Raw genomic sequence first — 72089 nt, 5'->3', positions numbered from 1 at the left:
AGGTACCAAACAAGTCAAAGAAACAAGGATTGATATGCTGCAAAAAGTGTACGAGATGTTTACCATGAAGGATGGAGAAAGCATTGATGAAATGTTTGAGAGATTCTCAATCATTATCAACAGCTTTGATGCTATGGGCTTAACACACACTAAAAAAATCTTAGTGAGAAAAGTTCTTAGAAGCCTTACAAAAGACTGGGAAACAAAAGCCATTGTTCTAGCTGAGAGTAACAACCTAAGTCTTATAACCTATGATGAGTTAAAAGGGAAACCTCTTGCTTATGAAACCACACACACAAGCCAAGACTCAAAGAAAAAGGAAATTGCCCTAAAATCAAAAGTAGAACCAAATGAGAGTAAGTCTAGTGACAGTTTTTCAGATGATGAAATTTTGTTTTTTGCTAGGAGGCTAATGAGGAACAAAGGCAGGTACAAGAGCTCAAACTCAAAGGAATACAAGAAGGACTTGAGCAAAGTGATATGCCACAATTGCAAGGAGGCTGGACACTTTAAGTACAACTACCCAAAGTTCAAGAAGAAAGAAAAAGGGAAGAAAGAAAAGAAGAGAGTACTCATGACATCTTGGGAGGATCTTAAGAATGATTCGGATGTAGAAGAGGACTTCGAATACGAAGCTCAAGTCTGCTTCATGGCAGGTGAAGACCAACTGGATGAGGTAAATTACTATGACCTATCCATGGATGATTTACATGTCATTATTGATGATCTTACCCATCATTCTGAAAAATTGCTAAAAAAAATATAATAAATCTAAATTTGAAAATGAAGTGTTAAAGGCTGAAATGAGTTCTTAAAAGAAAAGGTGAAAGAGACCAAATGTGCTATGGACCTTATTGAAGAAAATAGATTTTTGAAATCTGAAATTGAGAAACTTAAAGGAAAGCACATTGTGGATCCTTTACAAGAACTTGTTGCTGAAAATGAAAGGCTAAATAAAATGATGAGTAAACTACCATTTCTATCCATGAAAGTTGAAAACGCTGACACATTTACCCATAAAAAAAGAAAATTACCATTTGTACCCATAAAACATGAGTTCCATATAACAAAATTATCCAAACACTAAAAAATCACATAAAAACCCCAAATTACCCTTATTACATCATCCACCCCCTCCTTCTCTCCTTCCGTCTCACCTCGCCTGAGCCAAACTTTGAGTTCAAGGGTACCACCACCTCATTTCTTTCATCACTACTACCACCACCATCACCATTATACCTCCATCATCATCTTCTTCACAAAAAGCAACAACAACAACAACAACAACAACAACAACAACAACAACAACAACAACAATAACAATAAAAAAAGTAAAGAGGAAAAATGAAGAAGACAGTGACAGATCTACATAAAAAGCAAATGCTATGAAATTGAGAAGGGAGAAATTTGTAGTTGTGGTGTGGTTTCAAACGGTGGATAAGTCACTTTCGTGGCCCAACTCATCCATGCCCTTCACCACTTTGAGTTTCCTATTTTTTATTTTCTTCTCGCTCATTTCCATAACTCAATCTTCAACCTCCTTAGGCAAAGACTCGAACTTTAGCTTCAGCTCCTGCTGCATAACAAAAGCATCAACTATATTGTTGTTGTTATTGCTTATATTAGTAGTAGTAGTAGCGACAGTTTTGACTAGAAACGCTAATCTCCTGAGATCGTCAATCTGAGATCATTGATTCCAATGTTGGAGTTAGGAATTGGGGTTAGGGTTTGGGGTACATCAGGAGGAGGGCAAACAGATTATGAGTCAACCTGAAGAGATTTTGCAGGTAAGAGAGAGTGTGGGGGCAAGGAATCTGAAGAAGGTTCTGTTGTTATTGATGATGGTGAAGCCCTTTTTCTGGGTTGAGAATTCGAAGAAGCAGAAGAGAGAGAGAAAAGCAAAACAGAGAAGGAAAGGGAGAGAAAGAGAAAGAGGAAGGAGTTGGCAGAGTTGATGGACTATGGCAACGGCGACGAGCTCAGAAAATAGAAGGAAAGAGAGAGGATGGGTTAGTGGTGGTGGTGGCAGTGGTGGGAAAAAGATTATGCGGATGATGATAAGGGTAATTTAGGATTTTTATGTGATTTTTTAGTGTTTGGATAATTTTGTTATATGGAACTCATGTTTTATGGGTACAAATGGTAATTTCTTTTTTTTTTTTATGAGTAGATGTGTCAGCATTTTCAATTTTCATGGGTACAAATGGTAGTTAACTCTAAAATGATTAAAAGATTGAATAGCAATTTAGCAAAATTTGCTCACAGTTCTAGTAACTTGGACAAATTACTTGCTAATCAAAGACCATTGTTTGAAAAATCTGGCTTAGGCTATGTGACAAAAGAGCGTGCAGTTTTTGAAAATTCTTCTACAAAATTCATGGCTTCTTCTTCAAAAACAAAATCCACCCTCAACAGATCTGGTCTTCAATATATTCCCAGCTGTGAAGAGGAATTTGAAAAATCTTATTTTGATGAAACTGCATCATCTTCAAGAACTAAACCTGCACCAAACAAGTCGGGTCTGGGCTATGTCTCGAACAATGAGGTTGCTTTAAAAAAAATCACAGTTTCACAAAAGAACCTCTTATTCAAGAAGCCCGTATGCTTTCAAGAATTTTGGTCTGAGTGCATTTGCAAAAAAAGATGCTAATAATAAAAATAATTCTGTCAAAAGAACTACATCTTTTTCATAAACCAGAAAACCTCACCCTTTTGATCATTTCCAGCATCAAAACTTAAATCAATTTCAGCAACATGCATCAAGAAATCATTGTTTTAATTGTAAGAAAATTGGTCACTCTTACTTACAATGCTTTATTGAAAAAAAAAAGAGTAGGAAACCAAACTTACAATGTTGTTTGTGATTTTAATGCACTTGGGCAACCAAGGTGGATTAACTTCAAAGGATCTAAATTAATTTAGATACCTAAGGTTACTTGAGAGTGTGTGCAGATTTGCCTAGTTTCCAAGAAGAAGAAAGATATGTGGTACTTGGATAGCAGATGCTCTAGGTACATGACGGGAAGGACAACCTTCTTCATCAAACTTAAACAAATATGATGGAGGATTTCTGACCTTTGGAGATGATGGTAAAGAAAATATCATAGCTGTTGAAAAAGTAGGTAATAATCATTCTATTTTCATTGATGATGTCTTTTTGGTTGATAGTTTGAGGTATAATCTTTTGAGCATTTTCAGTTGTGTGATGTGGGTTACTTGGTAATATTCAAAAGATTAGAATGCCGTGTGGTAAGTGAAAAATCTAATGAAGTACTATTTGTAGCAAATCGGTGTGATAATGTGTATGGTCTCACTCTTAATGAACTAAATAATCAAAATATAGCCTGTTTTCATTCCAAAGAATCTGAAAAGTGGCTATGGCACAAAAGATTCAGCCATACAAGCATGTTTCAAATAAACAAAATTGTTAAAAGAGTTTTAGTAAGAGGTATTCCTTTGATAAGATTTGACAAGGATGTCACATGTGATGCATGTCAAATGGAAAAACAAACTAAAAGCTCTTTTAAATCAAAGGAAGACACTACTACTAAAAGACCACTTGAGTTGCTACATATTGATTTATTTGGTCTAACAAGAACCCAAAGATTGGGTGGCAAACATTATGGTTTGGTGATTGTGGATGACTACATAAGATTTGGTTGGGTTTTATTTCTTACACATAAAAATGATGCCTTTTCGGCTTTTGAAGTTTTTAGCAAGAAAATTCAAAATCAAAAGGATTTAATGATTTCTTCCATTATAAGTGATCATGGTAAAGAATTTGAAAATCAATTATTTGAATCCTTTTACAAGAAATTTAGAATATCACAAACCTTTTCTTGCCCAAGAACACCATAACAAAATGGTGTCGTTGAAAGAAGAAACAGAAGTATTCAAGAAATGACAAGGGCTATGCTTTGTGAAAGTAATGTTCCAAAATTCCTATCGGCTGAAGCAGTTAACACGGCTTGCCACATTTTAAATAGAACAATCATAAGAAAATTTTTGAAGAAAACTCCTTATGAACTTTGGAAAGATCACACACCAAATCTGAATTATTTACATATCTTTGGATGCAAATGTATTGTTTTGAATAAAATAAATTAGAAAAATTTGATCCAAAGGCATATGAGTGTTTATTTGTAGGATATTCCACAACTAGCAAAGCTTATAGAGTTTACCATTAAGATGCTAGAGTCATTGAGGAGTCCATACATGTTAATTTTTGTGACACTAACTTGGTTCAAAGTGTCTTGGAAGAGTGTGATGCAAGAACTCAAGTTGATGGCAACAATGGAGAAGCCCAAATTCAAGAAAAGGAAAATTTTGAACTACCTGAACCTAAAATTGCTGCTGTAGGAGAATCAGCAGGAGATAATTCTATTTTGTCTCCTGAATCAAGCGAAATCCATATAAATGCAAGTTCCATGGATCCTTCCGTAACAAAATTTGTTCCTAAGTCCACTAGACCCCGTGAGTGAAAATTTTTAAAGAATTATCCACAAGAATTTGTCATTGGGAATGTCTCTCAAGGTGTCAAAACTCGATCCTCCACTAGAAAAGTAACTGAAGAATCAAACCTAGCTTTTCTATCTCAAATAGAGCCACAAAACATCAAGGAAGCACTTGATGACCCCTCTTGGGTAAAAGCCATGAAAGAAGAGCTTCATGAATTTGAAAAGAATCAAGTTTAGACACTTGTTCCAAAGCCAATTGGCAAGAAAATGACCGGCACTAAATGGATCTTCAGGAACAAGTTGGGTGAAGATGGAAGCATAGCTAGAAACAAAGCAAGATTGGTGGCATAATAATATGATCAAGAGGAAGGAATAGACGTTGATGAGTCATTTGCCTCTATTGCCCGAATGGAGGCCATAAGACTTCTCCTTGCTTATGCTGCTTATTGTGATTTTAAACTATTTCAAATGGATGTGAAATGTGTATTTTTGAATGGTGTAATAGATAGAGAAGTGTATGTGGCACAACCACCTGGTTTTGAAAATAAAGAGCTTCCAAATCATGTTTTCAAACTTTCAAAAGCTCTTTATGGACTAAGACAAGCTCCTAGATCTTGGTACGAAAGACTTAGTTCTTTCCTTTTGAAAAATAGATTTCAAAGATGCACCACAAACACTACTTTGTTTATTAAAAATTCTAATGATTCATTCATTTTGGTCCAAATTTAAGTTGATGACATCATTTTTGGATCAGCAAATGAAACTCTTTGTACTGAATTTGGTAAACTCATGGCAAGTGAATTTGACATGAGTATGATGGGTGAACTTAACTTCTTTCTTGAGCTTCAAATAAAGCAAACTAAAAATAGAATTTTTATTCATCAAGAGAAGTATGCCAAGAAATTAGTTAAGAAATTTGGGATGGAAAATGCCAAACCTATAGGAACACCCATGTATCCTAACTCTAAGTTATAAAAGGGTGAAACTGAGGAAGATGTAGATAAAACTAGATATAGAGAAATGATTAGTTCTCTTATGTATCTAACATCTTCTAGACCCGATATTGTGCAAAGTGTTAGAATTTCTCTAGATTCCAGTCACAACCAAAAGAATCACATCTTTTTGCAGTTAAAAAGAGCATTAGATATGTTCATGGCACATCCAATTTTGGTTTATGGTATCCTAAGACTAACGAGTTTTCTGCAGTTGGTTATTGTGACTCAGACTTTGCCGGAGACAGAGTTGATAGAAGAAGTACATCAGGCATATGCTGTTTTCTTGGAAGGTCTTTGAATGTCTGGTCTAGTAAGAAGCAATCCACAGTGGCTTTATCCACTGCTGAGGCTGAGTATATTGCTACCTCCTCATGCTGTTCTCAGCTTCTTTGGTTGAAAACTCAACTTACCGATTACAAATTAAATGCTAAAAATATTTTCTTGTTGTGTGACAACATGAGTGCTATAAATATTTCCAAAAATCCAGTTTTGCACTCAAGAACTAAACATATTGAAGTGAGATTTCACTCGATAAGGGAACCTGTACAAAAGGAAAATATTAGCATTCAATTTGTTAAATCAGAGGATCAATCAGCTGATATTTTCACCAAACCTCTGGCTGAGGACAGATTTTGTAAACTAAGAACTAATCTAAGCATTCTGAGTTATGATTCCTTATTTGAGACTTGCTGATGTGTTTGTTGAAGTTTTGTCTCTCAGGTTGGGAGGAGACAATTCTGGACAAATAAAGAACCATCATCCTGAATATTAGTTTCTGGGTTCAATGGCAAGTTCTGAATCTTCTGGGCCAATCTTTCAGTTCAAAGTTCTCGTGATCTAATGTGTTTTCTTAAACACTATCATCTCTGAGCCCAATGAGTGTTACATCATCCATGTTGGCTTTTATGTTTTGTCTTTTAATGAAAAAGTTTTCATTTTAAAATTAGTTTTGTTCTACCTAGTACTTTATTTTTTTAAAAATAAAATAAAATCAAAACTTTTTAATGATGTCAAGTCTTTTCAAGGTCTAGTCATAGGTGATGCAATTGCATATTTTCAAGAAATCCCCTTTCTTGTTGCAGTTACCAAACCTTTCTCTTCATAACTCCTTCCACAACCTCTTCGGTTCCTCCCTACTATCATCATTGTCTTGTTTGTGCGAAACTCTTGTTTCAAAAATGAGGAAGAAAACTGCTATTCAAAAGAGTCCTAGGGCCAAAATCTACAAATTCCTAGATAAACCAAGAACATCTCCTTGTTCCAAAGATCAAACCTTTACAACGTTGCCTTCTCCACCAACCTCTCCTCCTCGCACCGATCCAATGGCTCGTACCAAAACAACTCCAAGGCATCCCTCATCATCCAAGCCAACGGCTCCACCCAGTGCTCCCTCACGGCCAAGCACCTCGAAAGGGAAACGCCCTACTATTGAGGAGCCTCTGCCTGAACCTTCACGACCTAAGCCTAGGTTAGCTCCTTAACGTCCTCAAAGAGGTAACCCTTATCTCCCTCTCAAATCGGTTAAGGAACCTTCCATTGATCTTTTTGAACACAAATCACAGTTTTTGACTTCTCATTATAACTACAACCCTCACTGGTTTTGCTCTACTATGAACCATGATTTTTATGAGGGTGTTGTCGTTCATCGTACCATCTGTCCAACTTTTCTAGCTAATTTACCAAACCTAAAAAAGAAATGTTTTATTTTTGCTGATAATCTTCATTTTCTGGACTGGGACCATCTTTTCAAAATAAAAAAGGTCATACCATGAGGGCAGCATTCACTCATATGTAAAAGGTCGTGACCTTGTTTTGAATGATGAATCCATTAGTGACGCTCTTAAATATACTGATGTTGGCACTTGTGCTTATACATATGGTAAATGGGATGAGGGGTTGGGTGTTTTCTATAAAGATGCTTTGGCAGTGTGTGAAAATATCTCTCTCATTGATGGTCTTACACCAACTCACAAAGCCCTTGGTTATCTTCGTGCTCAGTTGCATCGTATAGTGAACCATATTATTCTTCCTCAAAGCGGTTCATATCAAAGGGTGTCTTTCTTTGATACTATGGTTTTATATGCTATTCTCACAAAATCTGAAATTTCTTTTGCATACTTAATGGTAAGGCATATGTTTGATTGCATAAGAAGTGAGAAAGATAAGGCTCTTCCTTATGGCATGTTCTTAACTTGTATTTTTGAACATTTTGGTGTCGACTTGTCAAATGAGTCATATGAAAATAGATACTCATATCTAAAAGGAGGTGGTTCAGTAAAACAGCAGAAAAAGGGGCCTACTCGGACTGAAAAGGTAGTTCTTGATGATGATGATGACTATAAGCTTGATGAATCTCATCATCCCTCTGCCTTGGGGACTTCGGCTTCCACAGGACATAAATCACTTCTATATAGAGTGGTGAAAGATGTTGTCCAGGAGTTTGTCTCTCAATCAAACCATCTGATTATCTTAAGCAAAGAACAGAGGAAACTTGCTGCCAAGCAGGAAAACTTCCTCAGAGAGTTCAAAGACAAAGTGGCAGTTCTCATGAAATTCATTGAAAACATCCATGAGGATGATACTATGGCCACTGACCCTGAAGACGCTACTGATTCTGAGGAGGATGGTTCAGATGCTTGAGGATGTCTCATGTTGCTGATTTCTGTATTTGGATAATTGTCTTTTTGAACAATCGTAGTTTGTTTTGAACTCTATTTTGTTCCGGATGACTGTAAACAATTAACTACTATTTACTTTCCTTTCATTTTATCTAATTTTCTAAACATTGAACCCTAACAGCTTCTTGCAGGTTTGCAAATTGATTCTATATTCTTCCTTGATGACAAAAGGGAGAGTAGTGGTAGTAGTAGGAGTAGTGGTAGTGGTAGTGGTAGTGGTAGTGGTATGACTGACAGTGTGACAGTGTGATTGCTGAATGCTTTGCTGCTTATAGTTCAGACTTCTTTTGACAATGCTTATTGATTTACGATGGTCGCTTATGTTTCTACTGGTTATTTTTTATTTGATACATGTATGTGAAGTTGTATGTAAAGCAATTAAGATGAATGCACTACTTTCTAAAAACGAAGTATAGATGTAAGATTTTTGAAATTCTTAACTGTTGGATCAATTAAATTGGTATTTGAATGAAGTCCAATTTCATGGATTTATGGAATAGTGCTTGATTTCATTGCTTCAGTTTAGTAAAATGCTGAATAATCCCTTCAAGCTGTTGAAATTGCTGCATTAAATTTTTTTTTTACAAATATGTGTGTTCTCTATATGGAAGTTTATGCACAGGAAACTAAAGATGAGCATAAAGTCAGGGGGAGCACTCATTAAGAAAGTAAGGGGGAGCACATCAAAACTACCAGTGAAAGCATCAAAGGGAAGTGTTCTAAATCATGTCTACTTAAATCTCTTTGAGCACATGTTTGTCATCAAGGGAGAGATTTTTGAGCTAAGAATAAAATTAACTTAAATGATGATGACAAACATTGAATTATTAGATTAAACACCCAATTGGATTTGAATGTTTTATTTAAAGTGTTGCAGGCCCAGATGATGGAACAGAAGCCCAAACCAACTGGAAACAAAAAAAATCAAATTGGGCTGAGCGGGAAGTCAAGCCAATCCAAGCCCAAGTTGACTCATCCAAGATGAATCAAACCAAAGCCAACTCTCACAAGCTTTCTTCGGACAAATTCAAGAAGAAAGAGAGAGAATGCTTCTTCCTTTTCGTTCATTCACCAGAGAAGAAAGAAAGAGAAAAATAAATCAAGAAAGCAAATGTCTAATCTCCCTAATCAAAGCATGTTAAACTAAGTCAGAAGATAAAGGTGATTTATTTCCATTTGCATGCATGTTAATTTCTTCACTCCTTCTCTAACTTTCTGCAACACCATTCTTGGATAAATGAAGAAAGTGGTGTCTGATTACTTCTGATGAAAATCAATGGCTTACAATGTTACTTGGAGCCAAAGCACATTTTCAAAGGTCTGGATTTGGGATTATCACTGAGGAAGATCATCTCTGCCGCTCTGTTGACCTCGGTTAATCAAGAAAATCATATTTGAAATCCCTAATTTAGGGGTTGGTTGAAGAAAGAGAAGGGATGATTTAGCAAAGCTCAAAATCCAAGAAGTTGACTTGAGAAAAACCCTAGCCAAGACTCAGAATAAGGTACAAAAGAAAAAAAATGTTTGGGGGCTAGGACTGGAGGAGAGAAAACCCGAGTAGAGAGTTGTGCATGAAACCTCACGACTGAGTTTGAAGTCTTGGAAGCATTGCACCTACACTAACGAGAGCACTCTGCCAAGATGAAGAACAAAGTCTTGAGTTCTGTTGTTGGGTTCAGTTCATAGTGTGAATGCTGTTATTCATCATCTGTTTCATGTTTTACAGTTTTGTATTTCAGTTTCAATGTATATCTTTCTGTATTTTCTTTGAGAGGTAAAAGGCAAGAAAGAGAGACATTGAAAAAGAGCCATAGAGAGAAAAAGGCTGAGAGAAACACTGAGAGAAAAGCTAAGAATGATCTCAGATATCATTTGATTGTATTTCTATCTTGTGTCATGTACCTGGGAGTAGGGGTGTTTGCGGTGTGGTTTGGTTCGGTTTTTAGAGAAAAGTCATCTGATCCAATAGTTTAATTAAACTGCGGTTCGATTTGGTTCGGTTTGTTCAGTTTTTTCAATCAACTCAAAGAAAAGACTGACATACTATTTCACAAAATTATAACATTAAAATCATATAACACAAATATGCAATAACTAACAAAAGTCTTGATTCAATGAAATTCAACGACAAAAGAAATTAAAATAAATGAAACTCAGAATCACAATTTCACAAACATGTCAAGGAATTCCTAAATGTAGTAAAACAAATGAACTAACTCTATTAAATGACACAAAATAACAAAAGACTAACAGAAGTGTCATTGCATTATGTAAGAAAATAACACATCTAAAGGTATATTACAAACAATAAAATTCTTCCTTTCTATTTTTAATACCATTATATCAGTATATTTAGAATGTTGAAGACATCTTTCATAGTACAGAGAACTTCATAACTTGCAATTGAAATGCACTTTCTCACAAAAAAATGCAGGCAATATATAAATACATTGTGCCCACCTAGTTCTCTTGAAACTAAAAGCCGCAACCGAGACATGTGTAGAAAGACCAATTACCTTAGACAATTGCACCTTCTGTTCATCAATTATATTGATTCCAAGTTCTCTTCTTATATCCTACCAAAGACCAATACCAGATAATGAACAACAAATACTAGGAATCAACAACAATGAACAACAATGAACAAATAATTAAAAAAATAGAAGCAGAAACACAACAAAATAAAATTACTAGCATTCAGCAACAATGAACAAATAATGAACAACAATGAACAACAATCAGCAACAATGAACAAATAGATTGAGCGGAAATTGAATACAAATAAATCACAAAATCAACTTAAAACAAGCAAAAATAAATTAAACCCAGCAGTTTAGAATCACAGAATCAGAATTATTAATAAATTAAATCACAAAATCAACTCAAAACAAAAAACTCAAATTAACAAAATCAGTAAACAAGCACAGTAACTCATCAATATTATTAACAAAATTTTAAAACAAGCAAAATAAGTGCAGAAAACCAAAAATCAATTCAGAATCACATAATCACAGAATCAAAATCACAGAATCACAGAATCACAGAATTTGAACTAAGCAAAACAAGCAAATTTGAACCCAGCAACTCAGAAGCACAGAATCAGAGTTATTAATAAGAAAATAACAAAACCCTAAACAAATCCAGCAACTCAGAATCACATAAATTATAATTAACAAAATCAAAACCTAACTATTTCATAATTATAAACGCAATATGTCTAATTAGCTTCAGATACATAGAAGGAGAGAAAATCAAACCTGAAGTCAAGTGGATGGGAAGAAGGAATAGCACTGGAAAAGGGCCAACCAGTGGCTGATGTGTTGTGGGTGGCCAGGCCAGAAACGCAGCAGTGCTGCTATGGGTGGCCACAAACGGTGCTGCGGGTGGCCAGATCAGTCCTGTTGGTGGCGCTGGGGCGCCGCTGGATGGTGCTGGCCTTCTGGGTGGTGTAGTGTCTACGACCGCGAGGGTGGTGCTGGCCTTCTGGGTGGTGTAGTGTCTAGAATAGCAATAATTACTTTGATAGCTAAGCAACAGTTGGCTCGCCCAAGAGACTGAACGGTTTCATGTCACGTCTTTACTCCACTTCTCATCAAGTATTTTAGGAACAACTCAACTCACTCGTCCACTCATTAATACTTCTTCTTCCTTTCTTTTCTCTATGTCTTTTTTTCACCTTTAATCTCCACTTTGCTTTTCCATTCTTTTTCTAATTCTCTTCACAAACCAACTCTTTGAATCATGTCATCATTTAGAGGTGTCAAAAATTTCCAAGAGGCGGAAATCCCTGCGGGGACTGCCCCGAATAGAGCTCCGTTGGTGGGAAATTTTTTCCGTGGAGATGGGGATGGGGAGCAAAATTCTCCCGAGACAGGCGCGGGGACCCGAGCGGGGATCCCTGCCCCATCCCCAATAATTCCCCGAATGTTTGAAATTTCTTAAATAACCTTACTTTATTTCTAATATAAGTGGTTTTTTAATAATTTTACCAATTAAAAAAATATTAACCTTATTATTCAGTCTTCCCTACCCACTGTCTCTTAAAAAATAACTCTTCTAACTTACAAAAGAGAAGTACTGTCCAAGTAGGGTTGCGCCTTGCTCTCATCAAGTCATCAATAATATTAACATCTTGCTCTAACTTTCGCCACAAATTTTGCGTCCTGTTTTGGATATTTTATCTTGGCTTTATTCTTGTTTCATTTTTCTTTAACATAAACCTATCGGAAAAACAGTGAAGGCCTAACACACATGACATATCTATATGTCTTTTGTAAGTTGCATTCGAATATAAATTTCAGCTAAAGTTGGATGTTGTTTAAAAAATTTATAGTACTTACGTAATGTGTGTGAGTGTATTATATAGATGTGTAAAACATAAGTGTAATATTTAGGATTAAAGACTATTCAATTCATTTGACCAAAAAAAATAAAACCTATTAAAAAAAATTTCTTCAACATAAAGCACTCCAATAAATTACAAGTACAAATTAAAGTATAAAGTGTAGTGCAGTGATTATTTTACTGCGCCTATTTATTGATAACGGGAAGGATTTGATTTTAATTACGAGAGCTCCAAATAAAAAAATACTCAATTTAATCTCTGATTTTTATTTTTATGGGACTAATTAGTTTTTATGGCAAAAAAAAAAAATACTGATACATGGGCTAATTAATTCTATAAAAATAAAGTTCAAAAACTGAAAAGGATATTTTTTTTGTGGTTAAAGATTTCGTTGTCTCTTGAGATAATTGTCAGGAATCGTTTAAGATTTTTTTTTTAATATTCATTCTAAAAATATATATTAAAGTTACTAATAAAAAATTATAAAAACGATTATGTAAAGTTTGATTTTTAATATAATTTTATACGTCTATTAAAATAAAATATTTAAAATTTTTTATTAATAATAATTTTAATTTGTGTTTTATAGACACTTGTTAACTAAACTCAATTAATTTTTAGCTCCTGTGAGTAACATTTATCCAGATATTTACAGAAAAAAACAAAATATTAGTTATTATTGTGTCCGCCGTGGATGTTCTAAGGGACCAAAAACAAATCTAATGAAATAGTACATATACACGAAAAAGAAAGGGATTGTGATGTCAATTTGGGTCAATTTGTCGTCTAGCTAGTCTATCATAATTACATAACAATTCTTTGGTCATTGGTCATTGGTCATTGGTCAAGGTTTTCTTGAAATCAAAACGTATCAGGAGAGTAGAAACATTTACAGTTACACATCAAATACCGTACTAATCAATATATGTAAGTGCCTTGTAACAATAACAGGCTACCGACATGAAGTTCATCAATATATATTGAGAGACCTCGAGAATGTTTTGCTCTAACAACACACCTGAAACAAACCTCAGGAAAACGAAGCTTAGTTAGAAGACTACATTTTCAGAGTAGTTTTTTAAATTTAACTAGTATATTAATTTGACTCAAAATTTTAATCGCATTAATTTGATATTAACTAATTATCCAAATCAGTCTATGAGAATTTTAGAATCGGACATTTTAGTCTCCAAGAAAAATTAATATACAGATTAATCTCTAAGATTTTACTCCGGCAGACAAATCAGTCCCCAGTTCATGTTTCGGTAGAATAATTACCCAGATCAGTCCCAAAGATTTTAAAAACAGACATTTTAGTTTCCAAGAAAAACTAATGTACAAATCAATTCCCAACGTTTCTCTTTGTTAGACATAATAGTCCCCCCATCAAAAATAAAATAAAATAAAATAATTATTATTATTAATTTCACAATAATATTGTACTATATTTTTTGTATTTTTTAGACAAAAATAATGATAAATTTATTCATTAAATTTATATATATATATAGTCAATCAATAATAAATTTTGAATTTTGAAATGGAGAGTGGAGAGAGCGGGGGAGAGTCTTCGAGGGTGGCACATAGCGAGGCAGTCGGCCATGCCGGCGAGAGCAATAAGGGGGAGAGTGGAGGTGAGCATGCATCAGGTGAAAAGGAGGGAATTAAAGGAGACAATATCAAGATTCAAGGTCAGTGGATATCGTTCAGAGATAAAGTTGTGGGTGCCTCGACAAGGAGAGCTTTGGAGGTTGCTGATTCTCTTGATGGGGATAAGATGGCTACAGTAGTTGGTAAGCAAGGCGATTCGGAGATACCAACTGTGACGTTCACTGAAGAAGCAAAGGAGATATTGGCAGAGCCCTACAAAGATGCCATCGTGATCAAAGTACTTGGAAAAAACTTTAGCTATATGGCCATCACGCACAGGCTTAAAGGAGTCTGGAGAACCAAAGGAGGATATGAGGTATTAGATGTCGGTTTTGGCTATTTCTTAGTTAAATTTGATCTCTTGGAGGATAGAGAAAAAGTTCTCCTTGGAGGACCGTGGATGATTACTGGTAGTTATGTTGCGGTTAAACCTTGGAGTTCTTCATTCAGACCTTGTGAAAACACTTTTGAATCTACCATGGTTTGGATAAGAATCACAGGTTTAAACATTAACTATTATCAAGAGAAAGCCATGAAAATGATTGCGTCAGCTGTTGGTAAACCGATCCGCATCGATTTAGCTACCAAGTCTGCAGAGAGGGGAAAGTATGCAAGAGCATGTGTGCAAATTAACTTGGGACTTCCAATCATAAAAAAGATTCAAGTTGATGGTCATATGTATGACATAGAATATGAGCACTTGAATTTAATTTGTGAAAAATGTAGCTGCTTTGGGCATGTAACAAGAGAATGTGCGAAAGAGAACAACAATGACATTGGGAAGGAAACCATGGTGAAGGAGAAAAATTTGCCGTCACTGTCTTCGGTGGATAACAATGAGAAAACGGCAGAAGGTAGTCAAATCCCAGTAAAAAATCAAAATTCAACTTTTGAATTTGGAATTAATGCCAAATCAATTCCAATTATGGAGAAGCATGGAGTAGCGGGTCTTGTGCATGATAATTTACAAGAATCACGCATGGATAGGGATACTCAAGCAAAAGAGGATGAATGGGTTACAGTTAGTAGAAAAGGCAAGGAAAAAGTGGGTAAAGGCCCCAATGTAGTGCCAAAAAAAGTCAATGTAGCAATATGCTCCAATTTGGTGAGTAAGAAATTTTCTTTTGGGTATAATAAAATGCATGCTGGATCCTCATCAAATGCAAAGGTGAAGTCTTTATCAAATGCAAAGGTGGAGCCTAAGGAAAAGAAATATCCTCCATCCACGCTTGGCTCTTTGGGAACAACTCAGGTGGCTTTCAAGGATCAGAGTACTCCTTTTTTTAAAGCAGGGCACAAAAGGCAGCGTCCTATTTCGCTTCAAAACTCACCTATTGAAGCATTGTCAACGGATTTTCGAGTACAAAAAGAGCTTGATAAAGCTAGTGCAACAACAAACTTGGAGAACCAACCTCAACAGAAGAATGATGGTTCTGCGACGCAAGTCCACCAGAAGACAATTGGAGACAGGGGTCCATCAACGTGAGGTAGAATGATTATAAATTCCAATTATTTAATTTATTTTTATGGATTGTGACCATTTAAATATTATTAGTTGAAATGTAAGGGGAGCGTCAAATAAGATGTCTTGGGTACACTGTAAGGAGTTAGTACGAAAATTTCAACCAACTTTTTTTATTTTGGTGGAAACTCATATTGGGTTTGAAACTATGAAAGAATTTTGGGGAGATTAGGCTATTATCCTGTAGGGATTGTAGATGCTGTTGGACATAAGGGAGGAATTTGGTTCCTCTCTGCTAATTTAAAATTTTCTTGTAAAATTCTTCGGGCTATGAATCAATGTGTAACTTTGGAAATTGATGGTGGTGGACGAAGATGGATTTGCAGTGCGGTTTATGGCAGCCCTCAAGCCACTAATAGAGTAGAATTATGGAGTCATCTGCTTGATATTGGTTTGTGCATTCAGGACCCATGGGTGGTGATTGGGGATTTTAATGATATTTTGAGTGTTCATGAGGTGAAGGGGGGTAATTACTATTCGACTTGCAGTAGTGTCTTTGCAAGTACTCTAGATTCTTGTGGTCTTTTTGATCTGACAACCTCTGGAAGACGATTTACTTGGTTCCGTAAAATTCAAGGAAACAGAGAAATTGCAAAGAGATTAGATAGAGCTTGCTGTACTGCAGAATGGCGTCTTCTTTTTCCAGAAGCTTTTGTTGAAGTTCTCAGCCGTTCCCACTCTGATCATTGTCCCCTACTTATCCGATGTCAAGGAGTTCCTATCAAAAAAGAAAACCGGCCTTTTAGATTCCAAGCGGCATGGGCAACGCATCCTGATTACAAGGCCATTGTTCAGAAATCTTGGAATAGTACAGACTTTGGCATCCATAGGAAGTTGTTGGGGGTTCAAGAAGCTTCGTTGGAATTCAACTCTACGGTCTTCGGCAATATTTTTATTAAAAAGAGAGAATTGGAGGCTTATTTGAATTGTATTCAACGAAAAATGGAGGCTGACGATGATCCGATTTTGAAGCACAAAGAGGAAGAATTGAGAGCTGAGTATAATCTAGTTTTGGCCCAAGAAGAATTGCTTTGGTACCAGAAGTCAAGAGATCAATGGGTTCGGTATGGTGATAGAAATACTAGCTTTTTCCATATGCAAACCATCATTAGAAGAAAATCTAACAAGGTTCATGGGTTGCTGGTCAGTAATGGGTCCTAGTCTGATGATCCGGAAGTTTTGCAAAGAGAGGTCGTTCATTTTTTCAAAAATATTTTTTGCTCTACTGAGCCTGTTGAGGTTAATTGCATGGGAGAAATTCCTATGCCATCACTTAGCCAGGATGCTTGTGATAATTTGTCTAAACCAGTAACAATGTTGGAGGTTAAAGAAGCTCTGGATAATATGAGCTCGTTCAAAGCTCCTGGGCCGGATGGTTTTCAAGTTTTTTTCTTCAAGGAATATTGGGATGTGGTGGGTCATGAGGTGTGGCGTACTGTTCAGAAAGCATTCTTAGGGGAGACTTTAAGCCATTCTTTGTTAGAAACTTTGATTGTTCTTATCCCTAAATGCGACCCTCCAACTAGATTGAAGGATTTTTGGCCAATAAGCCTTTGTAATGTAATTTATAAGCTAGTGACTAAAGTGCTGGTTAATAGATTACGACCTTTTTTGGATGAGATTGTTAGCCCAACTCAGGGAGGGTTTATACATGGTAGAGGAGCGCTTGATAATATTATTGTGGCCCAAGAAGTTCTTCACTTTCTTAAGCGGACAAAGTCTAGAAAAGGAGCTATGGCTTTTAAGATTGATTTAGAAAATGCTTATGATAGAGTTGATTGGAATTTTCTTGAGCACACTCTTGACACTTTTGGCTTTCCTTCTCTAATTATTCGGCTTGTAATGAATTGTGTTCAGGCTTCAAATCTTTCCATCCTTTGGAATGGGAATAGATTGGACAGCTTCCAACCTCGCAGAGGGCTCAGGCAAGGAGATCCAATTTCTCCTTATTTATTTGTTTTGTGCATGGAGAGATTGGCGTGCTTCATTTCCAAACAAGTTGACGAGGGTATTTGGGATGGTGTGGCTGTTTCTAGAGGAGGACCTAGAGTTTCTCACTTGATGTTTGCAGATGACCTCCTCCTTTTTTATAAAGCGAAGAAAAATCAAGTTCGGAATGTTGTGCACACCTTAGAGTTGTTCTGCAAAGCTTCAGGTATGAAGGTTAACATTGAAAAATCTAAAGCTATTTGTTCTAGAAATATCTCTAATAGAAGGAAGGAAATGTTGTCTGGTGTTTCTCATATTCCTTTTACTAGTGACCTAGGCAAATACTTGGGGGTGAACCTTAATCATCCTCGAGCTGCTAGGTCTATTTTTTCGGACTCTTTAGAGAAGATCAAGAATAGGCTGGCTAGTTGGAAAGGTCGGCTCCTTAACAGAGCAGGCAGGCTTTGCTTAATTAAATATGTTGCTTCTTCTCTTCCTATTTATTAGATGCAAGTGACTCTTTTTCCTACTTTGATTTGTCAAAAGATTGATTCTGTGCTTAGACAATTCTTGTGGAAGGAAAAGGTGGGGGAGCGATGCTTAAATTATGTCAAGTGGAGCAAAGTTGTCACTCCAAGAAAATATGGAGGCTTGGGAATTAGAGATACCCAGTGTGTAAATTTTGCTTTATTAGGAAAGCTTGTTTGGCAATTACTGCATAATAATGATAAGCTTTGGGTAAGAATTATGTTGGCAAAATATTTATCTGGGAGGTCTTGCTTTTCATCCAGTTTTTCTAATAATGTTTCAAGCACTTGGCGAGCGATTTATAAGACAATAGAAAAGCTTCGTGATGGTTTTGATTGGTGTACAGGCAGGATGTCTCAATCCTTTTGGTATCATGCTTGGCGACCATGTGGAACGCTAGCTCCTTTGGTTCCTTTTGTGCACATCTCTGATTCTCACTTGAAGCTAGAAGATGTCTGGTACCATGGACATTGCCGGTGGGATATTCTTTGCACAATGATTCCGGAAGAAGTTAAACTTGATTTGATGCTCTTTGATCCTATCAAGCAGGCAGGAGATAAAACAGGTTGGTTTTGGACAAACTCAAATACTCTCACCTACTCGACTAAAAGCGGGTATGAATGGCTATTGAAGAAGAAATTTGGCTGGAACGATAATGAAAATTGGCTTTGGCTTTGGCGCTTGAGAATACCGGAGAAGATAAAGTGCCTGCTCTGGCTTTGTCTCAACAACGGAGTTCCCACAGCTAGTTACCGGTTTCAAAGAGGTCTTGCTACTTCTGATTTTTGTCAGCGATGTTATCTTGCTCTAGAGGATATTAACCACTGCTTTAGGACTTGCCAAAAAGCTCGTCAGATTTGGATTAGCTTAAATTTGGGAATGACCGCTGAGGACTCTAGTTTGGATTTTGTGTCTTGGATTCGTTCTAACCTCAACAAAAATGAGTTTCTCTTTGCAGCGGCCTTTTGGTGGATTTGGAGGGATAGGAACAATGACATCTTCCATCAAGATGATCCATGGAGTAAGGAGAAAATTGTTCACTTAGTTCAACATGCTGCTCGCGATTTCTCTAAGGTTATTACCAACCAAAAACATATTATTCCTTCCTCTTTGCAATATAACTGGGAACCACCTCCAATGAATGTCTGTAAAGTGAACTGCGATGCAAGCATTTTTGAAAATAGGCAATTAGCGGGCTTTGGATGTATTATTAGAGACATCATGGGAATTTGGATGAAAGGTTGTTCTGCCAGTATACCTCTTTCTAGTGTTCTCTCTTGTGAGCTTCATGCTATTTGGAGAGGGCTTGTTATGGCTTGGGATTGCGAGTGTAAAGAGGTCATATGTGAAACTGATAATCTTGATGCATTTCTTCTTGTTTCGCGAGGCACAACCAGCATGATTACGAATGACTCTGATCTGCTTGGCAAAATCAAAGAGATGCTTCAGCGCAATTGGACAGCTACTTTAATGCTCATCCAACGTACAGCAAACAGAGCGGCTGATTTAATGGCTAAGACTGCTGCTTTAAACAAGCAGGTGTACCTAGAGTGGTTACAACCCCCTAATAATTTAGACATTATTATTAGAGAGGAGTGCTACTCTTTCTCTTAGGTGTTTTTTCTTTGTGTTATGTTCAGTCACCAAAAAAAGTCAATCAATCAATAATAATAATAATAATAATAATAATAATAATAATAATAATAATAATAATAATAATAAATTATTAAAAATTATTTTATAAAAAATTCAAAGTTAAAATCATTTGATATTTTTGTATTTAATATAATCAAAAGATGTCCTATGTAAAAAAAATGTTTGTATTAAAAATTATGTACTAAAAAAATATTTTAATTTGGATTTATATTAAATACATATTTTTTTAAAACAAACATATTTTTTAAAATAGTACATCTTTTGATTATATTAAATACAAAAATATCAAATGATTTTAACCTTGAATTTCTTGTAAAATAATCTCTAATAGTTTTATTGATTATTATTATTATTATTATTATTATTATTATTATTATTATTATTATTATTGAGTGACTATATATATATAAATACATATATAAGAATCTAATGAATAAATTTATCATTATTTTTATCTAGAAAATACAAAAAATCATGGTATAATATTATTATGTAATTAATAATAATAATAATAATAATAATAATAATAATAATAATAAATAAATAAATAAATAAAATTATCAGAGATTATTTTACAAGAAATTCAAGGTTAAAACAAATTGATATTTTTGTATTTAATATAATCAAAAGATGTACTATTTTAAAAAATATTTATTTCATATAAATTCAAATTAAAATATTTTCTTTTAATACATATTTTTTAATACAAACATATATATTTTTTTACATAGGACATCTTTTGATTATATTAAATACAAAAATATCAAATGGTTTTAACTTTAAATTTTTTGTAAAATAATCTCTAATAATAATAATAATAATAATAATAATAATTATTATTATTATTATTATTATTATTATTATTATTATTATTATTATTATTATTGAGTGAATATATATATATAAAAGAATTTAATGAATAAATTTATCATTATTTTTGTCCAAAAAATACAAAAAATATAGTACAATATTATTGTGTAATTAATAATAATAATAATAATAATAATAATAATAATAATAATAATAATAATAATTATTATTATTATTATTATTTTATTTTATTTTATTTTTGGACGGGGATTATTATGTCTAGCAGAGAGAAACGTTGGGGATTGATTTGTACATTAGTTTTTCTTGGGGACTAAAATGTCCGTTTTTAAAATCTTTGGGGACTGATTTGGGTAATTATTCTGCCGAAAAATGAACTGGGAACTGATTTATCTGCCGGAATAAAACCTTGAGAATTAATCTATGTATTAATTTTTCTTGAAAACTAAAATGTCCAATTCTAAAATCCTCCCGGACTGATTTGGTTAATTACTCTTTGATTTTTTAGATTGACTTTTAGGTGATATATTAGTCTCCTAACTTATTTCTAACGTAAATTAATAATTGAACTGTTAATGTAACACAACTAATATCACATAACATCATCACTAATCTTCACATCATCACTAACTCCCACATCCTCATCATCTTCATACATTTCTTTTTATTCCTAATTTCCTGAACCATCATCCCTAATTCACCATCACATCACTACCGCACCTTCCTTCGACTTTGAATCCACACCTTCCACATTCATAACCTCTACAGGCTTTTGGATATTTTTCTAATCTAGACAGACTCATAAAAATTAAGAGGTGCATAGTTAGTTTAGTTTGAATTCATTATTCTTCAACTCTTAAATGTTTTGGTTGGTGTTGTAGGTCAGATTTTTTTTTGTTTGCCTTTTTTGGTTGCATTGAACAATGACATTTAAACTGAAGATTATACTGCCTCACACATATTATGCAAATCCTTCACTACTCCTAAATAAATTCAAGTGACTTTATAGTAGAAATTAAAACACACACGCACATGGTTTACTTTGATAAATCTTCAATCATATCATCCATGATAATTCTTCTAGTAAAAGATATATGCTTTTTTTTAAAAAAAAAAACTCAATACAATAAAATAAAGGATAAAGTATTAAACTGATATTTTATGTTTAGATTTTTAAAATTTAAAGTGTCTTATTTGAATCTAAAAAAAAAATTATTTAATTTCAATGTAGTCCTATTTTAAAGTTAATGTTAAATAATTAACGAAACTCAATTTTCAGATATGCAAAATTTATATAACCAAACTCTTTCGTTGTTGAGGAGAATTCCTCATGGTAGAGGTGACGATGGCCTTGTTCTCGTCGCCGCTGGCAAACTTCTCCGCAGAAAACGAATTCTCGACAATGTTCTCCATGTGCTTGAACTAAGACCAGTGGTTCACGATGATGCATCCGCTACTGATCATATGCCCCTCGAATTTGTACTTTTTCTTCAAGAAAGGACATTAAGGTTTAGTAGAAACGGTGACGTTAATTATTTAACATTAATTTTACGGCAGAACTACATTGAAGTTAAATGAAATTTTTTTGGATTCAAATAGGACACTTTAAACCTTAGAAACTAAAACAGAATTAGACTCAAATATAGGGGACCAATTTAATACTTATCCTAAACTAAAACATATAAAAATATGTAATAAAAAATTAAATAATAAAAATTAAGCACCGCTCTATTCTTTATAATTAGGGTAAATATCTTATCCGACCCTTGATATTTTTTGCGTAAGATATAGTGCACCTTAATCATCTTTAAACCTCAATCAGGTCCTCATACATTAAGAAAAATGGACAAATCGACCTTTACTACCGGATGACAAACAGTTACCTATTGATGTGTTAAGTAACAGTGCTAAATATCAACTCCAAATGATTGCAGGACTAAAAATTCTCTTTCTACCTTTCTTGTTCTTCTTCCTTCTCCTCCTCCTCCTTCTCTTTCTCCTCTTCTTCAACCTTAAAACTCTTAACAAATGCACTACATAAACAGAAGATTTCAACATATAAACAAAACACAATTGAACATTATCTTGATTAAAAAACACTAAAGTCAAATTCTTGCATATAAATTTTTATAATCCAAGAAATCCAAACACCAAACACTAAAATTTGTACTAATTTATTAACAATTAAACTCATATCAACTACAGAATTAAGATCATGCCTCTTATTTCCTTTCAAAATACTAAACTTTCAAACACAAAAATAACAATGTAACATGTCTTTTTTTTTCAGTACAGTTTTTTGCAAGAAAAAATTCTAAAAAGAATTAGAATAATATTGTACCATATCAAATTTAGCAACTAAAAGATTAAACAAAAATAGAAAAATGAACTATAGAAATCTAAAATCCTAGATATAATCGAACAAAATTAAAATAAAAATTGAAATCAATATTTCTTGAGAAAATGAATAGTACTTGGACTCTCAAACATAAAAGTGACAGTGTCGTTGCTGTCATCGCCCTTGACGGTGATGATATCATCATTTCCGACGAACCATAGCGTCTGGCCATATTGTTGAGGTTCATCCTTATCGAGATGTTGCAGTCGCACCACCTTTGGACCGCAATAGGAGCGCCACGAGAGCAACATCGATTGAGTCTAATAGTCCATGGCCTGGAATGAGAACCCAGTCGCAGGAATCGAAGTTCGCATCGTTCATGAGCTTCTTAATTGATTGCTTCTAAAACCTTCTTCAGCAGAGAATCTTGCACCAAATGGAGTTCCAATATCTTGAAAATGGGGGGTTTGGTGGAAAAAGAAGAAGGAAAGGAGGAGAAGGAGAAGGAAGAAGAAGAAAAAAAAAGTAGAAAGAGGGATTTTTAATCCTACAATCATTTGGAGTTGATATTTAGTATTATTATATGACAGTAGACAATCGTTTGTCATTTGATAGTAGGGATAGATTTGTCCATTTTTCTTAAAAAAATAGGCCTAATTAAAATTTAAGAATAATTAAAGTGTGGTGTGTCTCATAAAAAATAGGTCAAAATTGAATAGAATATTTACCCTTATAATTATTAAAAGTCTTTGTCAATAATGTCTGTAAATCTCGTTGTTCTATTCTAAAACATATTATTTCTGTTTAGCTAAATATTTCAAATAATAGGATAGAAATCAATAAATTACTTCTGACATATTAAAGTCTAATTTTGGTAAAAAAATTAATTATGCTTCTTTTGAAAAAAGGAGTTTAAATAATAAATATTTATATTAAAAATAGCTTATAAAAAAGTTATTTTGTATTTGATTTTTTAGTTCTAAAAGTACTAATTTTAAAAGAAGAATGATAAAAAAAAAAATTTTATAAGAGAAGTCATTTTTTAACTTCTCCATAAGCACTTAAATAACTTTTTAAAAAATTACAAATTAATTTTAAAAATTGTGCTAAACATTAATTCTACACATTTTCATAATTAAAAAAAATTTACTTATGAACTTATTCAAACTAAGTCTAAATGTAGATTGATTTAAATCTGTTATTTCTCTCCCTTGATCTAGCTATAATATGTGTATATGAGTCTAATTAGATAATTAATTTTTTCAATTAATATTAATTTTTAAAATTTTAAATTAATAAATTCGAAATTCTTTAAAAATAAAAATAAAAAATAATTTTATAATAAAAAATTAGCTAATATTAACTATTAGAAATGGATTCATATTTCATATATTTTTGGGATAAGTACTTTTTTCATCCCCAAGGTTTGGAGTCAAAATCAAAATCGTCCCCGACCTTTTTTTTTTATTAAAATCATTCTCAACGTTACAAAACGTTATAAAATGGACCAAATTACCCTTAACTATTAGTAAAAATAATATTTTAAAAAAATAAAACTCCACCCCACCCACCCCCTCATCTCTTCGTCTCTCCCCCTCACCCCAAACCCACCCCCAATTTCCCTTCCTCCTTTATCAGTTGCCACTCCCTCACCCCCCTCACCCCCTCACCGTAACTCCCACCCCCTCACCCCATTCCATCACCCCCTCACCCCCTGCGTCCAACCCGCCGCCCCTGCCTCCAACCCGCCGCCGCCCACCTCTGCGTCCAAATCGCCGCCGCGCCGCCCCTGCGTCCAACCTGCCGCAGCCCCTGCCTCCAACCCGCCGCCGCGCCGCCCCTGCCTTTATTTTTGTTTTTGTTGTTGCTTCACCATTGTTGATTCACCCTTCTCTTTATCTGTTCTTCGTTCTTCCTATTTTTTTTTTTAATTTTTGAAGAACATATACACAATTGATGATGGATTGTTGCTAATTTTGTGATTGATGTTGTTGCTGAATTTTTTATTTATTTTGTGGTTAGGGTTACTGGGAGGGAGAGAGAAAGAGGCTTGGGGATGAAGAAGGGGGTAAGAGGTTTGATGATGAAGAAGGAAATTGGGAGTTAATGGGTAAGTGGTGATGAAGAAGGGGGTAAGGGGTGAGAGGGGTGGGGAGTTACGGTGAAGGGGTGAGGGGGTGAGAGGGGTGGGGGGTTACGGTGAGGGAGTTGGGGTGAGGGGGGTGGGGTGAGGGGTGGGAGTTACGGTGAGGGGGTGAGGGAGTGGGGTGAGGGGTGGAGGGTTACGGTGAGGGGCTTGATGGTGGTGGTGGTGGTGGTGGTGTTAGTGTTGATGGTGGTTGTGGTGATATGGTGTTGTTGTTGTTTGGTGTTCTTGGTGTTGGTGTTGATTGGTGTTGGTGGTGGTGGTGTTGGTGTTGATGGTGGTTGTGGTGGTAATGTTGGTGGCAGTGGAGGTGGTGGGGTGAGGAAGGTGAAGAGGAGAATTGTAACATCTCAAGATATTTTGAAACATTTTATATATACCCTTTAATTTTATCAAAATACCTAAACTACCATTTACCCCTTTTCTAAACCCTAACCCTCTCCTAACACACACACATACCCTGCTGAGAATGAAAGAAAGAAAAATAGCGAGAGAAAACAGAGAGGGAGAAGAAAGGAAGAAGAGGGAGAGAAGGGGGTGACACCGGTGAGGCTGGACGTCGCCGTCGTTGCTGCGGATCAGGTAGGGAGAGGGAGAAGGAGTTCGAAACAGGGAATGGGGGAAGGAGAAAGGAAGATGCACGAGAGAGGAGGTGCTGTCCCTGGAGACCGTCCCTACCGCTGGAAGGGGAGCTTCGTTGTTGCTGTCGCGGCTGCAGGTATGGGGCTTCGAAGAGAGAGAGAGGAGCTCTCAGAGAGAGAGAAACACAATGGCTAGAGAGAGGAGAGTCTCGCGAGGAGGGGGAGCTGGTACGCCTCCGCCGTTGTCGCAAGCTGCGCCACCGTGCCTCTGGTCACCGGGGATCGCGCTGACGTCACCGGAAGCCGCTGTTGGAACCTCTGCAAGTTTACCCTAGCTCAGCTTTGCTTCTGCCTGTTCTGTCCTTGCCGGTGGGGGGTCACCGGAGCTGCTGATGCTCCATCCTCTTATTTCCTTTGGTAAGACTAAACTTGTTCTACCTTGTCTTGCCATAAAGCTCTATTATTGACTCTATCTTATCATGTTTGCTGTCCCTTTTATCTTTGCTTAGTTTTAAACCACCGTAGGCTATTAGATTCGCTACCATTGTTATTGGGGTTGCTCTATGTTATTGATACTAGGGCTGTTGTTGAGGTTGCTGCAGTGAGAAATCGAAGTTGTTGCTACTACCTCGGTCCAAATTTCGTGCTCTTTCATTCCGTTCTACTTCAACCTTCCTTGGCACTCTGGTTTGGTTTCTTCGGTCCCTTGGGACCAATTTGTGAGTAGGCTTTACATTTATAACCGTTAATTTTGTTGGTTTATGCTATTCTGAGTTTCTAATTACATTTATAAAACTATTGTTGAAGAACTTTGATTTGATTAAAATAACTAATTTATTATAATTGAAAAAAATATTTTTATGAAGTTCATATCTTAGAAATTTTACATGAGACTATATATATATTTGATGAAGTTTTATATTATTTTAGAACATTTGATTTTACTCGAATATATACTTTTGAAGCATTGAAGTATTTGTTAGTACTTATTGACTTTGAAATTATGAAATATGTTTCTATGATTGAAAAAGTATGATTTGAAAATATTTCTGATAAAAAAGTATTATCTGATTGATTTGATTCGATACCTTATATATTTGAGAGATTAAAGAATTATTGTATTTGAAACTATATGTTTTGAATTGGTTTGGGAGGCTCGTATTAGAAAACCGTAGTTAACGGCGGTTATGACGTTAACTTAGATGCATCTGACTCAGACTCCAGCTAGCAGGGGTGTTGCTAGCCTAACGTGTAGGCCACACGTTAGATCTGATATTCCGTTAGGACACACAAGAGGAAAGGGCTACCCATAGAGGTGGAGCCGCCCAAGTGTGGACTTTTGATTTGATTTCTGTATGAGAACTCCCTTATTGATTCACTTATTTATATAAATTATTATCTTCTAACTAAAATTATATTTATATGGTCTCATGTGAATTATAGATGTACTGTCTAGTCACTGGGTTGCAAAACTCACTCCGTTTTTCTAAAAATATTTTTCAGGAATAAATATTTGATTATGTGAGTCTTTCTATTCAAGAGTAATGATCTGCAATGGGTATCTATTCGTTGTTGAGTTCTTAGACGTCATCTGCTCCATATGTCACAGGCAGGATCCACCCATATTTATTTTATTTTTTTGTTTGTTAAAAATATGTAATTATTTATTTTAGACATTGTAAATTTATTTAAAATATTTGTAATTTTCTTATTCAACTTATATTTGAGTCGGTTAGGCTTGCTTGGGGATTATTTCCTGAGCGCCGATCATGGCTCATTTTGGGCCGTGACAAAGTGGTATCAGAGCTTAGGTTTAATCTGTGTAATATGGAGCAAGTGTCCTATGGTAGGATCACAATTGTATAAATAGAAGCGCGCCTATTTGTACAAATTGTGGCAATATCAGAGGCCTATAGGAATGTCATCCTTGTCTTTCTGTCATTCTTGGCTTTTGGTTCTTGTCATCATGAGTCATCTGTCGATTCTTGACACCTCTTTCCTCTTCTTTGTACCCAACCTTGAGTTATTATTTGGTAGCTTTTCTTGAACTAGCTTTTGCAATGACTTTAGTTTCGGTTTTGGTTCACGATTCCTGCCTTGTAGCTAGTTTCAATCTTCCTCGTTTTTGTGAATATTTGCTTTAATATTCTTCATATTCATGTTGCTTTCTATGGTTTTTGATTTCAAGATTTCATCCATTATCTAGAAGATTCGATATGCTTTTGCTGTGAATTTTTATCTTATTCCTGTTATAGAATTGTATTTAGATTTGTGGATTGTGGATTTACTTAGCTGCTGATTTAGATGCTTTGTTCTGGATTTCAATAAAACAAGTTTGTTCTTCTTATGTTGATGATCTTTGAAGTTAACAGAATTTTGAACCACTCGTGATTCTTTCTTTCGAATCAATAAATTTAAAAACTGTTATTCGGTTGCTCTGGTAGAAGAACTACGTGACAAACATATATATGGAGTGTTATTCTTGTTTGCTAGATTGGAATTATAATTTTCTCTGTTTAGGTGTGGCAAATTTTTTTATGATGTGTTAGCTGATTTGAAGATCTTTTTCTATCTGAAAGTTTGATTGAGCTTTTTGTTTGATAATTTGTTCTGCTATGGTTTTGTTTGTTGAACGTGGCTTTTCTTTCAAGGGTACTATTTCTTCTGGGAACCTTCAAGTTCTTCTCTTTTCAATCTTAGGATTCCTTTAATTCTAAAATTTTTGGATTTCAACTTTGACTCATTTTGCTTCTGCTCTATACTGACAACGCTTCATATTTTTCATGGTAAGAAAACTCAAAATAGCGTGCAAATTATGGGGCATGAATTTTGTGTATAGAAATTTCTGTGTAGTAATTACTTCTTTAAAACCCGTGCTTTCTTTTTCTTTTTCTTTTTGTTTTCCTACTGGTTGATGCTGCTTTGGATTAATACTCTTATCTTGCTGTGAAAAATAACTCAAACCAGTTTAGTTTATTGTGTATTGAATATTGTATTGAATTTTGAAGAAGGTCTTTCTTTCCTCCTAAATTTGTTTTTCAATCATGTTCTGAAATCTAAAATTCTTTGTTGTTTTTCAACACCCGAATTGAGCATTGTGTTCAATACCTTTCAAAAGTTTTAAACTTATACTTGTTGGTTAGTTCTCTCTTTTTATGCATTTTATTTGTTTGATTTTTGAATACTGTAACATTATTTATTTTATGGGAAAGTGCTTTGAATGTTTAAGATTCTTTCCTTTATAGATCTTTGTTTTAAACTTTTAATCAATGCAAGTTTTACTCTCGCACTTCTGCAATGCTTTGCTTGTTTGGATTTTTATTGAAGACCCTTTACTTACAAGTTCCTAATCTGTTTACTGATTTTCAGTTGTTTCTTGTTTTAAATTTATAATCCAAAAAAAAAAAAAAGCATTTTGCTTCAAGTTACTTTACCTTGTGCAAGTTAATCATGTTCTGGTTTGAACCTTGAATTGTTGCATATGTTGGGAGTTTTATTGTTAAGTGTTATATTAATGGAGTGCATGGGACAATGCTACTTTTTTTATGATTTTTTTTATCACCATGAATTAATTGGTGTAATCTTTTCCAAAAAAAAAAAAATTCTTTTCTTCTTATTAATTCTTACAACAAAGACATTGACACGTACCACACTTGTCATTTCTCTTGCCATTCATGTGATATAGTTGCTTTTTGGTTTTTGTATTTTGTGTATATACTTAAATGCTATTCTTGTGACAGAAAATACAAGAACGTTTGACCTAAAGTAGAGAGTTGCCAATAAATCTCTTATACTTTCTAATACACTGAAATTGCATCCTTTCCAGTTTGTCTTGCCAGATCTTGTACTTTGATTTTGATAATCTAACTGATATTTTACATTAATTTTATTATAGTATACTAAATATTAATTTTGTAATTTTGATTGATTTTTCTTATATTTTGATAATAAGATAATAAAATATAACATGAGCTAAATGTTTCTTAGAAAGCTACAAGCTTACAATTTGTATACATGTGCACTCAAGACAATAATATATATGAAGAAAAAAGTGATAAATGGATTTCTACTATGATTGAACCCAAAATGTGGTTATATGACTAATATTAATAGAGATCATTGAGATTTTATAAGTAACAAGCAAGTCAATTTCTTTGGTGATTGGACTGTTGAGTTTCTTGATTTGTATGTAATGGTTATTTTTGGGTTTCTTAGTCTCACTTCTGGGTTGGAAATTTGTGAAAGGCTCCGTATATACCAAAAAAAAAAATTTTTTTTTTCTTTATATATTTTCCAAGATACGACAAGGATTTGGGAGATATATTTTCAAATATTTAGATTTAATATATGTATTTGAGTTTGTCCTAAGTTTATGAGCTTTAAGTTCACTTGACTATTTATGAAGGTGAATTTTCTTTTTGGTGTTTTATCTTTATAAAAAATATGACCTCATACCAATTTTCTAAAATTCTTTTACTATGTGTTGGATTATATTTTAAAAAAAAAATAGTTATTTTAACTGATTTTAGTATATTAATTGGCAGTACTTCAAAGTTTAGTTTTATTATTATCAGTATTTTATTTGTGAATTTATTTAGAACTTCATACTAAGTCTAGCTGCATGATTATAAGAAATCACATGACTGTATTTTACCAACAGCGATCATAAGGAGTTAAATACCTAAATGTATATGTAAATTCTTGCTTAAGGGACAACAAGGAGATCAATTACATTTCTTGCCATGTATTACATAACTTTCTACTATTTTGAGTTAGGAGATATCAAATTTTATATTGATGTAATTATTTAAGGTCCAAAGTCATGGTAATAAACTAATAATCCCAAAGGTACTTAGTCGAAGATTTCTATAGAAAGGGAAAAGAAGCATGCCGACTTTGTGATAGTTACTATTTTTTTATTTTATGACTGTTAAGTTGTCTATTCCAGAATGTGTTATCTTATTTTAATTTATGTTTTGCTTGCTTTCTCTGTTGTTGATTTTGTCTTTTTACTAATGCATATCCTCGCTTGATTGTGCATCTAGTATCCCCCAAGGTTCTTGAAAAAAAAAAAAAAAAACCCTTGCCCTTGATTGCTATTAATCTTAAATTCATAAACCTTGAATCTTTTTGTTTCAACTTGAATTTGTGTGACGTGATAACTTTATGCTTTTATTATTTCTTTTGAAATGTTCGTCTCATATTTTTCCTTGAGGATGTGAAATAATTCTCTTAGTTTTATTCATTGTTGATGGATGTCTTATTTGATTGTGTTTCTAATCTTTCTTTTAAATCCTTGTGAACATTGTCATCGACTTTAGTGGCCATCTCTTGTGAGCTTTGTACTTCTTTTATTCATTTTGAACTTGTTCCGACCTAATACTCCATCTTCCCTTTTATTGCTTCCATCGAAGTCCCTCGATTCAAATTTCCTTGTTAATATGTGGCTTAACTCTCTTTTGACACATTTCATTGTTTCTGTACATCCTTGTTTAATTATTGCGATCTTACACATCCTTTCGAATTCCTGCGAACAGCATCTGAGATGCTTGTTCTTCTCTTCCTAAGTTTTGTATTCCTTTGAGTAAACTCGAGATTCTATTGGTTAACATGTAATCTCTAGATACAGCGAGCAATACGTTAGTTTTAGGACATGGCGACGTCAAGAAGATTATGAATTAAGAGTATTTCGAGGAGGAAGTTAAGGAGATTTTGGTACAAGTTGAAAAGTTAGTGTTGACGTTTGACTTTAGAATGTACTTTGGGAGTGATGGACAAAGTGAAAAGCGCCATGTGTGTTTGACTTATCAAGAGAACAAGAGGGCGTAAATGTCAACCGCATCATTTTAACACACACCTATGCTGTAATTTTTGCACCCCATTATACTTCTTTCTCATGTTTGGAAAAAGGGCTAAAACCATTTAACATTTTTCATACAGTATCAATTTTCGAGGGCGAAAATTTTTTTTTAGGGGAGTAGAATGTAACATCTCAAGATATTTTGAAACATTTTACATATACCCTTTAATTTTATCAAAATACCTAAACTACCCTTTACCCCTTTTCTAAACCCTAACCCTCTCCTAACACACACACATACCCTGCTGAGAATGAAAGAAAGAAAAATAGCGAGAGAAAACAGAGAGGGAGAAGAAAGGAAGAAGAGGGAGAGAAGGGGGTGACACCGGTGAGGCTGGACGTCGCCGTCGTTGCTGCGGATCAGGTAGGGAGAGGGAGAAGGAGTTCGAAACAGGGAATGGGGGAAGGAGAAAGGAAGATGCGCGAGAGAGGAGGTGCTGTCCCTGGAGACCGTCCCTACCGCTGGAAGGGGAGCTTCGTTGTTGCTGTCGCGGCTGCAGGTATGGGGCTTCGAAGAGAGAGAGAGGAGCTCTCAGAGAGAGAGAAACACAATGGCTAGAGAGAGGAGAGTCTCGCGAGGAGGGGGAGCTGGTACGCCTCCGCCGTTGTCGCAAGCTGCGCCACCGTGCCTCTGGTCACCGGGGATCGCGCTGACGTCACCGGAAGCCGCTGTTGGAACCTCTGCAAGTTTGCCCTAGCTCAGCTTTGCTTCTGCCTGTTCTGTCCTTGCCGGTGGGGGGTCACCGGAGCTGCTGATGCTCCATCCTCTTATTTCCTTTGGTAAGACTAAACTTGTTCTACCTTGTCTTGCCATAAAGCTCTATTATTGACTCTATCCTATCATGTTTGCTGTCCCTTTTATCTTTGCTTAGTTTTAAACCACCGTAGGCTATTAGATTCGCTACCATTGTTATTGGGGTTGCTCTATGTTATTGATACTAGGGCTGTTGTTGAGGTTGCTGCAGTGAGAAATCGAAGTTGTTGCTACTACCTCGGTCCAAATTTCGTGCTCTTTCATTCCGTTCTACTTCAACCTTCCTTGGCACTCTGGTTTGGTTTCTTCGGTCCCTTGGGACCAATTTGTGAGTAGGCTTTACATTTATAACCGTTAATTTTGTTGGTTTATGCTATTCTGAGTTTCTAATTACATTTATAAAACTATTGTTGAAGAACTTTGATTTGATTAAAATAACTAATTTATTATAATTGAAAAAAATATTTTTATGAAGTTCATATCTTAGAAATTTTACATGAGACTATATATATATTTGATGAAGTTTTATATTATTTTAGAACATTTGATTTTACTCGAATATATACTTTTGAAGCATTGAAGTATTTGTTAGTACTTATTGACTTTGAAATTATGAAATATGTTTCTATGATTGAAAAAGTATGATTTGAAAATATTTCTGATAAAAAAGTATTATCTGATTGATTTGATTCGATACCTTATATATTTGAGAGATTAAAGAATTATTGTATTTGAAACTATATGTTTTGAATTGGTTTGGGAGGCTCGTATTAGAAAACCGTAGTTAACGGCGGTTATGACGTTAACTTAGATGCATCTGACTCAGACTCCAGCTAGCAGGGGTGTTGCTAGCCTAACGTGTAGGCCACACGTTAGATCTGATATTCCGTTAGGACACACAAGAGGAAAGGGCTACCCATAGAGGTGGAGCCGCCCAAGTGTGGACTTTTGATTTGATTTCTGTATGAGAACTCCCTTATTGATTCACTTATTTATATAAATTATTATCTTCTAACTAAAATTATATTTATATGGTCTCATGTGAATTATAGATGTACTGTCTAGTCACTGGGTTGCAAAACTCACTCCGTTTTTCTAAAAATATTTTTCAGGAATAAATATTTGATTATGTGAGTCTTTCTATTCAAGAGTAATGATCTGCAATGGGTATCTATTCGTTGTTGAGTTCTTAGACGTCATCTGCTCCATATGTCACAGGCAGGATCCACCCATATTTATTTTATTTTTTTGTTTGTTAAAAATATGTAATTATTTATTTTAGACATTGTAAATTTATTTAAAATATTTGTAATTTTCTTATTCAACTTATATTTGAGTCGGTTAGGCTTGCTTGGGGATTATTTCCTGAGCGCCGATCATGGCTCATTTTGGGCCGTGACAAGAATGATGATGATGAGGGTATTTTGGTCGAAAAATTCGGAAAATGATGATTTTAAAGCGTTTTTGAACGTTGAGGATGATTTTAATAAAAAAAAAGGTTGGGGACGATTTTGATTTTGACCCTAGACATTGGGGACGAAAGAAGTACTTATCCCTATATTTTTCTATTTCTATGTGTAGGTGTGCGGATGCCTAGGTTGCAACAGGTGAATTTATGAGGAGCCTTGAATAAGTAGAATACTTAACATTGTAAGCATGCAAAAACTGGTAGATAAAAGATATAACACAAGAAATACCAAATAAAGCTGTCTATAAATATTACAGAAATTGATGATGGACTAATAGATAGCACGCAGAAGAGGTAGTTTCATTCACCCAATGACATAATACTATACATATTAAACAGATCAGAAGCTTAGGGATGAGAAAAGGGAGAACAAAATTAAAAGGTCCGCATCCGTGATATATAGAAAGCAAAGCAAGCCTGATAATCTCTTTAGGCCCAAATCTTAAAATGATTAGCTTCTTTGGATAGAAAGTAGCAGTCACTCCCAACATATTTCACCTGAAAAAGTGCACCATGAAAGTGGAATAATTACCAAAGGGTATAGATATCTGAATAAAAGTGGGTGTGGTCGAGGGGGAAGTAGTCATCGTCGGAGAAAGAAGGGATCCTGGGTGGGCTAATCAGTAGTCCCCTGTCCATGTCTTCGATTACACTCGGCATATTCAACACCTCATCCTCATCAAAATAATCCCCTACTTGCTGAGCAGGAGGAGCTGCGACGATGGAGGCGGCGACGGCAGCAGCATCGCGAATATCAGAATCAGAATCGGAGAAGGAAGCAGGAATAGGATAAGAGAGTATGAGATGGGCTTCGGGGCCCCTCAATGCAAGAGTGGCAGTATCGTAAGCAGCAGCAGCCATCTCAGGTGTGGGGTATGTCCCTAGCCAAATGCGCTTCGTGGTACGTGGCAACCTTATCTCCGACACCCACTTGCCACTCCTCAGACGCGTGCCCCTATAGCGCATGGTGCCGCTGCCGGAGAGAGCATGTATTAGTGGGAGGGTTCCTATAGCTCATGATGTATGTAGCAAGCAAGGTTTGTATAATGGCAGATAGGGTACTCCCTGCTGACTGCTCAGTAATGGGGAAGGCCTTTTTATGGGGAAAAAAGAGGAGAAAAGAGAAACAAACGAGGGGAAGGGGGCCAGGACATGAGGGTGCTCATCCAACACGACAAAAATCTAAGAATCATAATAAATACTTTCAGAATTAATAGTGAAACTAGTTGCTGAAAGATGGAATATTTTTTGAATGTTTTTAAACTTTTTTTTAACTAAATTCGTCTTTAAAAATAACGAATTAATTATATTAATTTTTAATTAGACATAAATATAATTTTTAGTGTATTTTTTTTTAAATAAATATAAAATGATGTCATTTTTAGTGTTCCGATGAACGAAAAACGTTTTAGGGACTAGTATGAGTCCAGGAGTACAAGTTTGGGGACGAATTTGAGTAATTATTAACTTCAGTAATTACTTTGAGACTCGAGTGCAAGTTTAGAGACCATTTTGAGGCTTAACTCGAAGTTAAGTATATTCATCCGCGTTATTGTAAGACATAAAAAGACAATACTATCTAAGACCTAAGTGGATACTTTATCTCATATATATTAGAATATAATTAAGATCAATTAGTATTATTTAGCATATTTAAATATTTATTATAGGATATTACATATCTATTATTACGATTCTCTTAACATCTATAAATATCATTTATATTGTATTATTTTTAATAACTTGAATACACTCAATAATACACAAATTAAATCCTTTCTTTAGTTTAGTATCTTATTTTTAACATAGTATCAGAGCAATGATATCTCCTTTGAAAAGGATATATATATATATATATATATATATATTTGTGAAATCAGCTTATTTTTCACACTTTTTCTCTATTCCATTTTTCTTGTCTCTTGTCACTTCTTTGATGTTTTTTCACCTCACCGACTAGCTTATTATTCTCTCCGTCTTGTGTCTTTTCGAGTCGAATGATGGTGTTGTCCGCTGTTATCTATTCTCATGGAGAAATCATATAGTTTTCGCTCTCTTTTAGCAGTTCCATGCTTCTTTTAGATAGCGACAGTATCGTCTGTACTTCCTTTAGACAAGCGACAGTTCCATCTGCGCTTCTTTTCAACAGTTCCGTCTGCATCCGTTCTATTAGTTTATGCAATTTTTTTTATCTTTATTTCATTGTTTTAAATAAGTTCAAACTTAAGTTGTTACTTGAGTTTGAAGGTTTGAAGGGGGATGTTAGAATATAATTAAGATCAATTAGTATTATTTAGCATATTTGAATATTTATTATAAGATATTATGTATTTATTATTACGATTCTCTTAATACCTATAAATATTTTTTTATATTATATTATTTCAGACAACTTGAATACATTCAATAATACATCAATTCTTTTTTCAATTTAGTCTTTATTTCTAACAATATACATTATATTTTAACAGTATAGAAATAGAGTTTAAGAAAAAATTAACATGGATCCCTTTTTTTCCTTTCTTTATAGTAAGTATTCTCTGTATTTTATGTACACTTTCGTTATGTATTTGAATTCTCACCTACTATTTGTAGAATTTGGTAATAAAAATGGTGATTATTACTCTCCTACACATTTAAAATATAAAGAGATAATCAAGAGAGAGTAACAATATATTTTGTGATTTTTTTTAACATATTATCTATCCTGTATGCTTTCATTTTCTTTCTGTATATGAGCATATACAACATACATAGAAGTTGATGATATAATTAATAATCAACTATCTTGTTACGTATAAATTAAAATTAATTGTGAAAGTTATCTATCAATATAAAATATATTAAAATATAAATAAAACCAGATGTATTTATAATTCGTTTAGATATAAAACACTTCTTGCATAGATTTCATCCGTTGGTTAGTTGTTATTCTAGATAGTATTAATGCTGTGATAACGTTATGATGACGAACACATAAAAATTTAAGTTATAATTCATACAGTATTAGTAGACATAAAATTTATAATTGGTATAATAAAAGAAGCACAAATAATTATTCTTTTAATATAACTCTAGCTAGATAAAAACATGCCATGAATAATATATATTTAAAATAATTATGTTACATATCCAACAGAATTCAATTATTAAATTAATTATTTATATAAAATATACATTAAAATCATATAAAATAACATAAAAATAAATATATAAATATATAATAATTAATTTAGTGATCAATTTTTAATGTGTAAATAATGTTTTTATATTTTAAATTACATGAATAAAATTTGAAGAATTACCAGATGTATTAATGAAATAAAATTTAGTTGTGTTCACTAACCGTAACAGTAGTTTCTATTTTCATATTTATTGTATTTTTTTTATTAGCTATGATGTACGGATATTAATATAGGATACGATATGATATGTATTTTTTATTTTTATAAGATATGATGATATGATATATATAAATATAAATTAATTATTAAAGTATAAAGTATTTTTTAGATAAATTATAATAATATTTTAATTTTTTTAATATTTAAATATAAATTAATTATATAATTATTTTTAATTATATAAATATTTAAAATTTTTTATTTAATAAATAATAATATATACTATTTTTAAACTTATTTTAAAAATATATTAAAAATAAAATTAACCAATTTAAATGTGTTTAAAAGCTATTTTTTATTTTTTATTAAAATATAATTAGATAAAAAAACACATATTAAACAAATATTCATAAACTTCGTATCTGATAAGTAAATATAACAATTCAGTAAAATTTTCATATTTCAGTTTGAATAATCAGCTCACTTGTTTGATTAAACATGGGGTTCGAATTTTACTTTGTACATGTAATAATTTATTGACTAATGACAAACTTTTAAATAAAATTTTAATTCGCGATAAATTAGTTCTTTATTTATTAAGTTAGAGAATACCGCAAACAATCAACCGAACAAAAAAGAGCACATCAACAATGATGATATTCCAATTTTTCTTGAATGGGACAAGAAGCAACATAAAATCATCTGTGACCATTCATCTTCTTTCAATGGAAGACAGACAGGTATATCATAACCTTATCCTAATTGGATTTTCATATATATAAAATTAAAAAAATTTAAATGTATCCAAAATATTAATATTCTAATAGTTTTAATTATTAATTTTAATTAATATATATTATATATAATTTTTATAACTAAAATTAACCGTTAAAATTATTGGTAAACTTAAAATTCTTCCTAAAATTAAATGACTCTTCCAAATAGCAAAAGGCAAATAGCACTGTTCAAACAGGGGCGCCCTTTGGTTTGATCAACAATATCAAGATCTTGCCATAACCGTTGGGTCATGTCATAAAGACGTAATAAGGTACCTTTGGACGTTCTATCTTGGCTTTTAGGAGAAAAGGGGGGAAGGGGTTCTCAATTTTTTTTAATAATTTGATCAAATATAATTTTTTACTATATATTTTTTAGGTAATTTCGTTACGTAATTAATAAAAATTCTACCAACTTCTATCAACTCTTGTTTATAACTATATTTAATAAAAGTGTCTTTATAAATGCATCTAATAAAAATATTTTTTTATGATTATGTCTAATAAAAGTATCTTTGTAAATATATCTTCTTATACATATCAATATTAATTATAATTAAAATATAATAATTAATTATTATTGACAATAAATTACCAAATAGTATATTAGTACTTTATTTATATTTTTTTAAGTGACACTAAAGGAAAATATATGAAAAAAATATTAAATAAAAAAATTACATTTGATAAAGCAATTAAAGAAAATTAAAAAGATCCTTAATTCTTTTTTGTTAAATCTGAGATATCTAAGAGATGCTTTTTTTTTCGTTCAACTCACTATTTCACAGATTCCTTCATGTTGGTGTTGAAGTTCTGAGATCGATATATAGTTGTATAAAGTAAACATACAGATGGTGATGTGTTATTTGTTTGAATTCATCATATTTTGATAAATCTTCAATTTAATCGTACTCTAATCATCATCATCATCATCATCATAAGAAAGAGCTTATCATTCTTCTAAGTTCTAATTGTGGTATATACATTAAATAATTAAATAAGAGATGCATAAGTTAGTATGAAAATATGAAATCATTATTATTTCACAGCTTTTCAATTAAATGCATGCAGGTAATATATATGTGGTTTAACTTGTCATTTTTTTTTCTTTTTTCTTTCTTGTTTGCATTGAAAAATGAAATTTATACTCAAGACTATACTACTACTGCATCACACATATTATGCAAAGTGAAATATTGGAAGTGTGGGACAAATACTTTATCATTATTAATAAATATTTTGAACCAATACTTTACTTTTATATTATTAAAATTTAAAATTTAAAGTTAAAAATTTATTTTTTAAAATTTAAAATTGACTAAATATTACTAAAAATAATAAATTTTGTTGGTCATATGATATTATTATTCATTTTGATGAATCTTCAATCATGTTATGCTTTGTAATTTGTTATGAGTCTCATGAGACTAACACCTAAATAAGAGTTTTATATCGAAAACAAACACTTGAAAAAAACTTTATAAAATCTTGAACTCTCTCACAATATAAACTATAGCTTTTGTGGTGATAATTTTTTTAAATTTTGTAGCTGATTATATTGGTGTTTTCATTGAGAGCCGGCTTAAAGAGTTCTGACCAACAAAAGATCGAGTGAAATGCTGCTGATGAGTAAAATTTTGTCGAGTGGAGTCTTCGCGATGCCGGCTACTCTTAAAGAAATATTATATTATAAGTTTGAGTTATATTAGGTGTATATCAAAATTAGTCACCAAAGTTAACTACCAGAATAAAATATATGTTGAAATATAAATACACATTGAAAATAAATTAAACTACACATGTATTTATACACAAATACATTGATAACTGATTTTAGTGGTTGATTTTAATGTAGAAATAGTATTTTTGTATAAGTCTATAAATTTTGTGGGACTAATATCTAAAAAAATCTCATGTCGAGGTCAACGCCGAAAAAAAAAATCTTATAACATAAGATTTTCGGTTCTCCCATCATATGAACTAGCTTTTGTGATGATAAATTTTTCCATGATCTTATAGCTCATTGCATAATTCTTCTAAAATAATGAATATAGATGCATAAAATTAGGAGATGTATCTGTTATAGTTTTGAATTCGTTATTTCTCTGAGGTGGCCTAGCTATATATATGTGTGTGCGGATGCGTAACTCGCAGGTGAATTTCAGAATGGAAAAGTCTAGGGGGCCAACAGTTTTGTTGAATTTTGGCCAGCATGTAGCCAGTAGAGAAAGGTGAGTCATTGGATGAAATTTCACACTAATCTCACACCATTAGATTATCATTGATGGCTATTTGATGGCTACCAATCACAAAAGTTGCTGGCCCTTAGCATTGCTCTTTGAGAAGCCTTCAATAAGAATACTTAACAACATATATAAAGAAGCAAACACCAAATAGAATAAAGCTCGTTGTAGTCATTCGTACATAAATAATATTTACACAAATTCATCAGGGACTAATATATATTCACCCCGTCCCGATTATGCATATTAAACAGAAGCTTGGAGATGAGAAAAGGGAGAATGAAATTAAAAGGACCGGCCATGTGATATATAGAAAGCAAAGCAAGCCTAATAATCTGTTTACCCACAAATCTTTAGCTTCTTTGGATAGAAAGTACCAATCACTACCAGCATATATATATATATATATATTTCACCTGAAAAAGGGCACCATGAAGAAAGTGACCCCCAAAATAGAAATCATCATCATTTAGGCTCTTCTTTAGTTGCAAGACCTAGAAAAACACACACATATACACATAAGCACACAGAACTAATAATATGCAGCATAGTAATTATTATTATATGGTCATCCTCTGCTGTGGTGCATGTCGAATTACCAAAGGGTACAGAGATCCGAATAAATGTCGATGTCTACGGGGAAGTCATCGGAGGAGAAAGAAGGCATCCTTGGGGGTTAATTTGGAGAAAGAAAAAAGAATGAACTAACTAAATTTTTTTCTTTTCGATAGAGTAAATAATTTTAGAGACAATTTTGAGATTTATACTAAATGTTGAGGAAAAAAAAACAATACTTTTTAAATTTATTCTTAATTTTAATTAACCTTAAACTCTAACTCTACACATAATTAATCTTATTAAATATAACCTAACCTTAATCTTAAATTTTAATTCTTATGTTATCCTATCTCCCATCTTCAACTCTCTCTACCACCAATCTCAGCCTTACACCAATTGTCATTCACCAGCAGGCAACAACATTTACGGTCACCATTATCACCACTAGCATCATTTTATTTAGAAGTATTTAAATTTAAATCGGTTCAAAAAAATTATAAAATTACATCAATTTAAATAAAAAATGAAACAAATAGTTTAATTTTATATCTTTTTTTAATTTTAGATCGATTTTATTGTATTTCAGTTCGATTTGTAATTATACTCTATACAACCGAACTGAACCAAAGCACATATATAATAATATAAATATTTAATATAATAATAATAATAATAATATTATAAGACCCGCCAATGAGTTATAGCTCAAATGGTATATTCTCCCCATACTTAATTAAGAAATTGCGGGTTCGAGTCTCCTATCTTTAGTAAAAAAAAAAAATAATATTATAAGACCCTTACTCCCTTTCCCGTAGCACAACACCGCACACACCCCATGCCCATTCCCCACAAACACAAATTCTAATCTAAAGTGGAACATTTTATGAGGTAAATTCGCGTAAAAATGGTATCCGCAATTTTAAAAGTAATTTGTTGAGTTGGCGTAAAAAATTTTCAAAAAATTCACTTGATCCGACACAAAAAATACTTATTATGCAAAAACTTAAAAAAGAAGAAAATAGATTGAATAATTGTTTGAGTGCTGTATCATTTGATCCTAATTTCGGTAAAACAAATTCTTGCTAAAATGATAATCGTAGATGAGTTACCTTTAGATTTGTCGAAAGAGAGAAATTTCGTTATTTCATAAGTATTTTACGGCCAAAACTCCATATTCTAGAAAGAATTTCAGTTATTAGGGATTGTTGGAACTTGTTCATAAATGAAAAACATAAGTTGAAGAGTGTTTTTATAAATTTAAATCAAAGTATGTGCTTAATCATTGATTGTTGAATTTCTGTATAAAATCTAAACTATCTTTACTTTACTGCACATTTTATTGATTAAGATTGGAAGTTGTAAAAGAGAATTCTTAACTTTTGTCTCATCAAGAATCATAAAGGTGAAACAATGAGTAAAAAAATAAAAAAATATATCTTTTAAATTGGAGAATAAGTAGAGTCTTTACTCTTTAGCATCAGAGTTGATAATGCTAGTTCAAATGATGTTGCCATTTGTTACTTGAAATGTAGAATGGAGAATTAGAATTTACATCATTTAAAAGGTGAACATTTGCATGTTAGGTGTTGTGCTCATATCTTAAATTTGGTGGTGAATGATGGTTTGAAAGATATACATTCTTCAATTAGCAAAATTAGGAATGCTGTTAGATATATCCGTGTTTTTCTTAGTCGTGTGGATAGATTAAAAGTTGTATTAAAGATGCTAGGATCCAAGCCTGCTCTTGTGTGCAACTAGATGTCCCCACTAGGTGGAGTTCCACTTATATAATGTTTGATAGTGCTTTAAAATTCTAAAAGGCCTTTAAGAGATTAAGTGAGAGGGATACTGAGTTTATAATAATGCAAGGGGCATTCTAAAAATGAAGATTGGCATAATGTAATATGCTTTGTGAGGTTTTTGAAGATTTTTTTTCATGTAACCAAAAAGTCTTGGGTTCTACATTTGTTACCTCTTTTTCATATTTTCATCATTTTTGTTCAATTCTTAATTTTTTGAAAATTTGGGCTGATAGTAATGATATATTACTTAAGGATATGGAAAAGGAAGGCTAAGCATGATAAATATTGGGTAACTTGAGGAACATGAACATGATGATTTTTGTTGTTATAGTAATTGACTCTAAATACAAGATTAAGTTTGTTGAATGAAATTTTCAAAGGTTGTTTGAGAAGGAGGGTGCTGATTTTTTATATGGTAAGATGAAGGAAGTATTCAATGACCTGTTTAACAATTATAGAATTGCTCTCAATAGTGATCAAGCACACCAATCTGCACAACACAATCAATATGTGGAGATGGATGATAGCGCCTTTGATGATGTTTGCTTTGCAGCAACATTTAAAAATGATGTACAAGCAAGTGAGAATATCAACACAAATGAAGTAGATTTGTATCTTATGGAGTCCTTGGAGAAACCAGTTAATCCAAGTAGTTTTGACATTTTAATTTGGTGGAAAGTGAGCTCTAACAATTACAAATATCCTGTTCTTAATCAAATTATGAGGAATATTCTAGTTATACATGTGTCAACGGTTGCTTCTAAATTCGCCTTTAACACTAGAGATAGAGTGCTTAATCAAATATAGGAGCTCTCTTACCCCAAAAACGGTTGAAGCTTTTATTTGTGCACAAAATTAGTTTTGAGCTAATTCATTGCAATTGATTGTGAAGAGTCTTTTGAAGAATTTAAAAAACTTGAGAAAGATAATGTTCTTTATTATTATATTTTATTTTATCTACATATATTGATTAACTTTATTACTTGATAATATGTTTAAAGTTATTAATATTTATTTTGTTATATTTTATTGTAGAATTTGTGCCAATTTTTTCAACTAAGGGATGAAAAAGACTGGTAATAAATCTAATTAGTGATAAGTGTTTTTTTAGGATTACAAGTGTTCATAACACACAGCGGAAGTAATAAAGTAATCCTATTGATCTATTTTATGCTTAAAACTTTATTGAAATAAGATGGGTTAGATGCCAATACCTGAGTACCCTAGTGAATGAAAACTTTCTCCTTCGATAGTACGAAGGTACTATGTTTATGCACACCGAGACTGATCCTTGTTGTCAACTCCTTGACCAATGGATTTAACTGAGAAATTTCTTGCAACTCCTTGCACCAGCAATTCTTCACTAAGAATTGGAATATTTGTGTATGTGGAGGTAAAAGAAAAACTTGTGTGTTCTTTCTTTTATCATATACACATATATATAGTATGAGATTGGTGACTGATTTGTGAATCAAATTACAATTTAATTTGAAACAGAATCAGTTGGGATCTTATCCATATTTAAAACTCATCATAGAATAAATAATTAATTATTTAATATTCTCAATTATCATATTATTATATTCATGGTGCTAGTAAAGAATATAATAATATTTCATTTGAATTAATATAATTATTTATTTGATCTAATCAAAATAATAATTAAATGATTATTTACCAAGGATTAGAACACTCGTTAGTGTGTGACCCCATAGGTTCAATACTAAGCGGGTAGTAAATTAGTCATACTAAATTTACTAATCAAGGTTGGCGTCTAGCAATGCTCCTTGACGACCCGATAGTATGAAGTAATAATATTTTTACTAAGAACCCAAGATAAACAAAAAATACAACTCCTTCCATCTTTTCAGCTCTTGGCTAACGTTTAGAGTACGGTTTAATTGTCAAACTCTAACTTGTTACCATTATTATAATGAATTATGAATGACTTAAGAAACTCATTTCTTAATTCATTCAAACCCCTTGGCCAAGGCATTGTTTATTCCATTCATTATAATCGTAGAGCTCAAACTCATTACCATAGTTGATGGATTCCATTTTGACTAATCATTAATTCTACAAGTATTTAAATCATACCCAATGTCCATTCAACTAACACCGTAGGGTGTTAGGTGTCTGGAATCAAAGTATAACAAATACATTGTCAATTACTATGATAGTCGCAGGTCAAAGGAAAATTCTAATATTATGTTCATCATAAGAATATCCTATTGACAAATATACGGTAACTATAACCATTAGGAATTCTTAGAGTGAGTCAGTTCAATGGTTATATCTCTATATATACCATTTATATATATAATTTAATAAATGAGATCTATTAATCTTCATCCAATGAAGACTATTTTATATATATATATATATATATATATATATATATATATATATATATATATATATATATATATATATATATATATATATATTAATCTATCCGAATCACTAATGTCCCATTTTTAGTGATTCTACGATTAAGAACAATTTAAATTAAAAGTACTCAAAAAAACGTATATCTCATTATTACGATTCCTATCGTAATTATTCGTTTCTAATTTTAATTAAGGACACTATCATAAATTATAAAAGTTTATTCTTATAAAAAGAAATAATAATAATAATAATTCATAATAGTATTTTGTTGGACATACACACTTATCTCCAACAATCTCCCACTTGCACTAGAGCCAATGACAGATTGGATCTAGGGCATACATGTATTTCCAACAAAATCTCCCACTTGCACTAGAGCCAATCAGTCATATATTTCAATCCCAATTCCCACATGTGCTTATCAAACTCTTTTGATCCAAGTGCCTTAGTGAATGGGTTTGCTGCATTATCCTTCCCAGCAACCTTCTGAATTTCAACGTCTCCACGTTCAACGATCTCTCTTATCAAATGATACCTTCTCAAGATATGCTTAGATTTTTGATGTGATCTTGGCTCTTTTGCTTGTGCAATGGCTCCATTATTGTCACACAGTAATGGAAGTGGTTCTTTAATTGAAGGCACCACATCAAGCTCGTTTATGAACTTCTTCATCCACACAGCTTCTTTAGCAGCCTCACTTGCTGCTATGTACTCAGCTTCAGTTGTTGAATCAGCTACAGTAGCTTGTTTGGAACTTTTCCAACTCACTGCACCACCGTTTAAGGTGAAAACATAACCTGAAGTAGATTTGCTATCATCTTTGTCTGAGGTAAAACTTGCGTCAGTGAACCCTTTTGGTATAAGTTCAGAATCTCCATAGATGAGGAATTGGTCTTTGGTTCTTCTTAAATATTTAAGAATGGATTTAACCACCTTCCAATGTTCCTCACCTGGATTTGCCTGATATCGACTGGCTACTCCTAGCGCATATGCGACATCAGGACGTGTACATGTCATGGTATACATGATAGCTCCCACTGCACTAGCATATGGTATTCTACTCATGCGTACTCTCTCTTCAGAAGTTTTAGGACAATCCTTTCTACTGAGAGTAATTCCAGTGCCTATTGGTAAATAGCCTTTTTATGTTATGCTTTTATTAAGACTTGTTATGTTATTTAATTTTGTGTTGTTGAGACTTGTTTTTATGCTGAAAAATTATTATTTTATCAAGACTTGTTGTATTTGTTGGATTGCTTGATAGATTGCTTTATAATGTTTATGGAATTTATGTTTTATTATTATATTGAATTGTTGGATAGGTTATTTTATAATGTTTATGGAATTATTAGTACTTTAGTAGTGTGCATTTATACTATATCAAGGAACATTAACTTTATAAACTAAGTTATTATTTTTTATTTTAAAAATCGCAAATTCAAATCAATCTAAACTGTTTATAATAAGATCATATCGGATCATATTTCCAAAAAAAGTTCATCTAATCCAAACTGCACTGCACCTAAAATAAGTGTTTGGATCGAATAACTTTTTCTTTAAAATTGAATTAAACCGCACCGTGAACACCCCCTAATCCTACCACCACCACCACCACCGTCATTTATCACCATTCACAATAATGACTCTTAATCCAATTGTATGAGTATAAGCCATCAACTCTCTTCAGTTCCAATAATATCCGGACATATCAAATAGACTCTTGTTTTTGTTTTTCTAAACACCATTAGATTCCCATCATTGTTGATTTGATGGTAAAAGGAGGAGCAACATCTCGATCATTGCATTTAAAGACTCAATTGAGAGTTGGAATAAGACACTGGCTAAAAGTCAAAAAGAAAAAAAAATGATATACAAGTTGCAACATACCAAGACCCCTGGCGCTTTCCATCTTAGTTAGATTCACCAAATCCATAATTGAGTTAATTCGGTATCATACATAACAGTGGAGTAATTGACATCATTTTATACATATATATAACAGGGTATAAAGAAAGAGAAAACTAACATGAAATTACTCTAGACAAGCCAATAGTCTCGGGGTAGAAATAAAATTAAACTAGATAGTAGATAGGGTCATTAGGGTGCTTTATGTGTAGAATATCGGTGCTCTTCTCATTGGCTGATACTTTAATGTGGTGACATGTTTCTGCTACAAATCTTCGCTTCTCTACGCTCTGCAAAAAGAGGGAATGGATCCTCTCAATTTTTTTTACAATTGAAGGAGTAAAGTGTGATCTCCTACCATTGATTTTATAAGTGGGACCAAGAATAAATATGGGAGAGAGCAATGAAGGATTAAAGATCACACTTTATACTCTTAATTTTTTTAACAATTGAGAGGATCCATTCCCGCAGAAAAAGGCAAAAATATGAAGCTTTAGTTAAAGAGAACACATTTCATCACACATTAATTCAAATAACAAGAAAATTATTTTCCAACATGACCCATGCACAAATTCTAGAAAGGATGATGCTAAAATATAGGCGTATGATTTTACCGATTGAGCTAGGCTTTAACTGCAATCATTTAATTGTTTCAACGAAACAAATAAGGAAGGTGCAAGTAAATTTAATCCAAACTATTTATTTAGATATGATGGCTAATTTATATTCTCTTATTTCTCATATAAAGATAGTTTGCTATACTCACTTTATAAAGAGTAGGCAAGGAATTGTACATAAAATGAAGTTTTGGCATGTAAAAATAAATATATGAACCAAGAAGAAATGGAATATTCAACCTTAACTTCTATTTAAAAATAGCATCTACTCAATTAGAGTTATCACTTATCAATACCAAATTACATCGGGTGTAATGTTAATTGAATATAGCCATTATTCCATTCCGAAATGAGATATGAACTACATTTACATTGAGATCAAATGATGGATGGATGGTACATTGCCCGGAGTACAATTACAACTATATTAAAGAAACATTTCTATGAAATTCTTATAAATCTAAATTGAGTTCATTAAAACTTTTAAGGTCATCAAGATATAACAATGGTTGATGGGCAAATAAGCCAACACCAACGTGTGAATTCAAATTTGCTTAAGGTTTCTCAAGTGGCTTTTCTCTTCTGCAGTCGTTGTAGCTTCTGCCACTTCAGGTAGATCTGGTATGACAATCCAGTGAATACCATACAAATACAACCCCATTGTTTTGTTGAAAGCGGATTTCCACTCAACAGAGAAGATACCACAATGCTAACGAATTTGCGAGTGGTAGTAATGGTGGTGTTGGCCAAAGAGCCAAATCGGCTTATTGTCAAAAAAGATGAAGTTTTGGCCCACAGCACCACAATAGTAGAAGAGAAGAATATCCCATGTTGCCTCTGGATGCTGTTTGCAAAAGCGAACAGCTTCAAATCCACTTCCACTGGGCCAGCCAAACATGTAAATCATATTGTATATGGTTCCCCATAAATTCATTCCCAACATAATATTCCAAGCACTTGTTTTAGGGTACCTGAGTAACAAAAACCAGTAATTGCATTAAATTAATAACACTTGCTATAGTCTTAAATATGAATCACCTCCCATTCTAAAATCTAAACATTGCTGAGAAGTCAACATTCAAACACCCGAAAAATATAACTAAAAATTTTTACATTTAGTGTCATTATGCTCATCATAATTTTACTTATACACATCATTATCTTGGAAGAATGGGGAAAAGTCAAAGTCAATGAATCAAGAAGGGGGAAAAAATTATGTCAAGAAAGTACAAGAATCATAGTTTTTGATTGCGGATGGCGGCTCTTGGCGGTGAGCCAAAAATCCGCCATAAAATAATGGCGGATGGCGTTGCGGAAAATGGCGGAAATGGCGGATTACCTAAAAAATGCATATATATGTACAAAAAAACATGCAGAAAAATTGCAAATATAATAAATTATAAAATCTAATCTACATAATCATTTTTCTAGTCATAAGACATCCAATTAATGCAGCAAATATAATACAAAATTCAGCAAATAAACATAAGACATAGAACATAAAATCTAAAAACTTAAAAGAAAGACCAAAGCTATTGTCTCATCATGTCTTTAAACTAAAGAATGATGAAATAAACCATCTAAATTCTAGCTCTCATCAACTTGGTTCCCCCTTTGGAGCTGCAAGTTGTTTCCTTTTTCTATTTTGTTGTCTTCTCCTAGTATTTGCCATAGGATCATTCCCCCCCCCCCAAATTGCTTCGATTCTACTGGAACGGACAGCAGCTGCAGGATGAGCAGGAGCAGTGCCAACAACATGACCAGCAGAGGCAGAGGCAGCGGTATTAGAATCAGGGGCTGGTCTGGAAGTTGACATTGTGAACTAAACTGAACGGGAAAAAATTCGAGGAAGAGAGGTTTATGAGGGAAGAGGAGACGAAACTGAACGAACAACAAAGAAAAAAAAGGGAATGTATGTAACTACGAACCAGAAAGAGAGGGAACTGTGGTGATGAGCGGCGGCAACCACCAGCGACGATGGGCGGTGACGAACGGCAACGGGCTGCGGCAAAGAACCGCACCAACGGCAGGCACAGAGAAGAGAGGAGATACGGAGAGCCGTTTTTGATGTGAATAAGAGAGGAAGAGAAGTTTTTGAATAACAGAGGCTAATTAGGGTTACAGGTATCACTTAGGTTTCCTAAATTACCCCGATTTTTTTTCAAAAAATCCGAAAAATCCCGCCATTTCCGCCATTTCAATGGCATTCCGCCATGGCGCCACCGCAATTGCGGCCGCCTTTTCACCCGCCGTGAAAACCACGTTGCGGTGGCCTCTGTATGGCGGCGAGGCCAAATTCCACCACGCCATACCGCCATGGCGCCGCCATAACCGATATTTTAAAACACTGACAAGAATCCAAAAGTTTTGCAGTTTACAAGCAATCAGACAGATCGAGGGACAAGGTTTGCTTATTTTACCTTGCTTTTAAGGAATCCTGAGTTGCATTTGTAAATCCATCAAATGTAAGGTTCAGGAAACATAGTCCATATCCAAGGGGAGCATTTGGATGTGCTAACTTGCTCATAGTCTTTGAGCTAGTCTGCCAATAAGCATAAGCAAAGATGAGAAATTCGAAAGCTAAGCTGCATTCTCAATCCACATGAATTTTTTATAGGCAACATGGGAAAGTGTATCCCTATAGTAATATTTTCTGTATTATTCTGATAAGTTCCTAACCTTTAAAAGTGCAAATGTTGATACCCCTCCATCAACAAGGAATGTACAGACGTATTCTGGAAAAGTGTATCTTATACCATACACTATAGTACCCATCAACATAACTGTATCATGGTAAAGTGAGTACTTGTTATGAAATATAAAATAACTACTAAAATGTAAATAACTAGAGGATGGCAGAACGCTTTTTTATAAAAAATGACCATAGGCTTCAGGCTTCTCCATTTTTACATACTTAGAGGTGGTAAGCAGTAAGGAAACAATATTTTTTTTTTTTCAAACTTCACCAAATAGATATCTTTAAACCCCTATAAGTATATGAAAGGATGTGAAACACAAATAGAAATGATCAAACACAATGCATTACTACTCATAAATGCAAGGTTACTATGAGATGGGTAATAACATGGTGTTCCACCTAATGTGATACTATTTGAACCCAAATAGACATAAAAAGGCTATACCACTTTGAATTGATTTGAATTATCCTAAATAAATTCAGTTTTTCTGGAGCATGAAATAGTGACAGTGATATACATATACTGACCTGGAATCATTTTTGAGGATTTTGCCAGTACCTGCAAGCAGACAACAAAGCAAATACACCACCACCATTAAAAACCAGTATACTGAAGACAAAGAAATATATCACATCCATGCAATGGAGGTAGGTCCAAAATCTCTAAAAAGGCCTCTTTCCAAAAAAACAATTTGAAGAGCTCATACAATGAAGAAAAGTAACATGCCTGAGCCGGGTAACTAATATACTTGAGTGCTTCAATTCCCATCGCTGGACCAATAGTGTTGGTAATTCCACAACTCCAGTAAGACCACCAAGGTGCACCACCACTACTCCCACTTGACCATATCTTAATCACTGTATTATTATTATTTTGCAATATCAAAATAACATAAGCAACCACACTAAAACACGCATAAGCACAAAGCAGAACAAACAAAATTTCTTTCGTTCTACACTGTAACTTGCAGAAATGAAAGAACCAAACAAAGAAGTAAAACAGGGGCTCACTTATGTAAGACCATATCAAACAAACCACATTCTGCGCCAAGTTCAGAAATGCAAGGTGCTCAAACCTCTCGCCATTTGGACTGAACTGCTTTGTGGATCTGACTCATTTTAAAAGAGAAAAACGAATTCAAAAACGAAAATTTAAAAATTTGTAACTGAAATGATCGAATCAGCGTGTCTTACAGAGTTTCCTGAAGAACGCCTTGGTAGATGTAGGCAGACCAGATGCCGGCGACACAGAAGGCCAAAACCAGGACGCGGCGGAGACCAGATCTGTGAGCCTCCATGAATGAAACGACGGCGTTTTGAGGTTTATGTACTTTAATTTGATGATGAATGAATGCCACGATATGTGTGCTTCGGGAGAAAGATGGGAATATAGGAGGGTGGGATCGGTGCGCGCCAACTTACGTCGAAATTCCACGTGGACGTTTCTTATTGGTTTCATATACACCGTGACTCTGCTCATTCGCTGATGCTATAAAGTGGTGACATGTTTCTTCTACAAATCTTCACTTTCATAGAGCTGGACCTTTATAAAATTTTAGATTATTAATATTTTTTCTTTTTAAATTTAGCTATTTAATTTTTTACACTAAAATATTAATCTTTTAATATTTTTATGAAAAATAATAATATCATTAATTCTTGATAATATCATTACTGTATTATATATTTGTATAAATTTATAAAAAATAAATAATATTATTAGAATAAGAGTGTTATTATTTATTTATTTATATATTATTATTTATCTTATAATTAATACAATTGTATTTTTTAAAAAATAATTTAATTAACTAAATCTTTTGAAATTAATTTAGAGATAATGTAATATTTTAGAAACAAATTTAACTGTTAACTTTTATTTTTGTGCTAACCAAGAGGTGCATTAAAATTAATTACTTTAGGTGTATATCAAAATTAATTATTAAAATAAAATATATATGTAATATAAAATACATTAGACTTACAGCTGATTTTAGCGTGTAAATAATATTTTTAATTAAAAATGTGCTTTTAACTTAATGGTATGTGTTAAGAGTTTGTTTAGGTAAGTTTTCAAAAAAAATATTTTTTTGAGTTTTTTTTTTTTTGAAAAATAAAAATAATTTTATGTTTGGTTATCTTATGCAAAAAAAATTTTTATTTATTAATTATGATTAAATATAATAATCTAAAAGTATTTTTTTGTTTATTTATTATGTAAAAATATTTTTTAAAAAAATTAAAAAAAATAAATTATAACTTCTCAAAAAAATTATTTTTTAATATTTTTATTTTTATTATTATAAATTTATTAAATATATTAAAAATAAAAAAATTTATTAAAAAAATTTTTACCAATTTATTAGTGCTCAAACAAATACTAAATGTGTGTTTGGATTAGAGTTTGCAAACGAGAATTTGTATAAATTTGATTTTATAAACTTTGATTTTGATAAAAAGTGAGTTATGTTTAGTAATTTTGTATCAAAACGGATTATAACAAAATGAATATTATTTGAATTACATCATTCAAAATTACGTTTAGACAAAAAATACTAAAAAAAAAAAGACATAAATTTATATCATTCAAAACTATATTATTTTAACACTATTTGACTATAATTTCTTTTAAAAATAATTTAAATTTATGTGTTAAAATTTAGTACTCTTTTTGTATTTAATTATTTCTAATGAAATTTATATTATAAAAATTAACAATAATAAATAAAATATATACTAATTTAAAAATATATAATAAAAAATATACAAAGTCAAATAAAAAAATAAAGTTCTATCAAAAATACGTATTAATAAAAATGATTAAAAAAATTTATATGAACAATGAATACTAAAAAATCTATTAAAAAAATACAATAATATACCTAAGTGAACATTAAAAACATTCTAAATAAAAATTTTCATACTATTAGCAAGAAAAAAAATAAAAATTAAAACTTTAACAAAGAGTACTAATAATAATATTTAAAAAAATATTTAAGAACTCTTATGATTATTTTTTTGGTATCTTTTATTGTAAATAAGATTAAATGACAAAATTAGTAGATTGTCAATTAATTTTTTAATTGATCAAGTGAACCCAAAAGCTAAATGCAAAAGTTACAATTGGTTGCTTTTGATAAACGGGAGTTCAAATCCAGAATTATGTTCGCGTTTAAAGAAAAAAAAGTTAACCAAACAAAAATTATAAAGTTAAAAAAAAATTAAACATACTTTTTATGCTTCCAACGTGTTTACCAAACATTAACACAACCTAAATCTTCATAACTGAAATCTATTCCCATGATAGCACCTTCATTATTTTTCTCGCACACACACCTAAACCACCACCTCTCCCTCTTTTCCTGAGCCTTCTCATCTTCCCTCTTCTTCCAACTTTTTTTTAAAATTCTGAATCTGATGTTAATTATTTAATTGTATTTTATGGTGATTATTTAATTGTATTTTATGGTGGTGGCATGACATACTGAAATGCGGTTTTCCTCCTCATCAAACATGGAAAGAGCTCAAGCGACTTTAAACTAAGAATATGCATATTAAAATATTGAATAGGGTTTAAGTTCAATTTGAATAAATAATTTAATTAATTTTTTTTAAAAATAACTTAAACAATAAATTTTTATATTAAAAGTAGCTTATAAATAAATTATTTTGTATTTAATTTTTTAATTCTAAAAGTGTTTATTTAAAAACATATAAACATAGAATAGAACACCAGTATCTCACATAGTTCATATAAACAATAACATGAGCAGAATTCTTTAAAAAACACAATAACAGTAAGGATAATTACAACAGGTTACTATTATGTATTGAAAATAAGTCAAAAAATTGAGTCCAAATACAGAACAGAGAAATAGAGCATTTCAATTCAGCAGGTTACTCATGAAAATTACCTGAAGTCCTGAACACGGTGAAGAGATTAGGGCCTAAGGGTGAGAGATTGGGGGTTTTCCACCAGAGAATCCAAGCAGCTGCTGCTAGTGTTGCTTTGGTTCTTGAGCATCAAGGTTTTCCACCAGAGCTCGCCGCCTTCGATTTTATCCAGATCCAGATCCAAGATTCAACGCCATAACAGCCTGCTCAAGGATCTGAACATCGTCGTCAACGTTGACGAGAAAACCGACCAGCACAGGCAGGAACGGCGGGGTGAACGGCAGAATAGGTGAGAGTCTGAGAGATTGGGGGTCAGGGGGTGAACGGCAGGGTGAACGGTTTCAAAAATTGGGGGTGAATGGGTGAGATTGGGGTCTGGAGATTTGGGTTTCACTTTGTTTCAGGCTTTCACATTTCAGCGCCGTGAAGGAAGGAACAAGGAAGGGAACAGGGAAGGTGGCTGCAACACAAAGTAACTAACGTGCAAAACATTATTATCACTATTGCTTAATGGCTTTGGCTGCTTTTAAAGTGCATTTATTGAGTCCGTTACTATTTTGTTATCCACCGCCAATATTACTTTTTAGAAAAAATGACGGTTGATTAAAATTTAATTGATTACTATTAAAATTAAAAGATAAACTATTATTTTTATTGACAAATATATATATTCAGAATGTAGGTACATTTATTTACGAAAAAATAAAAATAACTTTGTACAAAAAAGGATTTCAGTTAACAAAAATATTTTATGTCTAAAAAATTATTCAAAATTTTTAGTTTATTTTTCCTAAATTTATTCTATCCTTAATTTTCAACACTTCTCTCTACTATAACACTCAAATCATTTTTCATAGAACTCTCATCTTAGAGAATTGGAAAAAAAAATGATATAGATAACTCCAAAACAAATGATAAAAGTGACATAAATAAATCAGAGGAAAAAGCAAGAAGAACCTAAAAATTTAGGGCTAAACTCAATTTATAATATAATGATAAAAAAATGTGTGGTAGATTTTTTATATAAAGAAGGACTAAAATAAAAATCAAAATAGATGATTGTGTTTAATCTAAAAAAAAAACCCAAAGAAGGCAAAGAGCAACGAAAAAAAAAAATTACGAGGTATAATTAGGGGGTTGGCAATATGTACTCTATCCGCGGGTACCCAATTTGACTCCACCCGCTTGGGTAGGGTTGCCAACCCAATCCGCAGCGGGTAGGGTAGGATTCTCGTGCGGGTCGGGTAGGGTGTGGGTTGAGTATCAACCCTACCCGACCAACCCGCACTTTATATATGTATATGTTATATACTTATATAAAAATATATTTTAAGTAGATGTTGAACCAAAGACCTCTCACTAAATGCAAAAAATCCATAACTACTAAAAAGAATTATTAATTGATAATTTAATTTTTTTTACATAAAAGTCAATTTTATTTTAAATTATCATCAAATTATATATTTTTGGTGTAATGCACGAAGTTTAAATGTGTATAAATTTTTGGAAAATGCTATTTATACACCAAAATCAGTCACTAAAATCAGCTACCAATGTATTTGTGTATAAATAAATGTGTGATTTAATTTATTTTCAATGTGTATTTATATTCTAACATATATTTTATATTAGTGGCTGACTTTGGTGGCTGATTTTAATATACACGTAGCATAACTCTTATTTTTTATACTTGTGTTTATAGGTAAAGGCCAATGAAAGAGAAAGAAGAAGTGGTTCCACCTTCTTTTTTTTGCCCCCTTTTTTCATTTTTTTTTCATCCACAAACCATAATAGCTTTTATATTATTTTACAAAGGTGGAGCGTTTGGTTTTAGCATGCAAGCAAGAGAGCCACCTCAATAGAAAAACACCTTTGAGAGACAAATCAAAGACATAAAGAAACAGGAAGAACAGTGTAACAGAGAATTTAAGAAGAAGGGTCACATTGTAACCTGGACTCAAGAGGTAAAAACTTATTCTCTCTATTGCATTTTTTTTTTGTTTAATAATAGTTCTTTGTCTGCTTATGAATCCATTTGCATTTGAATATTGTCTTATGCTTGGTTATGCGAGTTTCAGGAAGATGATATACTGAGAGAGCATATTGGTATCCATGGAACTGAAAAGTACTAATTCTTCCTCTCCTGGGTTACCATTGTTTTTGCTTCTTTCCTTCCTTGAAGTAACATTAAAATGGGTTCTTGTTATATGCAGTTGGGCAATTATTGCTTCTAAATTCAAGGACAAAACGACAAGACAGTGCAGAAGAAGGTGGAGATTTTGAAATGCTTATTGTGTATTTTGAATTTCCTTGATCTTCTGCTTTGTTGTTGTTGTTATTATTATTATTGTTGTTACCAATCTGATTCTTAAGTAACTAATAAAATATCAGATGGTACACTTACTTGAATTCTGATTTCAAGAAAGGTGGATGGTCACCAGAGGAAGACATGCTCTTATGTGAGGTATATCCATGCTTCCTCTCTCCAAAAGTTAGATTTTCCACTGGAGTTTAACAAGCTTACTTTATTGTATAAGATTAGGAATCTACACAACTTTAAGAACTTGGATTTCAATGAAAAAGTCTACAGAACAAGCTTGATTTGCTACTCTAGCCTATCCATATTTCAGTAAATCTGTTTTGTGGCTTTAATTTCCTGCAATTTTCTTTGCAGGCTCAAAAATTATATGGCAACAGATGGACAGAAATAGCGAAAGTGGTTTCAGGAAGGTAACAAAAGTCATTCTCCTCTTCATGCACATTCAGAATGGAAATTGTGTGAACATTCAAATCTTATTGATCATGCTTTGTATGCAGAACGGATAATGTTGTGAAAAATCGCTTCTCTACGCTCTGCAGGAAGAAGCAAAAATATGAAGCTTTAGCTAAAGAGAACAGCATTTCATTACAAATCAATTCAAATAACAAGAAAATTGTTTTCCAACATGCTTATAATACAGATGCAACATCAGAATCTGCTATATCTATCAAGAAAATGAGGTAAAGTACGGTTTATGAATCCCAATACACAAATTTACAAAGAATGATGCTAAAATATTCTCCTATTGTAATGCAGGAGGGCTCATATCACAGATGATGGAGGGAAGATCAAGTTTGGAGATAGATCACATTTGCGAAATGGAACTTCGATAAATCAGCATCCAAGGACACCATTCGCAGTATTAGCTCAAAACTCACAAAACATAAACAATTTGCTAGACGAGCTTCAAATTTGCAATGCCAAGTTTAGTAGTTCTGGTAACTATCTCCAAATTGAATTTTATTAGTTACATACATAACATGATTCTCAAGTTTTGAAACCTAAAGCATAAAACAAGTTGCAGTTAAGATGTTCAGCAAATGTAACTTTGGCCATCCTCCTATTCTAATATTAAACTGGTTTATTATGCCTTTGCAGCTCAAAATAATAAAACTCAAGGAACATTCCTAAAAAGGGATGACCCAAAAATAGATGCATTAATGCAACAAGCAGAGTTGCTGAGCTCACTAGCTCAAAATATTGATACAGAGGACATGGACCAAAGTCTTGAAAACACGTGGAAGGTGAACCTCCATAATCTCTTGGCCTGTATTGTTTTGATTTTGAGCATTGAGCACGTTATGTTTTTGTCATAATTGAAATATGTAGTTGGTTTCATGAGCACAGCCTCTATAGAGACAACATATTTCTAGTCTCTAATAAAAGTTCAGCATCAACAGAACCAAAGCAGAATCATAGAAGTCACATTTGTAGCATCAAAATGTAACTGTAAAGTACTAGGCATTTCTCTAGTCATGAAGATGGCAAGAGACATGAATCATTAAAGGAAGTTGACCTTGCCTTTAAGAAGTCTGAAGTAACTGTCATTCTTGAGCAGATATGAGAAATGCTATTACTTTGTAGAGTTCAACTGACACTACTTTGGATTGGTGCTAGGTTCTTCAAGAGTTTTTGAACCGAACCAAAGAAGCAAACAACCCGAAATGCAAGATTCAAGGTTTAAAGCTTGCTGATCTTAAAAAATATGGTTGAAGACTTGAGTAGTGACGAGGGAGGCCAGCCATGTTGGAGGTACTTTAAAGACTTTAAAAATATAATTTCTTGTATGCTTAACAAGAAGACTAATATTTTTTTAATATGATTCAGGCAAATGGATCTGTATGAAGACTCTCCAGCCAGTTCTGAATACAGTACAGGATCAACTATCCTCCCTCTCTCAGCTGGTGACATTATAGAACACTCTTCACACCGGGATATAGAAACTGAAATGAAAACCACACAAATTGAAGATAAGAAAGAAGTAGATGGATGTGAGAGAGGTGTTCTAGTTACTGCAACCCTGGATCAAGGTAACATAATTCATTATTAAGAATGAAAATTCTATCATTTTTCTAAAGTATATTACTTTTTCTCCTTCATGTATTAATACCCTTATCATTTTAATGAACCAAAATGCTAATAAGATATACATATTTCCATAGTAGATATGCTGCCGAATTCGGAAGAACAAATAAACAATGATAGCGCTGTTTCTGCCTCATCAAGAGTGGAGTTTGGTTCCCCTGTTCAAGTAACTCCGATATTCAGATCTTTGGCTGCAGGGATTCCCAGCCCACAATTTTCGGAAAGTGTAAGTTACCCAAACACCTTGGGATTAAACAATTTTAAGACCAACAGAAATACTATCACAGTAATAGTAACAACTAACAAGTATTAATATATTGTTAATAACATTATATATTAGGAAACCCAACTGAACCAATGTTCCTACAATATCAATAATCAATATGAATCAGAAGAAGGACTTCGAGAAAGCTATTAAATTATCCATTCCAGCAGTAACATGATAATGCAGTGCAATTTAGGTGTGGTGTTGGATCAGTGGAATCAAATCATGTTTTAACTGCAGTAAGCAGATTATAGATCCAAAGTTATCAATAAAGAATAAATTGCTACTTTCTAGTTTCTAGGTCCGTTCTGATGCAGATGAAGACAACATCCAAAACATAGGTCAACTACATAGCCATGAAGCATATTTTGTTATCTCCTCCTAATTAGTTTCATCTGTATACTTGCTATGAGCAATTAGCCAATTAGTCGTTACCCTTTTTCTTGTCATGCATTCCAATTTATCAAAGTTTGAAGCTAGACTAACCATTTGTTCTTGAACTTCTTTCAGGAAAGGAACTTCTTAAGGAAAACACTAGGAGTGGAGTCTCCATCTCTCAACCCAAGTGCTCAACCATCACAACTGCCACCCTGCAAAAGAGCCCTACTAGACAGTTTACAATCCTAGATCCCAATATCCATAGGTTATTTTCCCCTTTCTGAATCCTTGACATCCTTCTTTGCCTAGTTTGAGAAACATTTCAATTTTATCCTGCCCTAAAACTTTGAAAGGCATACCCTTGGCAAGAATCTAATGGTATGTTCTTGCCATCTTCAACATATCTAACAACATCCTTCCCTTCACTCAAGGGTTACCTCCTAGATAATGGCACCAAAAATCAGTGTGCTTTTAGAGTGTGATTCTTTGGTTTGTCTTCTTTTCACATTATTCTGGGTTTGTTTTTCTCCAATCCAGCATTTTGCCTTTTTTTATGTACAGAGCCTGGTGTGTTATCATTAGTCATCTTGCGCATATGTATACATTGGCATATCGCCTTTCCTACTACATATAATGAACAAAAACAAAGAGAAAAGTTGCAAAGGGAAAAGAAGTGTGTAATAAAGGATTTTCATTAATTAGTTGGAACCTAGATTCTTATTTGTTTGTTTTTGGTGTGCATAGATTATAGAATAAATTATCTTCCCCTTTTTTTTTGTTTCTGATGTACTGAAACTTAAGTATAATTGAGTGGTATTTTGGTTTTGGTGTGCTCAATGTTGTATCTATTTCTTACACAACCAAATCTAGAGAATTCTTCAAAAAAGTAATCCCAATTAGGCATAAACAAATTCTCTCACTCTCTGAACATGAAAGCAGACATGTACATTGTCCTTTCATACAGAAGAAGAAAAAAGGGTTCTAGACAAAATTATGTACTTACATAAGATAGAGGGACCCTGTGTTGTGTTGTGGCAGATTCATGCTGCATGCAGATTGCAGAGCTTTCCTTCATGGAGTGCTTGATGAGTTAATTAGTTCCATGGCTGTTGATGGTGGTTGTGAAGTGGAATCCAGAAGGCATTACATAACATAATAAAATGATGAATATGAAAAAGGCATTAGCTCATAAAGAAGGAGGGAACAATCTACAAAATAAAGCGCCTTCCTTTACTCTTAACTTTCTTCATTAAAGGCAAACTGCACCTATGACTCTTTTGATTACACAGTCAACACTTTTAGTGAGTTTTTTGAAAATCTGTAGTGCTCTTCATATAATTCCATGCAAGTATGCAATTTCAAGGGTGAGAAATTTAGATAAGATTTTTAACTTCTAGTATAAAATAAGTGCTTTTTCAATCAATCCTGCAGCACTCTCTATCCAACAAAAGTGTCTTTTTAGCAACATATTTGTCATTTGAGAATTCTAAAGTGATGCTACTAGCTAATTCTATCTAATTGTTCCCTTCACTAAGTATTTTCATTGACTTGTAATTACTATTATTTACAATTTTCAATAGATTTTTTTTTTGGTGTCATAGATTCAAAGTCTAGATTTAAGTTACAGTTACACAATCATATGTTATCATAGAACTTTATGAGACCCTTATCTTAGGGGACTGTGTTTTAGTTTAACTGTTGTAAAAGAATTAAAGAAATGATCTTTTATATATTTAATTTAATACCACAAATAAGTAATAACACAAATAAATATTTTTTTTTTGAGTTTGTATTTCCATAAAAGATTTTAGTGTATTTAAAGGTGAATATGTATATAACAGCATAACGCATCCCAACTGTAACAATCATAGGCTTCTCCATTTTTACATACATAGAGATGGTAAACAATAAGGAAACATTTTTCCCCCAAACTTCACCGAATATATATCTTTCATGTCCTATAAGTGAAAATGTGAAATGATGTGAAACAAAAATAGAAAGCTTAAACACAGTGCATCTCATAAATGCAACTTAATATGCCATTGGTAATAACATGGTGTTCCGCCTAATCTGATTCTATTTGAACCCAAATAGACATAAAAAAAATAACTCTATACCACTTTGAATTGATTCGATATATATATATATATATATATATTTTGTGGTATTGAAACGATTTGATTTATCTTAAATAAAATTCAGCTTTCCTGGAGCATGAAATAGTGCTGGTGATATACATATACTGACCTGGAATCAGTTTTTGAAGATTTTTCCAGTACCTCCAAGCAGACAAGAAAATAAAAATAACTGCACTTAAAAACCAGTAAGACACAGAAATAAACAAATAAATCATAGCCATGCAGTGAGAGATAGGCCCAAAATCTCTAAAAAAGCTTCTTTCCAGAATGAAGAGCCCATATAATGAAAAAAGCATAGTAACAAACTTGGGATGGTTGTGTCCAAAAAATAAAAAAATTAATGGTTAGTTTATTAATCTGTTTAAGCAAGTGTTAGGGTTTGAATTTGCCTTGTGCGTGAAGCAACTCATTGACCTTAAATGGAACTTCGATCGGCAATGAATTAGTTCTTAACTTGATGGGCGAAGGATAAAGTCACCAACCAGGAAAAAAAAAACAAATAATCATAAAATTGATAACTTTAGTATCAAGCTTAGTCATCATGATTAGAAAAAAAAAAGCTTAGTCATGAATCTTAAGGCTACATAATCGAGGGAACAGTCCCGTTAAGACAACAAGTAACATACTTGAATGCTTCAATTCCCATAGCTGGACCAATAGTGTTGGTAATTCCACAACTCCAGTAAAACCACCAAGGGAATCACCACTGCTCCCACTTGACTATATCTTAATCACTGTAAACTTTTTCTTAGGTTTAACTAACATGTATTAATAGAATGTTTTAACAATTATTCTCCACATATAAGTCATTTACACATATAAGTTCATATAGGTCATTTATATTCTCGCACCCTGCACATTCTTCTTCTTCTTCTTCTTCTTCTTCTCCTGACACTTCGTCTTCTTTTTCTTTTCCTTCTTTTTCATTATTTTCTCTTTCGTTATCGTCATCACCAACACCACCAACTCCTCCTCCTCCTTCTCCTTCTTTTTTCGTTGGACTTTTTTCTCCTTTCTTCCTTTTCCTCCTTCTTCTCCATCATCTTCATCATCATGATCATCATCATTATAGCATCGTCGTCTTCTTCTTATATGTATCGTCGTTATCGTTATTGTTATCGTTATCCTAGAAATTTTGCCATATTGATGATGCTGCATGATCCAAAATTTTTGCCATAGAATTTTCTCAATGAGTAATACCCAAAATAGGTCTCCAAAGATTTGGCGGTCCGACAGATTTGTCTCTCAGAAAAATTAATTAGGTCACAGGTCCCCAAGATATTAGATATATGTCATATAGGTTCCCAAGTCAGGTCGAAGCGGTTAACACGACATTCTCTCTCCTATGTGGAGGTTGTAGGTGTGACGTGTCAGGTAAAACAACACGCGTTGTGCTCAGGACACATTAGTCCCCAGACACGTGGCTAAAACGACGTCGTTTTGGGACAACGCCAAACGACGCTATTTTGAGGGGACAGATACGTCTCCACTGTTCTCTGATTCTCAAAACTTTGACGTTTTAAAGCCAAATAGGTCTCCTAAAATTTTTGTTATAAGTAAAAAAAGTTCCTTAATAAGGGGCACCTATCTACCTATCTACAATAAGGGGGATATACAAAATTACGGAAACTATAGAGGGATCAAGCTCATGAGCCATACCATGAAGTTATGGAAAAGGGTGATAGAATGGAGGTTGAGAAAAGAGACACAAGTAACAGAAAACCAATTTTGTTTTATGCCAGGCAGATCCACCACCGAAGCAATATACCTGTTAAGAAGGATGATGGAGAGGTATCGTAGTAATTAAAAGGATCTACATATGGTGTTTATTGATTTGGAAAAATCATACAATATGGTGCCAAGGGAGGTCTTATGGAAGGTTTTAGAAAAGAAGAGAGTAAGGATCGCATATATTCGTGCAATTAAAGACATGTATGATGGGGCCACAACAAGTGGGAAAACTCAAGGTGGTGGGACAGAGGAATTTTTTATTGGTATAGGATTACACCAGGGATCTTCCTTAAACCCAAACCTTTTCACATTAGTCTTGTAAGTACTCACAGGGCACATCCAAGAGCCTGTGCCATAGTGCATACTTTTTGCCGATGATATCGTCCTTATGGGAGAGTCAAGAGAAGACCTAAATAAGAAGTTGGACTTATAGAGAAAAACTCTGGAAGTGTATGGTCTGTGCATAAGACGTAGCAAGACGGAATATATGGAATGTAAGTTCGGTCTGTGAAGGGAAAACCCTAATATAGAGGTGAAGATTCGAGAAAATATCCTACGAAAAGTTAAAAGTTTTAAGTATCTTGGGTGCATCATATAGGATAATGGAGAGATTGAACAGGATGTAAATCATAGGATCCAAGCAGGTTGGTCAAAATGGCGGAGTGCATATGGTTTTATATGTGACAAAAAAGTGCATTTAAAACTTAAAGGTAAATTCTATCGCACTGATATAAGACCGGCTATGCTTTATGGTACAGAGTGTTGGGTGGCCAAAGGGAAGCACGAACATAAGCTAAGTATGGCAGAGATGAAGATGTTGAGATGGATGAGCGGTCATACGCGATTTGATAAAATAAGGAACGAAGATATAAGGGAAAGAGTTGGAGTAGCATCCATTGTGGAAAAGATGGTAGAATCGCGTCTTAGGTGGTTTGGGGATGTGAGAAGAAGACCGACAGAGCACTCAGTTAGGAGGGTGGATGAGATGGAGGATGGACAAGGGGTGAAAGGCAGAGGAAGACCTAAAAAGACCATCCATAAGATGGTCAAACGAGATCTACATGTAAATGGTCTCGCTGTAGACATGATACATGACAGACGTCGTTTGATTCATGTAGTCGACCTCAACTAGTGGGACAAGACTTTGTTGTTGTTGTTGTTGTTGTTATTCATCTTTCCTTTCTTGTTTTACCTTCTCAAGTTTCTTCTTGTTTTACTCTTTCTTAACAAGAATAAAAACAAAAAAATCAAACAAAGAAGAAGAAGAAACACATAATGCTACAAAATTACTTGAAAGAGGATGAACTTATATTCATTCAACTAAAAGAAAGAAAGAAATAAGAAAAAAAATAAGAAGAAAAAAAATTGTAACATTAGAGGAAATATTTTTTTTGTAGTTGCAGCAAATTTTGGGGTAAAACTAAGACATTTAGGTGTATTATTTAAGAATTTTTGGTAGATTTGTACTGATAAATTCTACATAAATCAAAGATCTTCCTCTTCTTCCTCCTTATCTTCTACTGTTTCTTCTTCTTTTTTTTTTTATCATCATCACCATCTTTTTCTTTTTTTTTCTTTTTCATCTTTCCTTTTTTGTATTACCTCTCAAGTTTCTTCTTGTTTTACTCTTTCTTAACAAGAATAAAAATAAAAAATCAAACAAAGAAGAAGAAGAAACACATAATATTGCAAAATTATTTGGAAAAGAATGAACCTATATTCATTCAACTAAAAGAAAGAAAGAAATAAGGGAAAAAATGAAGAAAAAATGCAGCATTAGAGAAAATATTTTTGTGTAGTTGCAGCAAATTTCAGGATAAAACTAAGACATTTAGATGTATTATTTGAGAATTTTCGGTAGATTTGTACTGATAAATTCTGCATAATTCAAAACTCTTTCTCTTCCTCCTCATCTTTCTCATCTTCTGCTGCTTCTTCTTCTTTTTTATATCATCATCACCATCTTTTTTTTCCTTATTCATCTTTCCTTTCTTGTTTTACCTTCTCAAGTTTCTTCCTATTTTACTCTTTGTTAACAAGAATAAAAACAAAAAAAATCAAACAAAGAAGAAGAAGAAACACATAATGCTGCAAAATTACTTGGAAGATGATGAACTTACATTCATTTAACTAAAAGAAAGAAAGAAATAAGAAAAAAAGAAGAAGAAAAAAATGCATCATTAGAGAAAATATTTTTGTGTAGTTGTAGCAAATTTCGGGGTGAAACTAAGATATTTAGGTGTATTGTTTGAGAATTTTCGATAAATTTGTACTGATAAATTCTGCATAATTCAAAGCTCTTCCTCTTCCTCTTCTTCCTCCTCATCTTCTGCTGTTTCTTCTTTGTTTTTTTTATCATCATCACCATCTTTTTTTTTTCTTATTCATCTTTCCTTTTTTGTTTTACCTTCTCAAGTTTCTTCTTGTTTTACTCTTTCTTAACAAGAATAAAAACAAAAAAAAATCAAACAAAGAAGAAGAAAAAACACATAATACTGCAAAATTACTTAGAAGAGGATGAACTTACATTCATTCAACTAAACGAAAGAAAGAAATAAGAAAAAGAAGAAGAAGAAAAAAATGTAGTATTAGAGAAAATATTTTTCTGTAGTTGCAGCAAATTTTGGGGTAAAACTAAGACATTTAGGTGTATTGTTTAAGAATTTTTGGTGAATTTGTACTAATAAATTCTGCATAATTCAAAACTCTTTCTTCTTTCTTCTCCTCATCTTCTGCTGCTTCTTATTCATCTTTTCTTTCTTGTTTTACCTTCTAAAAAAATACATAGTATTGCAAAATCAATAGAAAGAGGAGGAGGAAAAAAGTGCAGCAACAACAGTAGCAATAAAAAGAACGACGAAGAGGATGAAACACGCGAAGAAGAAGAAGAAAGAACGCAAAGAAGAAGGAGAAGAAAGAGAAGGAGGAGGAGAAACGTCGTGATTTCACGCGCGCGTTATGAAAATAAATTTTATTGGATTAGGGTTAACTTGTATAAATTTATATACCAAAAAAATTTGTATGTGTAACAGATCTCATGGTTTAAATTTTTTCATTTAACAAATAAAAAATAAATGTATTAAAAACTTAATCCTTTTGTATTTTTTTTAAAATCTTAATTTATTATCTTAACATGTGCCTTAGGGCACAAGTTAGATAAAAAAAATTCTTTGCAATATCAAATTAACATAGGCAACAACGCCGAAACACACACACAACACAAAGCAGAACAAACAGAGCAGAGTTTCTTTCATTCTACAATCTACACTATAACTTGCAAAAAGGAAGGAACAAAATAAATAAGATATCTAAGAACAGGGCCTCACTTATGTAAGTCCATATCAAACAAACCACATTCTGCGCCAAATTCAGAAATGCAAGGTGCTCAAACCTCTCGCCATTTGGACCAAACTGCTTTAGAGACCTGAACCATTCCAAAAAAGAAACCGAATTTAGAAAAGAAAAAAAACCGAAAAATTTAAAGAGTTTCCTAAAGAACGCCTTGGTAAATGTAGCCATGTAGGCAAACCAAATGCTAGCGACGTAGAACGCCAGAACCAGGACACGGCGGAGGCCGGCTCCGTGAGCCTCCATTAACGTAACGACAGCATTTTGAGGTTTGAAGATGAATCGTGAATGAATGCCACGATATGTGCGAGTGTTTCGGGCATAGTTGTAAAAACCGAACCAGATCGACCGATTCGATCGAAAAACCAATAAACTAGACCCTAAGCCGGTTTGGTTATCTCTTGGACCGTTTAAGGAAGAGAACCGGTAAAAACTGAAGAAATCGATCAAAATCGGTGAGAACCAGTACAAACCGGTCTAATCGAATCGGTCTGTTGTGAAAAATTTCCAAAATGCTAAAGCTAATGTTCGAACCTAGAACCTTGGTAATGCAGCCTCTTTCTCTTACTGCTCAGCCACCATGCTTCCTACTATTACATATGACAAATAATAATTATATAGTATACATTCAATTACATAATTTTATAAATATCTAATTTAATTTAATTTTTTATTTTTTATTTTTTTGAATTAATTATATTTTAATTATGTGCCATTATTAATATAAATATAAAGTTCACTAAAAATTTATTAATTTGCTTGATCTATTTCAATGTTAGTATTGTGATTAAGATTATTTGTTTTGATGCTAGTGTTAAAATCTACTGATATTATAGTTAGATGACACGCTTTATGAATTAATTGTTACTCTTATTGTGTAAAATTAAGACACTATTATAGTAGTACTGACAAATTCTATGTTTTTCTATTAATTATTTTTAGAATTTGAGACTTGATTCTTCATAAAATGTTAGTGTAAATATGTATTTTAAATTTTAATTTTAAGTTTTTTATTATTTTTTATTTACGTGAGACTAGTTTTATCGGTTCAACCAGTAATTTATCGGTTAAACCAATGAACCAATGAACTAGTAATTTGACCGATTCGATCACCGGTTCAGTTATGACAACTATGATTTGGGAGAAATTCATGAGTCCCTATTCTTTATTAATAGATTTTTTTTGTCAACTGCCATTACACACACCCCTTCCTTTTTTAAATGGGTTTCATATATCAATTTTCTAGACATAGCTAGGATTTGAACTCATTGCACCTCCTAACAAGACAAACATAGTTGCCACTAAATCAAGTCTTACTGTGCTTCCTTTATTAATAGATTAATTACCTTTTGTATTTTTTAAAATACACAAAATATTTTTGCATTAAATGTTTATGTTTACAATATGAATAAATTAATCTCAAAAATAGAGCACAAAACAGTTTTTAATAAGTTTAAAAAATCTCAAAACATTCTTTAAAAATGTTTAAAAATTTAAAATAGTCCTTTAAAATTATTTATATATAATTATTTTTAAGAACAAATCACGTATATAAACCATTGGCATGAAAAAATTACGTGTATCAACCAAATGAAATTACCTTACGTGCATGTCCCTAAAAAGTATATATATATAAATCGAATGAGGTGCATTCTATTTACAAGAATCAATAGTAAATCGAATTAGAGTATTTTGATTTAGTGTGTTCAGCTGTAAATTGAAACAGGCAGTATCGATTTACTAGGGGAGCACATAGTATTGAGCTTACATAATAGTAATTCAAAATATACCAGTTCAAATTGGCACATGGTTTTCGAATTGCTGGTAAATCGAATCAGGGACGTTCGAATTAGCATATGGTTTTTGAATTAAAGGTAAATCAAATCAGGACAGTTCGATTTACATGGAAGGTGGCTCGAAGGTAAATCTATAACACCTAATTCGATTTACTCTTATTCTCGCTATATATGGAGTTCGAATTTAGTTTATTCGAATTACATTTCACCTCCATACTCCACCACATCCGAAAATCCAAAGAAACTGACGCTATTCTACAAGTTTGATACCGTACAAATGGAGGACGACCCAAATCGAATCTATCGGTTGGATGGAGTCGCGCATATTGGTGGTAGCATGCATGATGAGGTTAGTAAATTTTTATTTTTTTAATTTAAAAAATAAATTATTGTTAATGATATTGAGTCACTTAGAACTTGATTGTTAGAATTATTAGAATGTCTAAACTTAAAGTAGTAGCTAGAGTATTGATTTAGGAGTGATAGTGTGTTAGAGGATTGTTAGTGATATTAAACCGTTTAAAACTTGAAGTTTATAATTAATAGGCTTTGTAAACCTCGATTAGTAGTTAGAGTATTCATAAAGAGGTAAGAACCTTTAAAGTAATTTCGATTTCAAGCTTCGGATTATGTAGGTAGCAGAAGATTGGCCTAGAGTATAGAATAATTTAATTTATTTAAAAATTGAATTATGAAATGTTAGATTAATGATGTATGACAATTGTAGGAATACACTAAAGGGTTTAGGGTTATGCTGTAAATAGTAGATAAACTATGTTTTGTTAAAATTTAATGTAAATATGGTTAAAGTATTTTTCGATTAATATTAGCCGTTTTAGGTGAATGTTGTTTTGTAAAGTGTTATGATTCTAAGACAATTTTTTCGATGTCATGCAGCCCACCGCTATATCTCGAGCATGAGAAGGCAACATGGTATGCCGTTACATGATGAGAGGATCATGCCGTACGTCCAGATGGCTGGCTTGGCCCATCTCGCGAGGCTCAACGACCACTGGTTTAGGTTGGATGAACCGTTAGTCAGTGCATTTGTGGAGAGATGGTGTTCGGAGACTCATACATTTCATATGCCATTTGGTGAGTGCACGATTACACTACAGGATGTAGCCTACCATCTTAGGCTCCTGATCAACGGACAGTACGTTAGCAGTTGTCTGATGGACTTCGAGCGGTACATCGAGGGAGGCCATCCGGCATGGACTTGGTTTGAGAAGTTGTTGGGTTGTTGCCACCGCCGGACTGCTTCGACAAGTTCACTATAAAGTGCACTTGGATGCAGGAGACATTCAGTCATCTTCTAGAGCGCGCAGACAAGGAGACAGTTAGGAGGTACGCGAGAGCATACATGATGATGCTATTATCAACACAACTCTTCGGGGACAAGTCTGGTACACGCCCGCATGCGTATTCGGTGGCTGCCATACATGGTGATATTAGAGGACATGGGCGGATATAGCTGGGGATCTGCCGCCCTGTCGTGGTTATACAGGTGCCTATGCCGTGTGGCCAACAAGCACGTGGTGAAGTTGGCAGGACCACTGCAGCTCCTCTAGTCTTGGATCTTCTGGCGGTTCCCGGGTTTTAGGCTTGGCGGATTTGTCACAAGGTACAAAGTTGATTATTAGTTCTTTTCTGTGCTCCTATTTTTTCCGATATTTTTGTCACTTGCTGATAACATTTCTTGGGTGGTAGGTGGTCTGGTTATCAGCCGACGTCGAGCGAGAAGGGACCTCGAATTGCGCATTGTAGACTGCATATAGATTTACTTCGTCCCGGCAATGTGAGTACGAAACAGTTTAGTCTTTTATTCTTAACTTATTTTGCATGGTTACTGGAGATGAATCTTTATGTTGGACCCGATTGCCTTTTCAGTTTGTTTGGATGCCGTACAGCTCGCCAGACGTCATGCAGGTAGTGCATCCCGAGATATTAGAGTCACGTCACACAACGTTATGGATGTCTACGACGTCATTGATATACTTTGCTGTCATAGAGTGGCATCAGGTGTGGATCGGGTTCTACCTCAGCTTGGAGGAGTACAGCATCGGCCGTTGCCCGCACTGAACATCGATTTACTTTGAAACGTACTAAGCATGCATAAATCAAATGTGGCTAATTTGATTTACTTGGAACGTAACCATGCATGCATAAATCGAATGAGGCTAACTCGATTTACATGAATAGCTACTAAATCGAATTTCACTGTTTCGATTTACATAGAACTATGCTAAATCGAGTTTGGTTGCTTCAATTTACATAGAAATGCCCTCTAGGAAGATACACGTAACGATTTTCTTTTTTGGTGATTTGCGTAATATTAAATTGGCATTGATTTATCTAAGTGATTTGCCCTATTTTTAAATTAATAAATTTTAATTTTTTAAATTTTTATCTATTTATCTCAAATTTGATTATTTATATATATAAAAAATTTTATGTATTTTCAAATGCTAAATTATAATTTAATTTTAAAATTAAAAAAATTTTAAAATTTAAATAAACTCATATTTATTTTTTATTATGTAAATATTAATTTAATTTTTAAATATCATATTTTATGATATTTTTTAATAATGAAAAAGAGAATGAGTTAGCGAAGAATTTTTATGTAACATAAAATTTTTCACATAAATAATGGATAATATTTATGCAAAATTTTATGAAGGTAATACTTTGAAACTTGAATGCAATGCAAATTAACTCATCTATGAAATTAAATTGGTAAGTTTTGGTCAATTACAAAATTAATGTGAATGATATACAAAATTTCAAAACAATGTGAAAACTCCTAATACTTTGCAACACTTAAAGAATAAATGTCTTAGCAAATTCAAGTGTTTTGTTCATATTTTTTTAAAGTTTAGAATTTGTAAAGTTGATATAGTAAGTTTACAGTTAAAACTATTTGTGCTACTATAATTAATAGTTATATCAAGAAAAACTATTTTTTTTTCACTTATAAATATTTTTTTAAATTTATTTGGTGTCAGTATTTTAGGAGTTTAGGTATATAAATAATAATTTTTATAATGCAACGACCTCTTAAATTTAGTTGTTATTATTATTATGGTGTTTACATCACCTCAATGTAAGTATCATATGTTAATAATTAAATAATACTATTTCTTATGACATTTTAGTGTTAATGAATAAAATTATTTTTTAGTTTATATTTTTTTATTTTTTGTATTATTTGTTTATTATGTATATTTTTAATAATATTTTATTATTATGATTAATAAAAATAAAGTAATTACTCAAATTAGTCCCGAAGTTTTTGAAATTAGACACTTTAGTCTTTCGAATTTTAAAATATACAAAATTATTTCCAACGTTTATTTCTGTTAGACAATACAGTCCCTCTCCATTAGAAAATACAGTCCCCCTCCATTAGTAACTAACAGTAATTGCTAACGTGGAACGTTAACTCGCACATGCGGCCGTTAAGTGTCCATGTGTGCAAGCTAGACAATCAGCTCCCAAAGTTAAATACAAAATAGTCTCTAAAAATCTTGAAAATATCAAAATAGTCCTTAAAATTTTCTTTTAAATTCTAAAACAGTCCCTTTGAATATTTTAAATCTTTTTCAAAATCCAACATCTTATAATATTTTTATGAGTAATTACTCAAATCAGTCTTGAAGAATTTTAAAAGCGGATATTTTAATCCTCAAGAAAAATTAATACACAAAACATCCCCAATGTTTAACTCCGGCAAACAAATCCAGTCCCCAATTCTTTTTTCGGAGGAGTAATTACCCAAATCAGTCCCCAAAAATTTTAAAATTGGACATTCTAGTTTCCAAGAAAAATTAATACCCAAATCAATCGTCAACATTTTTCTCTGTCAGACATAACAGTCCCTGTCCATTTTTCAACATGACTCACTAAATTCTTCAAGTATTTATTAGAAAAGAATATTAGTAGATATTATAATCAAATTAACTTTTAAGGTTAAATTAAACCTATTTGGTTTTTAATATAGTATTTTAAAAAAAAAATTATTGAACCATCTTCACTGCATACATAATTCTAAATCTAATAAAA

At 32.9% G+C, this 72089-nt stretch overlaps 3 protein-coding genes and 2 pseudogenes across 3 annotated transcripts; 2 read left to right on the top strand and 3 right to left on the bottom strand.

Moving 5' to 3' along the window:
• Positions 1 to 33949: 33949 nt before the first annotated feature.
• Positions 33950 to 34875, bottom strand: LOC112771557 (ethylene-responsive transcription factor ERF026-like). The gene has a single exon (XM_025816332.2). It carries the CDS (start codon positions 34699 to 34701, stop codon positions 34264 to 34266), a length of 438 nt encoding a protein of 145 aa, XP_025672117.1. The 5' UTR covers positions 34702 to 34875; the 3' UTR covers positions 33950 to 34263.
• Positions 34876 to 45221: 10346 nt separating this feature from the next.
• Positions 45222 to 45914, bottom strand: LOC140181286 (secreted RxLR effector protein 161-like). Its single transcript, XM_072224821.1, has one exon. The coding sequence runs from the start codon at positions 45912 to 45914 to the stop codon at positions 45222 to 45224; it is 693 nt and encodes a 230-aa protein (XP_072080922.1).
• A 1799-nt stretch (positions 45915 to 47713) lies between these two features.
• Positions 47714 to 54464, bottom strand: LOC112773034 (UDP-galactose/UDP-glucose transporter 3-like; annotated as a pseudogene).
• LOC112769723 (transcription factor MYB88-like) lies at positions 53559 to 58105 on the top strand (annotated as a pseudogene).
• Positions 58031 to 59650, top strand: LOC140173072 (transcription factor MYB88-like). Its single transcript, XM_072224725.1, has 3 exons — positions 58031 to 58313; positions 58446 to 58594; positions 59144 to 59650. The coding sequence occupies exons 1-3, from the start codon at positions 58115 to 58117 to the stop codon at positions 59258 to 59260; spliced, it is 465 nt and encodes a 154-aa protein (XP_072080826.1). The 5' UTR covers positions 58031 to 58114; the 3' UTR covers positions 59261 to 59650.
• The last annotated feature ends 12439 nt before the right edge of the window (positions 59651 to 72089 follow it).

This window comes from Arachis hypogaea, chromosome 18 (assembly GCF_003086295.3).
Source record: "Arachis hypogaea cultivar Tifrunner chromosome 18, arahy.Tifrunner.gnm2.J5K5, whole genome shotgun sequence".
Taxonomy (NCBI): Eukaryota; Viridiplantae; Streptophyta; class Magnoliopsida; order Fabales; family Fabaceae; genus Arachis; species Arachis hypogaea.
This window is presented reverse-complemented; position numbering and strand designations above follow the sequence as displayed.

Coding starts and splice junctions, on each gene's coding strand:
- LOC112771557 (XM_025816332.2), bottom strand. CDS start 34,701: ATGCGCTATAGGGGCACGCGTCTGAGGAGTGGCAAGTGGGTGTCGGAG.
- LOC140181286 (XM_072224821.1), bottom strand. CDS start 45,914: ATGAGTAGAATACCATATGCTAGTGCAGTGGGAGCTATCATGTATACC.
- LOC140173072 (XM_072224725.1), top strand. CDS start 58,115: ATGGATCTGTATGAAGACTCTCCAGCCAGTTCTGAATACAGTACAGGA. Junction 58,314..58,445: donor TACTGCAACCCTGGATCAAG/GTAACATAATTC, acceptor ATATTTCCATAG/TAGATATGCTGCCGAATTCG. Junction 58,595..59,143: donor GCCCACAATTTTCGGAAAGT/GTAAGTTACCCA, acceptor AACTTCTTTCAG/GAAAGGAACTTCTTAAGGAA.